At 38.3% G+C, this 72,089-nt stretch overlaps 3 protein-coding genes across 5 annotated transcripts in view; 2 read left to right on the plus strand and 1 right to left on the minus strand.

Moving 5' to 3' along the window:
* Positions 1 to 11,200: 11,200 nt before the first annotated feature.
* On the plus strand, positions 11,201 to 41,524 carry LOC132848829 (myelin basic protein-like). 2 transcript variants are annotated; one of them, XM_060874860.1, is made up of 5 exons: positions 11,201 to 11,369; positions 22,684 to 22,822; positions 24,472 to 24,530; positions 26,530 to 26,590; positions 37,174 to 41,524. In XM_060874860.1, exons 2-5 carry the CDS (start codon positions 22,792 to 22,794, stop codon positions 37,425 to 37,427), a joined length of 405 nt encoding a protein of 134 aa, XP_060730843.1. In that variant the 5' UTR covers positions 11,201 to 11,369; positions 22,684 to 22,791; the 3' UTR covers positions 37,428 to 41,524. The 2 variants fall into 2 exon arrangements, with proteins under 2 accessions (XP_060730843.1, XP_060730851.1); XM_060874868.1 differs by lacking the exon at positions 22,684 to 22,822 and having other exon boundaries at positions 11,202 to 11,369.
* On the plus strand, positions 37,466 to 55,382 carry LOC132848838 (myelin basic protein-like). 2 transcript variants are annotated; one of them, XM_060874882.1, is made up of 6 exons: positions 37,466 to 37,599; positions 46,855 to 46,962; positions 48,253 to 48,279; positions 49,474 to 49,503; positions 51,798 to 51,878; positions 54,327 to 55,382. In XM_060874882.1, exons 1-6 carry the CDS (start codon positions 37,480 to 37,482, stop codon positions 54,360 to 54,362), a joined length of 402 nt encoding a protein of 133 aa, XP_060730865.1. In that variant the 5' UTR covers positions 37,466 to 37,479; the 3' UTR covers positions 54,363 to 55,382. The 2 variants fall into 2 exon arrangements, with proteins under 2 accessions (XP_060730865.1, XP_060730874.1); XM_060874891.1 differs by lacking the exon at positions 49,474 to 49,503.
* Positions 55,383 to 65,464: 10,082 nt separating this feature from the next.
* LOC132848850 (zinc finger protein 236-like) overlaps positions 65,465 to 72,089 on the minus strand; it is a 38,506-nt gene continuing 31,881 nt past the window's right edge. Inside the window, exons 23-32 of the mRNA XM_060874904.1 lie at positions 72,030 to 72,089; positions 71,763 to 71,937; positions 71,476 to 71,673; positions 71,145 to 71,294; positions 70,908 to 71,047; positions 70,733 to 70,828; positions 70,396 to 70,539; positions 68,223 to 68,352; positions 66,686 to 66,859; positions 65,465 to 66,207 (exon numbers count right to left, since the gene is read on the minus strand). The exon at positions 72,030 to 72,089 is cut by the window's right edge and continues 86 nt beyond it. Coding sequence (XP_060730887.1) covers positions 66,038 to 66,207; positions 66,686 to 66,859; positions 68,223 to 68,352; positions 70,396 to 70,539; positions 70,733 to 70,828; positions 70,908 to 71,047; positions 71,145 to 71,294; positions 71,476 to 71,673; positions 71,763 to 71,937; positions 72,030 to 72,089 — 1,437 coding nt within the window. The 3' untranslated portion in view covers positions 65,465 to 66,037. The remainder of the gene's footprint in view (positions 66,208 to 66,685; positions 66,860 to 68,222; positions 68,353 to 70,395; positions 70,540 to 70,732; positions 70,829 to 70,907; positions 71,048 to 71,144; positions 71,295 to 71,475; positions 71,674 to 71,762; positions 71,938 to 72,029) is intronic.

Genomic DNA, 72,089 nt, shown 5'->3' on the forward strand with positions numbered 1-72,089 from the left:
GAAGAAAGGAAAACAAGAGAAAGAGAAGAGATAAAAGACAAGGAAGAAAGATGGGTGAAAACGCAATATGGAAAAATTCATGAAAAGGAGGAGAATGAAGTAGTAGATAGAAAAGAAAAAGACCCAATGAGGAAAAGAAGAAAAAGAAAAATAGTGGTAGTAAAATATGAGGATAAGAAGAAGAGAGAAGAAAAAAGAGCTGAAGAAAGAGAAAAAGGAAGGAAACAAAAAGACGAGGCAAAGAAGTCAAAGAAGATGAAGAAGAAGAATTAAAGTGAGAAAAAGGAAAAGGGAAGAAAAAAGAAAAGAAAAGGAGAAGAATGAAGGGATAGATAGAGAAGAAAAAAACACAAGAAAGAGAAGAAGGAAGAATAAGAAGTTTTTGATTCTAATTTAGACTAAAATCACTCAATATTTCCAGCCTTCTACAGTAACAGGTCGTGTGTGTGTGTCTGTGTGTAATTGTGTGTGTGTGTGTGTGTGTGTGTGTGTGTGATTGTGTTTGTGTGTGTGTGTGCTTGTGTGTAGGTGTGTGTGAGTGAGTGTGTGTGTGTGTGTGTGTGTGAGTGCGTGTTTGTGTGTGTGTGTGTAATTGTGTGTGTGTAATTGTGTGTGTGTGAGTGTGTGTGTGTAATTGTGTGTGTGTATGTGAGAGTGTGTGTGTAATTGTGTGTGAGTGTGTGTGTAACTGTGTGTATGTAATTGTGTGTGTGTGTAATTGTGTGTGTGTAATTGTGTGTGTGTGTGTAATTGTGTGTGTGTAATTGTGTGTGTGTAATTGTGTGTGTGTGAGTTCTTGTGTGTGTGTTCATCACTATATGAAAAGTGGAGTGAAAATGCTGAGAGTTTGCATGTGCGATTCTTTGGTTTTTCAGCGTGTCTCTTATTAGCGTATTGCTACAGTGAACTGTAATGAACACTGAGCTCCTGAACTTAGCACAGCGAACAAAAAGAAGAGAAAATAAAGGAACAGGGTAGTAAAGGTGAAGGAGTGCTGGCGTTATGGCAACAGTGAGATCATGTTCACCAGCTTCAGGACAAGAAAGAAAAGCAGATTGAAAAATAAAATGAGAGAGTGTGTGTGTGTGTGTTTGAGAGAGAAAGAGAGGGGGGGGGTTTAAAATAGCAGACAGTGAAGAAAAGGGGAGAGAAAAACAGACAAGCAGAAGAAGGAAAAAGATAACGATGGATCAATAAAAGGAGGAACATATGTGGATTAAAATAACAACAAGAAATGGACAGAAGACAAGGAAAGCAGGAAGAGAGGAAGAAGAATGAGAAGAGAAAGCAAAGAAAAACTAGCAGAAAATTAGCAGAAAGTGATGGAGAAGCAAAAGAAAAAGGAGAATGAGGAAGAATCGGAAGAGAGAATAGGAGATTAAATGTGAAGAACACAAGATGGATAAAAAAGGGGAAGTAAAAAGGAAAGGAAAGAGGAAAAGGAAGAGGAAGAGGAGGGAAAGTGAAACAAGACAAATGAGAAATAGAAGAAATAGAATGAAGAGGAAATCAGGAACAGAGGAAAAAATGGTAAAAGATTTACAGAAAATGGAATGGAAAGATAGAGAGTAAAAATGGCAAAGTTAAAGAATTATAAACAACAGAAGGATCAACAAAACAGAAGATGAACGGAAAGAAAGAAGCAGGAAGAGGTGAGGAATTAGGAAAAGAAAAGTGCAATGAAAAACAAAAGCATATAGTGTTAGAAAAGTAAAAGAAAAGACGGAGAGGAAGAATGAAAAGAGGAAATACAGCTGAGAAGGCAAAAATTGGAGAGAGAAAAAGAGAAGAGAAATAAAGAAACTGCAGTAAGTTGAATTTTGAAAAAAAAAAAGTAGGACGTGAAGATGATGGAGAAGATGATGAGAGAAAGAGGAAGAAATAGCAGAATGATGGAGAATGAACTAAATGATGTAAAAGAAAAAAGAATGATAGAGAAGAAAGAGCAGACTGATGGAAAAGAAAAAGAAGAATGATGGAGAAGAAAGAGCAGAATGATGGAGAAGTAAGAGAAGAATGATGGAGAAGAAAGAGCAGAATGATGGAGAAGAAAGAGCAGAATGATGCAGAAGAATAAACAGAATGATTTAGAAGAAAAAAGAATGATAGAGAAGAAAGAGCAGAATGATGGAGAAGAATAAACAGAATGATTTAGAAGAAAAAAGAATGATAGAGAAGAAAGAGCAGAATGATGGAGAAGAATAAACAGAATGATTTAGAAGAAAAAAGAATGATAGAGAAGAAAGAGCAGAATGATGGAGAAGAAAGAGCAGAATGATGGAGAAGAATAAACAGAATGATTTAGAAGAAAAAAGAATGATAGAGAAGAAAGAACAGAATGATGGAGAAGAAAGAGCAGAATGATGGAGAAGAAAGAACAGAATGATGGAGAAGAAAGAGCAGAATGACGGGGAATGAAAATCAGAAAGAGAAATTATCAGTGATTAATCAGGAGTATAACAGACGAGAGCAGACAGCAAAACATAAGCACATGGTGCTCATTGCCATGGAAACCAACCACAATCCTGAGGGTCTTAGAGGGGTCAGAAGTACCAGAGCCTGCAACAGGACAGCAGGAATCACACTGATGCCCCCTGGCAGTGTTAGAGGAGGTGGAGGAACTTTTGCAACAATAGAAATCAGGAAACCAACAAAGTTGTTGTTCTTCTGTGCCACAGAGTCAAGAAGTCCTAGAGAAACTTGTCTGGAGGCCAATCAAAAGAAATCCTCAGTCTTAGGCACAGATTTATGCAACAAAGATAAATAATAAGTGTGTTTTCACCTCTCAGTTGAGGCCTGGAGCTAGCAGCCATGGGTTGGGGGAAGACATCCTCGGGGAAGAAGATAGACGGTGACGAGACATAAATATTATCATCGTCCACCAATCAGATGGCAGCAGCAGCACGGATGCTGGAACCAGACAGAAAGGTCTACAGAACAATCTGTGTGTGGAAACACCTGGATGATAAGAAAGGACAGAGCGAAATGAATCGGTCAGGGCAGCCGGGAAGGATCTGGTAGCTCAAATAATCACTTTATACAGCCAGGAATCTCAAAAAAATCTCAAGCTCAGGATGAACAAAATATCCAACCTTGAGGAGGATGAGCCACAGGAGCAGAAGATAATCAGTATCTAGTTATACTTCTATCAGCCAAATCCAGGGACGTGATGACAGACTCAGCCAAACTGGATATGTGAAGAGCATTAAAAAAGAATAAAAAGATCTATAAAAAGAATTCAATTATATTATTAATTAATAATAATATTATAATAATATTCTTAATAATGAATGAATATATATATCACAGGACAAAAACCAAGATGTTGTTATTTTCTTCATAAAATTGCAATACAAAAAAAAAAAGCAAACAAAGAAAAAAGCTAATAACAGTGACTCCAATTTTATTTTATTCTACTGTACATGTTTAGAAGCAATAAGAATAATATAATCCCCAAAACCCAGAACCTGATGATGGGTTTAACGTGATGGCATTAAATTGAAAAACATTTAAAACAAATTTTAAATTTTATTTTTCATTTGTTTTTATAAAAATTTATTTTTTTCTTAATTATTATTCAGTTCTAACCACTAGAGGGGGCAGAGAGGTATAAGATTGAGGTTATGGTGGATGTACAGGAAGAAGATGATGATGATGAAGAAGAAGAAGAAGAAGAAGAAGAAGAAGAAGAGCTAAAGGAGAGTGAAGATGCATTATGGGTGTTCTGACCTTCTGATCATTTTAATCACTAAACTAATCACTAAACAGAATGATGGAGACGAAAGAGCAGAATGATGAAGAAAGAAAGAGCAGAATGATGGAGACAAAACAGCAGAATGATGGAGACGAAAGAGCAGAATGATGGAGATGAAACAGCGGGATGATGGAGACAAAAGAACAGAATTATGGAGACAAAAGACCAAAATGATGGAGACACAAGATCAGAATGATGGAGATGAAAGCGCAGAATGGTGGAGAAGAAACCGTGTATACGGCTCTGTCCCAAATGCTAGAACTCAAGTGCACTTTGTATTCTAACTAGAACAATACCTATTTTAAATTGTTAGTGTTTTTATTACTATCTGTGGAACTTCATGACTTCATCCCCAACACTAGAGTTCATTTTTTGTCTCAGATCAGCCATTTTAGCTCTGTCCGAAACACACACACACACACACACACACACACACACACACACAGACACACACAGACACACACACATACCTTTCTAACAAGGTATCTTTTGTGTAGTTTTTTAGTACAATGCGTTTGGTTTGTGTCTGAAGGAGTGTGAATCATCCTGTGGTATGATGGTCGGTGCAGTGGCTAACTGGCAGCAAAAGAAATGGCAAAACTCTGGAAAAAATCCAAGGAAGTGTCTTTTTATTTACATGAGCCACCATTTTCAAACAGGTGTGAAAGAAGCCAAAGCAAAATCTCCATTGAAAATCAAAATTTAACAACATAAAAAAAATGAATAAATAAAAAACTATTCAAAGTACAACTCACTCAACAAAACACAAAAGGGAATAACTAAATTGTTGGCTACTGTTCCAACGAACACCCCTCTCCTTCTCTGCAACATTTCCTTTGTTCCCTATCAACCTGGTCCCCTCCCTTCATATTCAAACAGACCAATCATAACACTCCATTTGTTAGCAACACTATATTTTACACTTCCCAGATCTTATCACTTTACAAGTCACACCAAAATAAAGTCTACCTGTAATCAAAGGCATTATCCTTTAACAAATCACCAAAATATCTACATACAAAACATTTTTAATCCTTGATCAGGTGACTCCTCCCCTTCAGGATGCTATATAACTGGCTTCCTGTTCGCAGGCCACTCCCTTTTAGGCCTTTCCTGAATAGGTAAGACAAACATTCACATTAATGCACAAACATTTATTGATTTCGCCTTACTTTGGATGTTGCTAGCAGTCACCATGGAATGTGCACCTTTCATGTGACTGCTTCAAAAGTAAAACAAACACAAAATAAAGAACTTACCAAACTGTATTGTGTCTTTATTTAATCTGAACTATGTGTGCCACATCACACATCCCTAATGCACCACAAACACACAACAAGTGGATCAATAAGCTAGTGTGTGTCATGAGCGTGTAAAGAAACAAAGTGTACTTGTAGATATATTAACTGTAATATAGTTAGAGCTCATGTGATTATTGGCCTCGTGTCCTCTGCTAACATGTGTTTGTTTATGTAGAGTGTCATGTAACCACGAGCATCTGCTGTCCACTTACGTTCGTCTTGTGCACAGATTCAACATTCACATTAATGCAGGTGGATGGAAACACACACACACACACACACACGCATACACAGTAGCCCTGAGCCAGCTTGGTGATATCATTTGTATAATCTCTCGGTCTAAGGGGCATTGTTTTGTAGATGCAGACAAAAGCATCAATTATGGAAAATTACTCTTAAAAAACCTCCTGTAACATTTTGAACATTTGGCCTTTGGGGATGGTTGTTGCTATGGTGCCCAGATTGTCACGAGGCTTTATGGAAAGCCAAAACGAGGTTTACAAAATCTAAACACAAACAAAACGTCACTGAGGTCCATCTGGTTAAGACAAAGCATTAAATGTTCTTCAATTGATTATTACCAGGTTAATTTTTCTACTTCAGGCTTCCTCTGTTAAATCAGCGATGGTTGGTGGCACCTCTGGCTCCGATATTTAAAAGTAAACACGCTCACTTTGTTCTTTTCTGTGTTCGCTGCCTTAATAGTCGTATCCTTTTGAAGATACATCATTTTTTTTCTTTCATGACTTGGGGAAATTATAATAGTTGACTTTGTCCACTGTAGAGCACTAAAGCCTGGTTTGTGGTCTGTCATTACTGTGAGAGGGAAAAAGAGAGAGAGAGAGAATGAGAACCTTCCCAAACGAGGCCAAAACAATTTTTTATTTTTCAATTTTCATAACACAGTCTTGGGGTTTTTTTTGTAATTTATGTATACTCTGTGTGAATTTTCTGTATTTTATTAAATTTGTATTTAATAATAATAATAATGATTATTATTATTCTTTATATATTTATATGTATACATATATGTTTATAAATTAATACAATATTTTTAATATATAATAAAAATTATGTAATAATAATAATAATAATAATAATAATAATAATAATAACCTAAATGGTTCTAAAAAAAGAACCATCTCACTTAGATTCAAAGAACACTTCAAAAGCCTTATAGAACCAAATAAGAGAGAAAGAGAGATAGAAAGAGAGAGAAAATCCTGGATCGTTTCAGAACATTCAGAAGCTTTTTAGAGCAAACAGTAAATTTAAAAGAAAACTTTTAAATTTAAAACAGTAAAAACAGAAAACAGAAGAAGACATCATTTTCGTCACGTCACACGACACGTCTCGGCCTGAATCTATAGAAAAATCTGGGGTCATTTTGAAAAATTGCAAATTCCTCTGAATATTATGGAGGTTACTTTATTTTGGTGGCATTTCTGTGATCATGAAATCACAAAATCTTGTAAGGAATCACACGTTATTAGAAAAACTTCAAATAAAATGTCAGATAAAAAGTTTCAGATAAATTCTTAATATCTTCATTTTACATAAATCAGTTTAACATGAAATAATTTGAGTCTGTATGCTACTAAACATAATATTAAGCTATAAAACATCGCTAAGGTGAAGTCTTAGAGATGGAGTCGATGTGATCGATACACAACACACTCGCTTTGAGCATGAACGCAGCGATCCTTGAGCGACTTACTCTCGCTTTCCGTTTGATGTTGTGTTTAATGAAAGCGATTCCATCCTGAGTGTCACCAGCGTTAATGATTAAAAAGTTTTCTTACTGAATGCTCGTGAATGTCTTCATTCTAATGAATGTCCTCATTAGGACATCAATATCCAGATCGCCCAATATATCACCATGTAAAAAGCCACATAAATTACATCACTTAAATACAAGCTTTTAGATTTCATCAGCCAAGACGCTACGTCAGTCAAATACATTAGTAAAATCATGATCGAAGGTGAAAATGTCAAGTAACTAGAAAAGAAATCTTGACAACAAAGCATTCTATTTGTAGAACAACAAATTGTTGCTATAATTAATAGCAATCTAAGACTGCATGACTTCCTGTGTTTATGCTAACTTCTATGCACATCTTTTATCCATCTTTAATCGAGTCTCCTTATAAACTAATGCTGATGTAGCTGACGTTAAAGAATTGTCAGAAACTAAATACTTTGCTGTCTGTTGAGAAAGTGGTTTAAAAGAAAGCAGTCAGTGCTAAACATTCTGCTTGATAAAGAAATGACAGCATGGATGATTATATGCTATCTGTTTCGGATCTGGTGACCTTTCAGCCTCCAAACGCAGCCTGAGCAGGTGGAACTTTTACATTTTAGATCTGGTCAAGTTTCCAGAAAATCATGATGTTTTGGACAAAAGTCCTCTAACAGCTTAGCAATTAAAGTGCTGTAGCAGGTGTGTGGAGGTGCATGGATGTGTGTGGAGGTGTGTAGAGGTGCGGGTTTCACCTACGACAGCTGCAAAAGCACAAAATTACACAACAATTGTATCTGCAATCTAAATGTATACATTTATTACTGAGTTACACCACCTACTCACCGTATAACGATTAGAATATCATCTAGTCTCTAGTTACGTTTGGTACGTCCTCTTAGTCCTCATGATTTAATGTTTAAATCTGAAGATGATTGTTTATCACGGCCATGTGATATACCATGTTTAAAGGGTTCGAGGGCTTATACGGCGATGATGCTGCAACCTCTTAATGTTCTCACTGCAGATTCCAACTTCTCTTTTTAAGCTCTAATGTTCAAACGTACATACCACATAGCACAAGAATGCGATGACGAGGAAAAGCAACGTGTCCCAAATGCATCGGAACTCAAAACACGCAAAAGACTGCACGACTTCCTGTGTTTTTGCTAACTTCGTTCTGCAGACGTTCCACAACATTAATTCATACCTAATCCTAAATGTGTGACTTTTACGTCATGTATAAGTTAAACAGTGTACTATTTGTCAAATTGGTGCAGGATAAGTGGAATAAAACACTCCAGACCATGCACAAATAACTCTCTCCAGGAATGGTGACGTTTCAGTCTGGATTCTTTTCATATAACCGCGGAGTCTGGAGTGTGTCAGGAGATGAATAAGATTCTGTAGTGTGTCATTCATCAGTGTTGAATCTCTCATTGACACTGAGTTCAAATTGTTGAATGGGTGATAAATGACGAAGCACAGGTATCTCTCGTTTGCTACTTAATGAAATGGGCCAGTAAGTCGGAACCGAAGGCACCTGGAGGCCATGAATCTGATAAAACAGCCAGATAAACAAGTAAAACAGAGAGAGTAGTTTTTTTTTCACTCATGCCTGGTTTTAGGGCTCATTTTTCTATCAGCATTGTCTTTTTTCATCAGAACTGAAAGCAGAAGAAGAGAGCCTGTGGAGAAATAGAGGGGAGAAAAGGTGGACTGTTTGAGATAGAGCTTTGAAGAATTCTAGGAATTCCTCTAACTGGTCGTGAATTTTTTTGATGGGGCCTTAAAATGGCCACAAACATAGTCAGTGATGCTTGTGATATTAGATGGAACGGCTAAAAGTTATCAATACTTTGTTCATTCGTTATGAAACTATTAAGGATGAGCAACACACTGCATCAGGAGTCTACTTTAACACTAAACAGGCTATAAAGGTGGCATTTAGGAGGAAAGCTAAAATGGATGAGGTTCTAGTTTGAGGTTCAAAAGAATCTCAGGTTGAGACAAAGTCACCTTCAGACCGGGATCTCATGAAACGCAAAAACTTTCCTACATATTTTTGCTTTGTGAGTAGGAATACTGTATGTATGTAGTACTGTCTAAATGAATCTGAAAAATAAGTTCCTTGCAACTCCCTGTGGTATTGTACTTGGCCAGTAGAACCTTTTCCCAGAACAAAAAAGGCCAAAACAATTTTTCATTTAAAAAAAAAAGTATACTGTGTGAATTTGCTGTAGTGTATAAATGTAATAAAAATAACAACAATAATTCATTCATTTATTCATTCATTTTCTACCGCTTATCCAAACTACCTCGGGTCACTGGGAGCCTGTGCCTATCTCAGGCGTCATCGGGCATCAAGGCAGGATACACCCTGGATGGAGTGCCAACCCATCGCAGGGCACACACACACTCATTCACTTACGCAAATCACACACTACGGACAATTTTCCAGAGATGCCAATCAACCTACCATGCATGTTTTTGGACCGGGGGAGGAAACCGGAGTACCCGGAGGAAACCCCTGAGGCACGGGAGAACATGCAAACTCCACACACACAAGGCGAAGGCGAGAATCAAAACCCCAACCCTGGAGGTTTGAGACAAACGTGCTAACCACTAAGCCACTGTGCCCCCCAACAACAACAACAACAATAATAATAATAATAATTATTATTTTTTATCATTATTATTATTATTGTTGTTGTTATTATATAATAATAACATTTGATTTATTTATAAAACTATAAATATAGTATATATATTATTTCCGTCATTCCTTTTAAGAGTTTTTTGCAAAATAGAACCAAATAAATCTATAAAATATTATTACTAATATTACAAGCAGAGCTAATGCACATCTTTTATCCATCTTTAATCGAGTCTCCTTATAATCTAATGCTGATGTAGCTGACGTTAAAGAATTGTCAGAAACTAAATACTTTGCTGTCTGTTGAGAAAGTGGTTTAAAAGAAAGCAGTCAGTGCTAAACATTCTGCTTGATAAAGAAATGACAGCATGGATGATTATATGCTATCTGTCTCGGATCTGGTGACCTTTCAGCCTCCAAACGCAGCCTGAGCAGGTGGAACTTTTACATTTTAGATCTGGTCAAGTTTCCAGAAAATCATGATGTTTTGGACAAAAGTCCTCTAACAGTTTAGCAATTAAAGTGCTGTAGCAGGTGTGTGGAGGTGCATGGATGTGTGTGGAGGTGTGTAGAGGTGCGGGTTTCACCTACGACAGCTGCAAAAGCACAAAATTACGCAACAATTGTATCTGCAATCTAAATGTATACATTTATTACTGAGTTACACCACCTACTCACCGTATAACGATTAGAATATCATCTAGTTTCTAGTTACGTTTGGTACGTCCTCTTAGTCCTCATGATTTAATGTTTAAATCTGAAGATGATCGTTTATCACGGGTTCGAGGGCTTATACGGCGATGATGCTACAACCTCTTAATGTTCTCACTGCAGATTCCAACTTCTCTTTTTAAGCTCTAATGTTCAAACTTATATACCGCATAGCACAAGAATGCGATGACGAGGAAAAGCAACGTGTCCAAAGATGCATCGGAAGTCAAAACACGCAAATTGTAATGCAGATGTGCTTTAGTGATGAGTCAGGGCGCAAAATTGAGCAATAAAATCCAAGATCATGCAGAAACATAGTCAGGATGAGTTTTTATGCTATGAGGAGTTTTATATACTGTGCACTATCCTGCCAGCATGCGCGCATACACGCACACACAAACACACACTCACACACACACACACACACACACACACACACACACACACACACACACACATACGCACCCACACACTCACACACACACATTGCAAGTAAAAAACTATGAAATTCAAAGGCAAGTTTAGTAAATCAGGATGTTCCATGATTTTCAAAAAGGTCTAAGCCACCCAAGGCTTTAATTCCTCTCATTCTTTCCTTCCTTATTACTTTCCTCCTTTATTTTCTTCCTTCCTCTTTTCCTTTCGTCCTTCCTTACTTCCTTCCTTCTTTCTGTCCTTCCTTCCCTCCTTCCTTCCTTCTGACCTTACTTCCATCCTCCTTTCCCTCCTTCCTTCCTTCCTTCCACCCATTCTAAAGCGTGTACACTGAATTGTGACATAAACAAAACATATTTTTCCATAATGGGTAAGAAATAATTACTACATATTTTTACTCATGATTTACATTTAGCTACATTGCTTCTCTGTTCTTAAAGGTCCATAAACACGTCCACCACGTGGACAAAGTTCCTGCCTTGACTTTTTATTCTACACTTAAGGTATGCGTGTTGGAATGCAGCCTGAGCGCACGGCGCATGCGCGCGCTTCGTGACAGCGATAAGGTCGCCATAGAGACAGCATGTTCCTACTCGCACGAGCAGGTTCCGCCCCGCCCCTGCAAACATTCGCCACCTAAACCAGGAAGCAAAATACACGTAAACACGGATTGAACAAATACAAGGCAGAAAGACGAGCTGTTTTCAGCGGATTGCTGCACAGAAGCGAATATAAACCCGCCCTGGATGTGTTTATTCCTCTAAACGCACGTGGGTATGTATGGTAGTGTTTTTATTTACTATGTAGTGTAGCGCGAGCCTTAAAAACAAAGGTACAGGATATTACACCCCACTCATTAACATACACACACACACACACACACACACACACACACACACACACACACACACACATACACCCACACACATACATACACATACACTCACACACACATACACACTGACTGATGTGTTCTTTCTGATCAGTAAGAACACATCAGTCAGTGTGTATGTGTGTGTGAGTGTATGTGTGTGGATATAAAGAGATAAATTCCACTCACACAACTACATTTTGAGAGTGGAATTTATCTCTTCGTTTCAGCATAAAGAAAACGATGCAGCAGGGCTTTAATCTTTAGTCTTTCCATTTCTCTTACCTTAAACTCTCTGCTCAAACAGGTCAGCTTCCATCTTCATCTTCTATCTTCCATATTTGTGTCATGCGTGTTATTTGGTAGATCTCTGATTAGTGAGAGATTTATGATTTAACCATAAATAATATAACTTTCTGGCAAGTGATGGAAGGAAGGAATAAAGACGCTCCTGGATTATTTTTAGGACAATACATCGAAACCCAAACATTTTTTTCCTATTATACTGTTGAATATGTATTAAATGACTCCATGAGACGTCATCAAAATGGCCCATGAGCGCTAACTTCTCACTCTTATAGCATACTCTTATCTCATCGTATTATCATGTTATTACAACATTTTAATATTTTAACTGTCATTTCACTTAATCATTTTTGTCATTTCACTTATAAGTCATAATTTTGAGTTTGTATTTATGACCTCACCATCTGTCAGTAAGGCCACAGTATATTAAATATTATCATATTATTAGGTAATGTGTTCTGACACATTTAAAAGGTCAAACTTTTTACTTCTAACCTTTAAAATGAAGGAAATGAAGGAAACGGTTAAAGCAGCCATTTTGGAATTTGACCCAACTTAGCATCTGCTGTGCAGGAGGAACATGTTTAGTGTTGCTCTGACACCTACAGTCATTTACACCTGTAGGCATTTACATACAGTGTTTGAAGTGTATAGAAGGTGATAATTCTAGGTATTGACTGTGCTTTGTGTTGCTTTTCGTCAGTCTGTCGTGTATAATGTATTAGAACACACATAGTCTCTACTGTGGTTTCCTGCTTTCATTAAGTACCTTCAGAATTGTTTGCTATCGTAGTCATTTGCCTTCTACTGTTTCTTACACGGGTACGCCGGTTTCCTCCCCCGGTCCAAAGACATGCATGGTAGGTTGATTGGCATCTCTGGAAAATTGTCCGTAGTGAGTGAATGAGAGAGTGTGTGTGCCCTGCGATGGGTTGGCACTCCGTCCAGGGTGTATCCTGCCTTGATGCCCGATGACGCCTGAGATAGGCACAGGCTCCCCGTGACCCGAGGTAGTTCGGATAAGTGGTAGAAGATGAATGAATGAATGTTTCTTACATTGTGACATTGTGTATTTTTAGTCTTCCTGTACGACGCTGCAGTCATAAAAGCAAGTTCCCATTGAAACAGCTCGGTATAGATTTACTACAGAAAAAGAGGAAGTATTTAATCTGTTTATCTTTAATTAGAAATGCAAACTAAAGGTCAGGTATTCGCTTTTGTTCATGGTCATTTACCCTCTCAGAAATTTGGGTGTGTGTGTGGTATTATACAGCGTGATTTCAGCTGTGTTTAAAGGTTCATTAAGTGTCACGTTGCATGATTAAAAATAAAAGGGGAAATCGAGGCTTGAATTCTATTACAGACGTTAAAGACAAACTTTTCAGGTTGTACAATGAAAGGTAGATGTGTATATAAAGGTAGATGTGCGTATAAAGACAGCAACGTTTCGCTTACGATCTCATACAGAGAATGAGCGCAGGAGTGAAATTGGAGCATAGAAGCCTTTAGTTTCGCTATATATATATATATATATGTATGTGTATATATATATATATATATATACAGTGGCAGCTATATATATATATATATATATATATATATTGAACACAGTGGCAGCTATGATACTGCACCCATTCAGAAGGGAGGGTTAAGGGCCATGCTCAAGGGCCCAATATTGGCAGCTTGGCAGTGCTGGGGCTTGAACCCTTAGCTTCCAATCAACAACCCAGAGCCTTAACCACTTGAGCCACCACTTCCGCTATAACAGTTAAATCTTGAGGTAATGAGGATTTTTATTTCCGTCCATCAGCACAATGTTTTAAAGTAAGTATTGAACGTGTTTGTCATGTCTCACTCCACAATGGTGGTTAATATGAAGCTCATATGAAAGTAAACATTAAGGACTTTCATAATTTGTAGTGTTTCAGAAGTATTTCTGTTTTTATCTAAAATACTAGGGGAGATTTTTTCATAGAAAAGTTCCAAAAAACCCAAACTCCCCCCCCCTCCCACCCCATACAAATGTTTCTATCTTTAAAGTAAATAATGATATCAAACCCATTTCTGCTTAATGAGATGGCCCGATGACTCGTTCGCAAATGTGCAAATGAATGAAGGAAGTATTTGTATTTTCTTTTGGTATGTTTAGCATTGTGCATTTTTTTCTGCACAGATATGTAGCTTTAATTTCATGACCATTATATTTTTAATGTAGTTGTCTCACTTATGAATTAAATATAGCTTCAGTGTAACTTCAAGTCTACTAGCATGTCATTAGCTGTAGCCTTAGCTTTGGTTTGACTTCAGTAATAACAAATAAGGGTCGAGTTGGTGGAGTGGGATTTAGGTACAGTGAACAACCATACAGGTGTGTGTGTGTGTGTGTGTGTGTGTGTGTGTGTGTGTGTGTGTGTGTGCGCGTGCACTTTCATGCACACAGAAAGTTCTTACTTCCGTCTTGTGCGTTTCCTGTTTGCACGACTCACAAAACTTTCACCTTTACCTTACTCTGACACTATATAGGATTATAACACACAAGCACACACACTCTCACACACACACACAGAGTGAGAGAAGGAAGGACAGATGGATTGGAGTGTGTTACTGCCAGATTCTACACACGCCCTCAAAAATGCACTCTGAGTTATTTCCTGCTTTGTGTTTATGCGTGTGTGTGTGTGTGTGTGTGTTATAATCCTATACAGTGTCAGAGTTCCAGCTTTTAGATAAATTTCTCTCTCTCTCTCTCTCTCTCTCTCTCTCTCTCTCTCTCTCTCTCTCTCTGTCTCTATCCCCCTTTTGTGTGTACTTTTCTCTCTCTGTGAAAGCTGTAGTATCTGCTTTATGTTTTGTACAAATTGTTTAAAGATTGTGTTGCTTTAACATTTCAAAACTGCCCATTTATATGACCTCAGGACAGGGCGGGTAAATGATCACATGATCTCAAAATCTTGTCTACAGCCACAGCAGTGTGTGTGTGTGTGTGTGTGTGTGTGTGTGTGTTTGTGTGTGTGTGTGTGTGTGTGTGTGTGTGTGTGTTAACATATTAACCTTACTTGCTTGAATACTTTTAAATTCATTAGCATTAATCATCTTTACCACTATTAGCATATTATGTTTAATGTAGCGGTAATTCTGTTAGCATATTAGCTTTAATTAGCTTTGATGCAAAAAGCAGTTTTAATTATCTGTAATTACCTTAACTTTATAATAAAGAATTAAACAACAAACCAAACAAACAAAACTGACTGATTTATAAATGAACAAATGTTGATTATGAACTTACAAAATTTAGAGTTAATTACTAAGTGAATTTAGTTCACTACATTTCAGCGTGTGTATTAGCATGATAAAACTTGCCTTTTGAATTAGCATTCTTTTAAATTAGCATACTTTTTAGCAGTGAAAAAAAAGTTTTCTCTAGATCCACAAAGATAAAAAGTAGAGAGTCATGAGTATCAGAGTATCATTTTTGAGCTGTGTTTGAGCTCTATTCTCACATATTTCACTTTTCTCTTCATTCCCTTATTAGTTTTTATTTCCTTTTATTTCCTGAATGAAAGGCATGTGCTCAGTTCAAATGTGTTTCTGATCAATTTTTAGTGTGTTAATTCCTGCATTCCTGTAGCCCAAAAGTTGTTTATTTCTGTTGAAAAGCAATTCATATTCCCCTTGAGAGAGAGTCTCAAGAGAGCACAGAAGGTCAACGTTTTCTGTATTCTGGTTCATTTTATGAAGCAGCATTACAGTAATCAGAAACATATGAAAAAGCCAAGCCTCAAAAATAGACAAGAATTAAGAAATAACATTAAAACTAGCATAGTACTAATTTAAAAACACAGGGATTAGCATTGTAGTAATGCAAAAACACAGGTTTTAGCATTGTAGTAATAGAAAAAATACTAGCCTTATAATAAATAAAAACTACAAAACATTTGTTACAACTAGGATAAGATAACATGAGGTCAATTATCGTAATAGTTTATCCTGTGGTTGTTGTAAAGACAAATTGAGTTTCTGTACACAACATCAACATGCGTTTTAGATACATTTATTAGCATTTAGTCAAAATGTAAACCTTAAATGTATGTTAAACATTTTTAACTTGTATAGTCAAGGTAAGGTTTCTGTTAGTTAATATGTCATGGGCTGTAAAGTCTTATCTGTGTACTGTTCCACCTGAGGTTAGGCAGTAAAACACCCTATAAACATGCTAACCCACAAATTAGCTTTGTACAGTCAACTGGCTAAGTACAGGGGTGTAAAGAGTTTATTCTAGCGACGGAACTCTAAGAAAATTCTTAGCAATTTTAGTGTTTCCCCTTAAAATTAAAGAGAAAATCCTAGTAAAGATAAATGTTCTTCATAAAGCATCTTATCCCTTGAAGGAGCTCATAAGGTTAAAAAGTGTTAGGAGAAGTGAGGAGGACTTTTAAGAGGATTAAGTTTCTTTATCAGAGGAGAAAATGACTGAAAGGTGAAGAGGGAGAAGAAATGTGTTGTATACCATATTTAATAATGATAGTGAGTTTAATAACATCAATTTATACAACTAAGCAATTGAGGGTTAAGGGCCAAACTCATGGCCTTCCGATCAGTGCCTTAACCACTAGGCTACCACATACCACATAATAAGATGATGCAGATTATATCATGTAGGATTATTTTTGTGATCAATCATATTAGAGATAACTTCTCAGACATAGCATACAAATGACATTTATATACATTACATTACATTTAGTACATTTATAACATACAGATGTTAGCGCATCTCTAATGTGATCGGTCACGAACGTAATCCCTACATGATATAGACTCAAATATCTTAATATAGAGACAAAGTAAAGGTTTATAATAAACCTGATTTTAAAAGCACTTTCAATCAACCAATCACAGTCTTCAAAAGAATGTGTCACCTAGTAGCAGGTTAAGCCCCGCCTCCTCTCTAAGATAAACGTCGCTGTATTTTCCTTGTTCGGAGTTTGGTCCTAAATCACTCTGAAGATAAGATTCCCGGGTTAAAGATTTTTAAGCTAAATAAGGAGCTCTCTGTGATCATTATTAGAGTCCTTATGAATACAGGCACTGAATTATAAAAGACAGGATGAAAAAACAACTCCCAAAAACAAGAACAAAGACATGACATCTACATTGAAGCTAACATAAACTAGTATTATAGAAACAGCAATTAGCTTTAGAGTAAATAAGCTAACCATTGTAATGTGCTTAGCGTTACAATAACCTGGCTAATCCACAATTTACCACTTAAAATAAGCAGGATAATTGATAATCTAGCATTATAATGAAGAGGTTAAACATGAATTAGCAGTATGCTGAGGTACCTTTTGCTATAGATAAACCGTTGAAGTAAAAATGACTGTAAATATAGTGTTTATTTTAAGTTTAATTAGCTGGTGAGGCAAAAATGTCTTGATGCAGTGTTGACTGGTGACTATAATAAGAATTACTGGTCTACGATGGCTGTGTACTGTCTGTTCTGTGTGACTAATTGTGTGTTTGTGAGTAAGTGTGTGTGTTTGTGAGAGAGAGAGAGAGAGAGAGAGAGAGAGAGAGAGATGCTAGCTCAGGTGCTTCTCTAAAATTGAATTAATTTTGAATACTGCGGATTAAGGGCCACTTCATCCCTACAGAGCTAGCATTTTCATTTTAAGTATATTAATTAAATCTGTATAATCAGGCCATTGTTTATTGGATCTCTGCATTTTAAGCTGTGTGTGTGTGTGTGTGTGTGTGCATGCCTGTGTGTGTGTGCGTGTGTGTGCGTGAGTGTGTGTGTTTCTTTTATGGAAGAACATAGTGTTGGTGTTCGAGCAATGGATTATTTCTTCCGATTGCTCATGGAGGTTTGCTGTGCTGTGAGCCACATGTGCTTTCTTTCACTGTTACACAATCCTCCAGTCTTTCAAGTCCTTGCATGAACAGCCTTGCAAGAAGGCTGTTATGCAATGTATGTGCACATGTTTGCATACGCTCTTGTCATTACATACATCCCTAAGGGTCAGCAGTCATGTTTGGCAGCGAGTCGCTGTGTTTTTCACATAACCAACACCTTACAGCATTTAAATGCTAATCTGTGTTTTTCACATAACCAACACCTTACAGCATTTAAATGCTAATCTATGTTTTTCGAAACCGTCTGCCTGTTTTAAACACCTCTTTAATTAAAACCATGGCCTCCTCTTCACGTTTACTCCAGCACTTTTGCTTTTGCAGCACTGTGTTTTTCACAGTGTAAATTTATTAGTTAGTAATTGTAAAAATTGGCTTTTTGTGTCACTTACAAACCACAGTATCTCACATCATTGAAAAATCTTATTCATAGCATTGTAGTAAGCTAATAACAGGAATTAGCATTATAGCTATGTAAACACACAGGAATTAGCATTGTAGTAATGTAATAAAAATTTGCATTGTAGTAATATAAAAACACAGTAATTAGCATTGTAGTAATATAAAACGTTATAACGTTAAATTTGCCGTGTTGACTTGTTTGTAAACAGTAACTCATGCTGGGATGTTCCGTGGCATTTCTGCTGAAAAACAGTTTTCTCATGAAGAAATGATGTAAGAGATCTGATGGAAGTTTATCAGTTTCACGATGTTTAGCACTTTCATTACTGCGACTCCCCTTATCTCTCAGCGGTATGTGAAGTGTTTGATTTTTGTCTACGCTAAAAATAAACCCACGTGCCAAAGACAGCTAGCTACCCCAGCTCACTTTTTAATGCTCATTTTAACCCTTTTTCACATACAAACGTATATATAAATATAAAATTTTATAAAATGGCTAATACATAAATGATAATGAAGTTAGCATCTATCAAGTAAAAAGTAGAAACTGTGTAAAGTTTGTGTAAAGATTGTGTACAGTTTCTGCATCTGTGACAGTCAGCAACGTCAGATTAAGCATTAAAAAATATATTAGCATAAAGGTTTAAATAAATTTGGAGCCTTATATGTTAGAGGTTATTTAAAACTTATACTTTTCTTAAAAACAGCCTTGAAATCTAACAGTTTATGAGCGTCAGTTTACTTCATCTCTAAATCATGTCATGACAAGTTTTGAAAACTGAACTGAAGTTAATAAGAATAGAAATGTAAAGTAATTCATTGTCTTGACAACTTGCAAGCTGAAACAAAGGTCTTGAAATGTCTCACAGTGTGACATTAGGACAAACCTCAAACCAAATTCACACCAGACTTGTCATATCAAACATCTCATTCAGACGTGTCTAGAGCAACAGCGGGCTTTTGGGTGCTAAAACCAAAAGATGCTGGAAGAAGTAGTCACATTGCTGGTCTTGAATAAAAGTGTAGCAATTACATGTAGCTGGAATTAGAAAACTACTCAACTCAATGAGAGATTTATTTTAGTTCGATTTTGTACAGTATATGAATTAGAATGGAGTTTTGCTTAGTTGTTCTCTTTAATTTCACTTTCAGTTTTATTTGTATAGCGCTTTTAACAATGGATGTCTCAAAGCAGCCTTACAGAAAACAAGAAATATAGAATAAAAAGGTTCAAGATTAATATTAGACTTCTATTTAAATGTGTTTGTATTTATCCACAATGAACAAGCCTGAGGTGACTCAGGTGACTGTGGTGAGGAAAAACTCCCTTAGATGGAAGAGGAAGAAACCTGGAGAGGAACCAGACTCTAAAGTGAACCTCATCCTCATTTGGGTAACACTGAAGGGTGTGATTATAAATTCTCTTTGAATGTTAAAAATCTTCATGAAGTGGAATCCAACTGGAACGGGTACATCTTTAGATGCCTTAGGATCCTCATAGGGTTGGTTTCTTCTCACTGAAGATCCAAAATCTTCATGAAGCGGAACACAATTGGAGCTGGAACGCATTTCGCCTTGCGTGTCACGAATTAAAATTAAAACTAAAACTCAAAATTGAAACCTGGATTTGAAATTATTCAACCTTCTGATCAGTAGTCTAACACCTTAACCACCAGGCTTCTATGTCCCGAGTTGTCATTGATGTTCACATCATAGTAGACAGATGTAGGTTTGTAATTTTAACAGCCCTTAAATAATAATTCAAAAGTTAGATTTGGTTGGGATTAAGATGCTCCATGGATTGCTCGTGTGAATTAATGACCAAGTGTTTGTGCTATGGATTTCTTTCTCCTTCTACCCCTGAGAAAAATCCTGCTCAATATCCCTACTTAGACGGTTCAGGCAAGATGCTCCCTCTTGTATTAGAAAGCATGTTTTTTATTGGAGCCGCTCATGAATATGGAAGTTTAGGATGTTCTAGACAGGATGAAGGGTCGGCAGGGGGGTCAGTTCCTCAAGGATTTTGCCATTTTGCTGTTGCAAAAATTAACACCAAGTGAAGAAAAATTTTCAGAGGAGCTTGCAATTTTTCAAAAGTACCAAAAATTATCTGCAGATTAGCCCAAAGCCAAAGCCGTTGTGGATTCACATGGGTTGAACAAAAAAACAACGCACCAAAATTTTGAAAAAAAAATTCAAGGACTTTTGGCCACCACAATCACAAAAAACCTGCTGGAATCCTGGAGGGATGGCTGAGAGAGGAATCTTTGCAGATATGTCAGAGGTAAACAGAAGGATAGAAGCTTGGGCAGAGACAAAGCATGAGCAGCCGTTGGTTTATTCTCACTGCTTCTCGCTGGGGAGCTCATTAACATGTCAGGGAGAAAGAAGTGGATATATAAGGAGGGTGTGATGATGGCAGCTGATTAATCAAACTGTTATAATAACCACTACAAGGATATGTCCACACTCTATATGCACAACACCTTTTAATTTCTAATGGGATTGGCAGTTTTTATTTATTTATTGTTCCTACCCTATGAAACAGGATGAACCACAATGATTACAGAATGCAGGGGTTAAAAACATATTTAAAAAAACATGTCTGGTTTATGAGTGGCATGTTGAAGGAGAAATATTTCAGCGTCAGGGTGGATCTAAAAATAACAATATAAGGACGATTTGAAGTATTTTTGGGACTGTAACACACTGTGAAGTGTTGCTGCTACGTTCAGTCATGTCCGACATGCAGCTTGTTTTTCTGCCCCAGATCTTCAGCAAATGCATCAACAGAGTTAAACCAAGCTATATTTTATCTTTATTATTGATAACAATCAATCAAATTTAAATAAATAACTAATTAGCTTGACGTTACTAAGAGCATCGTTATGGTTACTGTATGCATACTTGGCACTCCAGACATCGCTTTTTTTTCTTTTTTTTTCTTCTTAAAATTAAATAAATAATCAGTATCAGTGTCTGTCACAAACAAATCAATACTTTAGTGAAGACGGAGCAGTCCGTAGTCGACAGGCTTCACTGTGAAGAACCTCTACACAGAAAAGTTCATAAGAAAGATCCCTAGGATCTGAAAGATTTCCTCTCAACCGTCCCATGAATTATATATGAAACTATATGTAACTATATGAAATTATATATGACGGTCCCAAGATCCTTCAGCTTCACGAGCAGCTCAGCTTAAATAAGTTCTCCTTCTTCTTCCACAGCATCCGGCTTCTTTACACAAAAATCTTTTTTTTTTTTTACTTTGCTTGATATATACAACCTTTCAAATACTCATATATGTACCTTGATGGATCATGGACGCATTTATGACATTTATGGAACTTGTAATTAAAATATATAGTTCTATTCAGAATCCTAAAATCCTAATCAGCTCCACCAGATTTATGTAAAAGAGCAAGTTTTTTTTTTCGTCATTGTTGTTGTGCTCCCTGTTCATGGATCGTCCAGTCCGCACATTTGATCTAACATAAGTTTTACGCCGGACGTCCTTTCATGCCTCTCATTTTACCAAGGCTTGAGACCGACATGGCACTGAATGTTAACCTCAGTGACTGTCTTGGTTCCCTGCCCGAAGACTGCAGGAATAAAAACTATTACATAATAGTTTACATCAAATTTAATTTCACTGTTTAAATTAAACTTTACTTTAACAAGTTAATGATGTAGAGTGAGCGTGATCGTTTCACGTAGCATTAACCGTTAACCAGTTCCAATGTGAAATCTCACCAGGATCTTGGCGTTGTTTGGAACTACAGTGTTACTACTGTGTTACACTTGAGAGATTAACACACCAGATTTGGTGCTTTGATTCTCAGCTCAGGTGTGATCTCGGGATTTAATTGTATTAAAAAAAAAAATACAGCCTGAAATGGTTGTGTGGATATTTAATGCTGCTAATGTTACTCGATTCACATGGAGCAGATGGAGACATTTGAATGAAGTCAATTCAGTTAGCTTATTCTTCAGTGAGCTAAACTTTACTTATATAGAATTCCTCGCAGATAAGCAGAAAATATGACTGCAACACTTTTTAAGGCTTAACGCTGACCTTATCGATGAGTTGAAATTTTTTTTTTTTGTTTGTTTTCCAAGGTTTAGAAATTTATTAGCGGTGCTTCAGTTTATTGCACTACACTAGAGAAGTAGATTGAAAGTCACATGGAAACTGTTACTGCACTGATTACTGGCTGTTGCCATGGCAACATGCAACACTCTATCCAACTGTCTTTGGGAACACAATTTCTTAAGACGGAGCCAAAATAAACAAACCATTTCAGACATGTTGTTACTGAAATATCAGTAACACGATAGGGCTTTTCGCACTGAGCGTAACCCCGGGGTATCATCGATCTAAAATCCGTATTTATCTCCGGCTAGAGGAATGTTTCACAACGGCAATTTAGAAGCGAGGTTATCATCGGTTTATACTGGGGGTTTTCAAACTCTACACTGAAGCAGAATTTGCCCAGCTTTTCAAGTGTTAGCCTCACACTGAGGTGCCAGACATGTACCAGCTCTATCTTACCTCAAAGTTCTTATCACTCCTCACACTGCACCTTACTCCCTCAGATCTACCAGCACTGCTCCACTGGTCCCACCATCACTCAGAGTAAGAGGGAGGTACACATCAATACTCTTCTGTTCTGGCACCGAGGTGGTGGAATAAAATTCCTCTAGATGTCCAAACAGCTGAGTCTTCAAACGATTGGTAAAGACCTATCTCTTCCTCAAACACTTAAACTAGCAATTATTTTCCCTGTTGTTTTATGTGTATATTAAAAAAAAAACCTGAACATTTTTAGGTTAATGGTATCCTCCTAAGTCTGTAACGTAGTGAACCAGTGTTAATGTATTCATCGATAGACTTCAAAGCACTCTCGTATGTCGCTCCTTATAAAGGCGTCACCAGGACGTAGCATACACTTAGCAAAAATGTCTCGGTAGCACAACGTTCGAAGCACATACGGGACATCGGTAAAGGGTCGGTCAACTATACGACGAACTTAACAAGAACAAAAAAGATTAGAAATCTGTGAAAGATAACAATGCCTGCTCAACAAGTCGATATTCAAAGCACGCTGTATTCATCCAATCACGGTTGCTGATAAGGCAAGATTACATCAGATTATGAATACCCAGAATTCACTGTTAACAGAATACACACGATCTTGCTGATATACCGATATACTGACTACAGCCAACTCACACCGTGCCGATGTTCAGTACCTGTTTACAGTAATACAGTATTTGTATAGAACAGATTAACGTCTGTGTAGATTGTGTTTACTTCCTGCACTCTTGCACTGCTACCTTGTTTTTCTGCAGTTCGTAGATAAATGTCGCACTGTGGCATTCAACCACTACTGTTTTCATCCAATTATATGATTAACGTAATTGTAAAAACATATTTATGGTACACCATTGCCCTGCGTTGAGTTACCGGAGTCTAGACATAAAGGTTTTATGGTGCAAATATTTTAATACACCTCTTGTCATTAATACATCAAACAAGAGTAATGTTGAGGAAGTGAGGAAGTAATGAGTGGTAGACTTGGATGTGTGTGTGTGTGTGTGTGTGTGTGTGTGTGTGTGTGTGTGTGTGTGTGTGTTTGTGTCAGTCACTCAGAACCTCATTTCTTAGGCTCGGTTAGCCATGATTGACTCGGTTAGCCATGCCAAGCCCGTTTTTTTTTTTAGCAGCTACCTGTGAAATGAAGGAACATGTTTACACTGTTCATTTCTGTGAGGTGTGAAATTGTTGCACATGATTTTTTAACATGTTCAGGAGGAACTGAGGATTAAACCCCAGAGTAAAAAGATTCCATTCAAATGAACAGCCACAGTCATCAGTTCAGCTCTAGAGAGGCACATTTCTGGGCAGCAAGATAACGTCTGTCTCATTCACTCGGGTTCGTTAAACAGGGCTAAGAAATTATGAGACGAGAATGTAAAATTAGAACATGCCCATACACACACACACACACAAACAAATACACACAAACACAGACACACACATACTGTTGTATTACAATTTTGGTGAGGCATTTCCATTGGCTTGTAGGTGAAAACAAATGTGTGTTTTGTGAAAACCAATGATGGACAGATGAAAGACTCTATCTATCTATCTATCTATCTATCTATCTATCTATCTATCTATCTATCTATCTATCTATCTATCTAATCTATCTTCTCTATCTATCTATCTATCTATCTATCTATCTATCTATCTATCTATCTATCTATTGTAATAAATGATGAAAAGTTTAAGTTTTACATTTTACATTTTGTACTAGTTTACATTTAGTAGTGGGATGTGGCTCATTGTGTGTGTGTGTGTGTGTGGTGTGTGTTCTGCAGTTGCTGTGGGCAGTATGGGACAGCACATGGGAAAACGTGAGCCATCACCTGAGTCGAAGGTAACACAGACACAGACACACACACACACAACTTTTCTCCTGTGTAGTCATATCTCAATTGGTTCTGATTTGCACACATTAAAATGATGCATGCAACATGTTTTCATACCCTGTGTAGTGCACTTACAGTATAGTAGTGAGCATGCTGTATCTCACATGACAAATTATACTGAAGTGCACTGCCTGAAGTGGCACATGTTGGTTCAGGACACTTTAAAAGTGATAAACATCTTCTGTCACACTTATGGAGGGGAAATGGAAGTGTAGTGCACTACAGAGTCTAGATGGCATTATTATATACCCTGTCAAGTGCACTTAAGGGCTGGGGAGTTGAATCCCAAATAACATGTAGTGTTTCAGCCTCACACTCTCTCTGTCTCACTCTCTGTCTGTCCTACTGCCTCAAACTCTCTCTGCCTCACAATCTCTCTGTCTCACTCTTTGTCTTTCCTACTTCCTCACACTCTCTGTGTCGTACTCTATCTTCTGTCTGTTCTATAGAGTGATAATGATCTGGTTTTCTTTCGTTCACTCAGGTACTCAGGTTGAGATCTCTAGTCTGAGAGACACCATGTTGCTAGGCAGCGTGTTATTTCGGTGTGTGTGTGTATGTGTGTGTGTCTGTGTTATTTACTCAGATCTGACTGAGAGCTGTAGGAACTTTTGTGAACACACACACACATACACACGCACACTCACAGACACGCACACACACGTCAAGTGCACAAACAGCCCTGGCTCCAGTGTTCTAGGTTACCATGGTAATTTGTGATGCCTCTGCATCTTTGCTGACTGCACACAAAAACACACGTCATATTAAAGGTTGAATATTTAACAATATCGGCATCAAGTGCTATTTAAATTGTCTTATGGTGTTCTTGCTAGCAACATGTTTAATGTGGACAATGAAACATTCATAAAATAAAACTTGTAAGATTACAAAAATGTGTTAACAGATTCTACACACACAAACACACACACACCACCAACTCACAAAACATCATGTAAATCAGGATTTACTCATTAAACCATTTATCAGAATGTTAAAGAAATAGAAAAGAAAAAATCAAAGAATGGAGAAACAACTAAAACAAAACAAGAAACAGAATTAGGGATGGAACTTTAAACTAAACCAGAACAAAACAAAAAAAAACCCCCCCCAGAAACCAGAAACTGAAGGACTACTAGAACCAGCATTAGAACAAAGTTAGACTCAAGACTAGCACAGGATCTTTAGAGTCAGAAACATTATGTATTCACTTTCACCAACGAAGCCCACTATGTTGTTCCTTTAGTCTAAGTAATCATATACGTGCACATGCATACACAGCAGTTTAGGATGAACCTGACAGAACACACCAGGGAATTTATTTATTTACCATATAGAATTTATTTTCCTCAAATGATTCAGAGAACCACTGAATCACTCATGAATAATGATGTCAAGTAGCCTCATCGAATCACAGAGCACTTAACTCGTACAATTATGTTGGCAGTCCACCGCTAACTGCATTCACGAACTTATTTCCACCAATATCAATCGCGTATATTAGGTGTTGTAGCTACACTGATTTAATGTAAGTTAAATATCCCTCAGTAGACACAGCAGACTGTAACAACACAACACAACGGTACCTGTATCTCTTATCATAAACCCTGATTGGGAATGTTGCTGTATTTCTATACAAATGCTCTGATTAATTAGTTATGGATACTTAAATATACATAAATATATATAATATAATATGATTCTGAATATAGATCTGCATCTATTTGTTACTGGTATCAGGTATTGATCACATACTGTATTCATTTACTTGCATAAACTCTCCAAAAAACAGGAGGAAAGTCCATTTTTTGAGAGCAGTTCAGTTCAGCGAGCACTGAGACACGCAGGAGTGAGATGCTGAGACACAGGAGTATAACAGTGGGATCTGGCAAGTTATATTGAAACTCACCTGTGTGTGTGTGTGTGTGTGTGTGTGTGGGTGTGTTTCAGACTCTGTCAGACCCAGCATCTAGTACCACAGCAGAGTCTGACTCTCGGGACGATGTCTTTGGTGAGTCTTTATTTCTTTATTTCTTTATTTCTTTATTTTGGGTGCTTTTTGTTTCTTTGTACTTTTTGAGATGTTCTTAAGGTGGCCTTGGCTCTGAAGATGTGGCATAATGAATCCTCACAGTTCTGAGTCACGCCAGTGTGTTTGTCAGGCCTCATCTACTTCACTCGGAGAACAAAGGAACACACGCTTTGTTCACCATGATGAAAGACTCTCCCTGCTGTTATTTTCACCAAAATCTAAAAGGAGACCTGGCAATATATCAGTGTCACGATATAGCACAATAAAGACAGCTGAAATACTTCCGAGTCCGAAATATAGACATGAAGAACGTTAATTTTTCAGATCATTTTAGTAAGTACATCTAACATCTAGTAGGATTTGGATTATGGCTCTTTCCTTAGGTGGTCCAAGAATATGTAGTTATTTGTCTAGAGAAGGAGTTTGTAACACTTTAATCTGGAAAAAAATCCACAGGGACATATTTATTAATTCAAATCTTAAAAATAATTTAATAAAAATATTTGACTATTCAAATATTAGACTCAAATGCGTATATTATAAATATTATTCTGCACGTTAGGCTCAAGTTCAAGTGACAGGACAAAGAAGTTAAGAACCATTAAAGCTCAATCATCACTATAACTCTGGAAATGATTTGATTGTGATTTCTATCACAAATGTATACCCTAGTTTGAGAACCAGTTCCTGATTCCTATAAAATATATTAAAACATGGTCCAAGCTTCCTTTCTCATCCATCCATTCATCCATCTATCTTCTGTAGTGCTCATCATACACAGGGTCTCAGGAAACCCTGAGTCTGGCCCAGGGGACTCTGATTACACCCTGGACAGGGTGCCAACCCATTGCAGGGCACACACATGCACATACACTCACACACACTATGGACAATTTAGAGATGCCAATCAGCCTACAAGGCATAAGGGAGGAAACTGAAGTGCCCAGAGAAAACCCCCGAAGCACAGGGAGAGAACCCTGTACCCTGGAGGTGTGACAAACATGCAAACCACTAAGCCACTGTTCTGCACTTATTGAACATATTAATGTTTAATTATGAAAAAATAATGTGTAGGTGGCCCGGTGAACTCTATAGTTGTTTATTTTATGGATTCTAGACATAAATATGATGAAACACATCACCATCAAAGCCACACTCAAGCGTTTGGTGGACTGCCCCCTGGTGGCCAGGGAGCTCTGAGCATGTCACTTATGTAGCTCATTAGCTATTGATATAGATAGAAATTATGTTAACAGTTGTGTAAAGTTAAAGTAGAGTATGGCTGCATTTGGGTTCTTACTTTTTAGTAGTTCTATCCTTTATATAACTGAAATATTCGTGAGATGCAGTCAACATGTGTTAGCGATAACTGACTGCTGGACACCGTGTGTGTATGTGTGTGTCTGTGTGTGCTGGAGATTCAGGTAGAAATCAATTGTATAATGTGTTAGTGTCTGCTGGAGAGAGAGTGTGTGTGTGTGTGTGAGAGAGAGAGAGAGAGAGAGAGAGAGAGAGAGAGGTTAATGGACATTTAATCGCATTTAAAGATGCGCAATCTGATGTGTGTTTGCTCAGAGCTACTTACTAAGCAAACACACACACACACACACACACACTCACAGTATAAAATTATTTAAACATGGACAACACATCCGACATCAGCCTTATTATGTGACTCACTCATTAAAGCTTGAGTCTAATCAGCTGAGAAAGAAAGAAAAAAGAAAGAAAGAAAGAAAGAAAGAAAGAAAGAAAGAAAGAAAGAATTAGGAAACAGAGTAACTGACTGGATTAGAGTTACTTTTAATCATTTTCTTGTCCTGTACTCAGTTATTGGCTGTTTAATATAAAGAGTCTGAGCAAAGGTGCGGCAGGTTCACACCACCACAACGTTATTGCAACATCAAAACCAAATCTGAAAACCAGACGCATCAAAACGAACAGAAACGATAACAAAGTTTTTTCCTCACAGCAAGCTAAGTGATGTCGGTCAGCCTTAACAAACGTCAGTCAGCCTAAACAAAACGAATAATAAACCATAATAATAGACCATAATAATAAACCATAATAATAAACCATAATAATAAACCATAATAATAGACCATAATAATAAAGGACAATTCAGGTTCACTGAAAATGTTTGAAATTTGAAAGTGTCGCATGCTAGTAAGAAGAGGAAAATTACATCATATAGTAGTTTAGATTAAAAAAAAAGAAATACTGATGAAAAACTACAAATTCTTAAAGTTCTGAGTGTCTACTTTCATCCGCGCTTCATAGTAACACCATAGTAACACCACTGTGTAATGCTACATGACAAAGACATTCGATATTGAACACGGACACAACGCAACAGGAGCAAACTCCATTTTTTTGGCCTCTGGGGAAAAAAAATAAATGAAGGAATGCATTAGTTTGACCTCCTCTACTGATAAATATGGAGGAATGAATGTAATAATGACTCTGTTGACCCTTTATGAACATCATTATTCACAGTTACAGAGTTAAATACTATTATCTGACATGTATATAACGAGCTGCGCTGTGTGTGTTGCGTTAATCGCGTACAAACGAGCATTTAGAGCGGCAAAATCTGACTGTGAAACTAAACCGAAGCATCTATAACTAATAACTGAGCGATTCTAACGCTTCAGTGTTATTATTGAAACATAAATCTCACAGAATTAGGTTTCTAATGTGTTTTTTTATATGAATCTGCATGTAATTAGAGTTAGAGAGAGTTAGAGAGGGAATGAACACACACATACACACACACACTTTTGTACCCTGCTGTCTACCTCTCTGCTGTCTGTCTCCTTCCTGTCTGCCTCTCTGCTGTTGTCTCATTGTTTATTCTCCCTCATCAATTCAATTCAATTCAATTGAATTCAATTCAATGTAATTCGACTCAATTTAATTGGGTTTAGTTCCGCTTTACTGGTTCTGTCTTTTTATCCCTGTCTTATTGTCAGTCTGATTTAATTACAGATAGATTGATTGGCATCACAGCTTCACTTGCCTTGCTCGTTCTCTACTTCTCCCTGACTCTCTTGTTTCCCTCTCAAAAAGTCTCTGAGTGTAAATTGTTTTTTTATTGATCTGTCCCTTGTGGTAACTGTGTGTGTGTGTGTGTGTGTGTGTGTGTACAGGTAAGCTGTCCTCTCCACACACTTTATTGTCCTTCTCCTAATCGCACTTGTATGAATGGTCATGCAGGACGACGTCATTAAGGCACCACTGCTTCAGCACTTTTTTCTTTCTATGAGTTGAACCTCTTGCCATTTATATCAAACCTCAGGTCCTGTGACGTCTGGACCCTGAAATGTTCGTACTGACTCCAATCAAATGTCACTTTGTAGATGTTTTCAGGGAGACTTGATTTGAACATTTTTAAATACAGTTTTTGTGCACTCATCTTTAGTAAGCACTGAGCAGGTCACAGACACAGTAAGGGACAATACAGTGCGAGAGCACGTCACTGTCGCATTATAGGATCGATTCCTCCAGTGAGAGCATGTTAGTGTCACATTAGAGGATAGATTCCTCCAGTGAGAGCATTTCACTGTCGCATTACAGGATCAATTCATGAAGTGAGAACATGTTACTGTCGCATTACAGGATTGATTCCCCCAGTAAAAGCATGTTACTGTTGCATTACAGGATCTAGTTGTGCAGAGAGAGCATGTCACTCCCGCATTACAGGATTGAGTCTTGCAGTAAGAGCATGCACTGTCGCATTACAGGATCAAGTCGTGCAGTGAGAGCATGTCACTGTCGCATTACAGGATCGAATCTTGCAGTGAGAGCATGCACTGTCGCATTACAGGATCAAGTCGTGCAGTGAGAGCATGTCACTGTCGCATTACAGGATCGAATCTTGCAGTGAGAGCATGCACTGTCGCATTACAGGATCAAGTCGTGCAGTGAGAGCATGTCACTGTCGCATTACAGGATCGAGTCGTGCAGTGAGAGCATGTTACTGTCGCATTACAGGATTGAGTCGTGCAGAGAGAGCATGTCACTCTCGCATTACAGGATCGAATCTTGCAGTGAGAGCATGTCACTGTCGCATTACAGGATCGAGTCGTGCAGTGAGAGCATGTTACTGTCGCATTACAGGATCCAGTCGTGCAGTGAGAGCATGTTACTGTCGCATTACAGGATCCAGTCGTGCAGTGAGAGCATGTTACTGTCGCATTACAGGATCGAGACGTGCAGTGAGAGCATGTTACTGTCGCATTACAGGATCCAGTCGTGCAGTGAGAGCATGTTACTGTCGCATTACAGGATCCAGTCGTGCAGTGAGAGCATGTTACTGTCGCATTACAGGATCCAGTCGTGCAGTGAGAGCATGTTACTGTCGCATTACAGGATCCAGTCGTGCAGTGAGAGCATGTTACTGTCGCATTACAGGATCAAGTTGTGCAGTGAGAGCCTGTTACTGTCGCATTACAGGATCAAGTTGTGCAGTGAGAGCATGTTACTGTCGCATTACAGGATCGAGTCGTGCAGTGAGAGCATGTTACTGGCACATTACAGGATCGATTCAGGCAGTAGAGCCCTCTAGATAACTAGATAACTATCCAGCTTTCGCTTGCTGCACTTGTCAGCTTAGTCGTGACATTAAAGAGACATGTTTAGAGCACATTCATGAGGCTGATTAATCCAGAGAAATATCACTCCCTTGTATTATGTTTTTCATTTTCTATCCATGGGGTTTGTCTGAGTAGCCAGTGAGTCACGATTTTCGAGGTTAAAATGTTTTTTGCTTGTTAACCAGCCGTTTGTGTGTGTGTGTGTGTGCCTGTGTGTGTGTGAATGTGTGTGTCTGTGTGATGCTTGTGTCTCTGAACAGCACATACATGCTGTTCTTTTTTCCTCTGTTGCGTCAGGAGTGACAGGAAGTGCATCATTTCTGCAATCAGACATCCATCTAGCGTTTTACACGCGCACACACACACACACACACGAGACAGATAAGGACAGATGAGTAACATAGCTTAGAAGAATACAGGTTGTAAACAGCTTGTGTGTCTTTGGTTGAAAATTTATCGGACTGGAAGCTTTTTTAAACGACAGCAAACAAAAATCTGATGAACTCTGATGAAGATAATATTCCTGAACGGTCTGATCTTCCAGGCGTTTTGTGTCTTGGCCTGAGTTAAAATACTTCCTGAAAGCATTTAAAAGATCGTTGTGTTAGAAGAGGAATGAAGCACTTAGAGACTAAATGATACTACTGGAAAATAACTTCTGGAAACAGGAACTGCAGCATGACATCGATTAAATTTCTATAATAACTATAATCGCTCAGAACTCTAATAAAGAAACGAAGAAAAAATGGAAATAAATCAGAATAAGTGAAGAAATCCAATAAATAAATAAACACAGATTCTTCCTTTGGTCGGATTTAGAGCATGAAATGAGGAAAAAAACAGTAAATAAATGCCAATAAAATAATTGTCTTTTCTTAGAAAGTTCACACACACACACACACACACACACACACACACACACACACACACACACACACACACACACACAGTGTTGACACACACAGTGCTTTACTCTTTCACATCACTGATGATGTCAGTGTTTATTGAGAAGCAGCAATTTCCATTTTAAAGAAAAGTTAACTTGTGAATTAACATAACTGTTAAGTGTGTGTGTGTGTGTGTGTGTGTGTGTGTTTGTGTGTGTCTGGTACTAGCTGGTACGGACTCAGATTATGCCCTCACTAGTTAAAAGCTCACATTGTTGTGGTGTGTGTGTGTGTGTGTTTCTCCTCCTTCACACTGTTGTTTTTTTATTCTCTCTCTGTATCTCATTCTCTTTCTCTGTCGTTTATTCCTCTATTTTCATTTTAACTTTCAGGAAAGTTTCAGCAGAATGTTTCACTTTTTTTAATGAAATAAATACAACTTTTTTAAACAAAACTAAAAATTTTGGTTACTGAGGACTCGGGTAGGATTAAATCTGGGCGGTTTAGGCAGAGCATCATAAGGACAGTACACCAAGTGTGTGTGTGTGTGTGTGTGTGTGTGTGTTTTTGTGTTTGTGCGTGTGTGTGTGTCTGCTTATGTGGGTGTGTTTGCGTTGCTTTGTTTGTCTGCGTGTTAGTGTTTACAGTATGTTACTTTGTGTGTGTGTGTGTGTGTTTTTGTGTTTGTGCGTATGTGTGTATGTCTGCATATGTGTGTGTGTTTGTGTTGCTTTGTTTGTCTGCGTGTTAGTGTTTATGTTACTTTGTGTGTGTGTGTGTGTGTGTTTTTGTGTTTGTGTGTGTGTAAAGGTTTCTGAATTCCTAAGCTCATGTCACTGGCTCTGTTCATGTGGCTTGACAGAGAGAGAGAGACTGCGTGTGTCACACACAAAAACACACACACACAAACATACACACACATACGTGCACACACACACACACACACACACACACACACACACACGTTTGCTTTACCTTGTAAGGACCTTTCATAATTATTAATGCTGTAGTTACTGCAGTTAATCCTCAATCTCAGTCTAACCTTAACCTCGCTGTCTAAATGTCCACACAAGGTTGAATGTTGATGCGTAATAATAAAAAAACAACAGTATTTTATGCTCTTCAGTATATCAAGCATCATAGCAGCATATCAGTCCTCGTCAGTATTACCGCAGTCCCCATGTATCCTTCAATAATAAACGGCCGTGGATCGACTTGAAATGATGTCAGATCCGATCTGACACGGATCTTAGGACGCAGGTCCGATTCTGCTGTTCACTATCAGATGGTCGCATTCCACGATACAGCTTGTTTATCATTTAAGTACCCGCACAGTGTAGCACAGTCGAGTCGGTCTCACCCCCGAGCTGGTATTTCAGAAATCTGCTATATATTTAGTGAGCAGTATGTAAGCGGGCGGAGGTCAGAGGGTCGCATCCCCAACTCCATCCGAAGGCAGAAGAACAGAGAGTGTGTGTGCACTGGAGCGGTGAGAGGCGGCGTGCTTGCCGTTCCACTGGCCCACCACACACACACACAGAGAGGGAGAGAGAGAGAGAGATGGAGAGATGGAGCCCACTTTCTGCATTCCTTTTCCTCTGTAACTCTAATGTGGGCACATCCTGTTTGTTCTTTATCTTGTCCTTTTATACGATTCTTTTCCATTTCCTGTTGAGACATGATTACAGATAGATAGATAGATAGATAGATAGATAGATAGATAGATAGATAGATAGATAGATAGATGACAAATATATTTAACAATTATAATTTTGGGTTTCTACACACCGCCTGATCTGGCTACGTAAATTAACCTTAAGTTGGAATATGTGTGTGTGTGTGTGTGTGTGTGTGTGTGTGTGTGTGTGTGTGTGTGTGGTGCTTTGTCATGGACTGGTGTCCCATCCAGGTTGTATTTTCACCTCAGAACAGAGTTCCTAAGATCCCCCACAACACTAATAGTCCACATTCACCAGGTTTCTAATCTAGAAAGCGTTCACACTGGACACGTTTGTCGTGTCTTCAATCCTTTCCTCCTTCCTTCATTCTTTACTAGCATCCCTCATTTATTTCTCTCTAGTTAACTTTCTTTCTTTCTTTCTTTCTTTCTTTTTTTCATTCTCTCCTGTCTTTCTTTATTCCTTCCTTCCTTCCTCCCCCCTTTACTAGCTTCACTCATTCATTTTCTACCTACCAAACTTTCTTTCTTTCTTTCTTTCTTTCTTTCTTTCTTTCTTTCTTTCTTTCTTTCTTTCTTTCATCCCTAGCTAACTTTCTTCCTCTGTGTCTAATAGTGTTAATGAGCGTGTTAATGATTCAGAGTTAATAGCAGTAGCAGTTCTCAGGATGAGATTCACAGCTTCATGAGATCTCCAACATACACCTGAGCTCACACTTTCATTCCCAGCTTGAAATAGCAGAAACAGACGTATGAAGTTATTGATCTATGACCAGAACAGCCGTTAATCTTAGGGTAAAAATGGGATTAGAAGAAACTCAGTGCTGTTATTCCCTTTCTCTTCTGGGGTAGGGACGTGGGCCGGTGCTATCTGAACTAGCTGAAGTTTAGATCACGAGACTGGGGGACAACCAGCCAGTAACACGTAGTTTGCAGGATTCCAACATAGAAGATGCACGTGTTATTTTGGTTATTTTATGAAGTAATAGATAATAGACCAGCATTATGGTGTATGTGTATGTGTGTGTGTGTGTGTGTTTGTGTTACTCAGCCTGGTATCAGATAAGTGGCATGGAGTTCAAACTCCATCCTCAGAGGAGTTATTCCAGCCACACAAGGCTTTTTGTTCAGCCGGAATAACAGTGCACTCAACACAAGGCGTCTCTGTTCAGAAACGATTAGCATGCAGATTCACACAATTCCTCTGAACATAGCACGCCCTTTTGTCCTCCTCAACACAGAGAGAATAGCGTTCGAGAAATCCCTCGCTCCCTCACACAATACATCTCTAGCTACATCTGGTTAATTACAGACGAGCGGTGCGGTTAGCCCTTATACCTCTTCTTCTTCTTTCTTCTCCTCTTTGCTCTTCTGTAACACATTCAGCTTAAAATCAGTATCCTGACCTCGTTCAAACTTTATCAACTTTTTAATCTTTTGGGGGAAAAATTACAGATTAAAGTGTGAAACCTTCCCAATCAAACCTACTGACTGAACGAACTTAATCACTTTCATCAAATGATTCGGATTGCAGGATTTCAGGGCCATAATCAGATCGCTCCGTGCGATCAGTGTCACAACTCGCAGGACTTTCACTGGAGTAAAGCCTTTGATACGCTTCACCAAGGGCATCCAATCTTATCCACAAAGGGCCGCTGTGGGTGCAGGTTTTTATACCAATCAAGCAGAAGCCACACCTGATTCCACCTGTTTAATCAGTTGTTCTTGGCTTTTAGTAGACTCTGGTGTGGCATCTGCTTGGTTGGAATGAAAACCTGCACCATACCGGCCCTTTCCGGATAAGATTGGACACCGCTGCTCTACACTGTTAGTAGTGTCCAATCCTTCCATTCATTCTAGCTTCTTTACTTCCTCTTCCTGGCATTCTTCCTGCTTTCATTGCTTTCTAGCTTTCCTCCTTCCTGCCTTTCTTTCTTCCTTTCTTCATTTCTTTCTTTCTTTCTTTCTTTCTTTCTTTCTTTCTTTGAAGATGAAGAAAGAAAAAAGAAAGAAAGAAAGAAAGAAAGAAAGTGAAAGCACTTTCTTTCTTTCTTTTTTCTTTCTTCAGCTTTACTAGCTTCCCTCATTCATTCCTTCCTAGCTAACTTTATTTCTTCGTTTTTCCTTCCTTCCTTCCCTCCTTCCTTCCTTGTTTCCGTATTCCTTCCTTCCTTCCTTTTTTCCAAACGTTCTTGCTTCCTTCTTCTCGTCCTCCTTCACTGCACTCTATCGTTCTTTATTCTTGTCTTAATTTTTTCCTCCATATCTTCCCTACATCATTCATTCATTCATTCCATTAGTTTGCTCTAATTCCTATCTTATGTTCTTCCTTCTTCCTTTCTTCATTCCATTCATACATCGCTCCAGCCATCCATCCATCCATCCATCCATCCATCCACTTTCCTATCTACATCACTACTGTGGAGTCTTCATGCAGAGTACAGAACTTTCTTTCTTTTTTCATTCTCTCCTGTCTTTTTTATTCCTTCCTTCCTTTCTTCCCTCTTTACTAGCTTCCCTCATTCATTTCTCCCTAGCTAACTTCCTTCCTTTCTTTCTATCGATCCATCTTTCTTTCTTACTTTCTTTCTTGGAAAAGAAAAAAACAATTTTGGACTCGCAGTCATGGATGATTTTGAGATTCAGTGTGAGGGTGAAGCCTTAGACACCATATCAATGTCACTCCACAGGCATTCAGTTATTGTTTACCTACAACTCTGATCGCTGTAGCTGTTGAACCTGAACCTGAGACGATTACCTGTGTATGAAATAACGGGATGTGGAAGCTCAGTGGTTAAGGTGTTGGACAACTGATTGGAAGGTCATGGGTTAGATTCCCTGGTGGACCTGGGAATGGAATCCATGACCTTCCAATCAGTTGTCCAAGGTCATGAGTTTGATTCTCAGGTCCACCAAGCCATGAGATCGAATCCCAGGTCCACCAAGCTGCCACTGCTGGGCCCCTGAGCAAGGCCCTTCACCCTCAATTGCTTAGTTGTATAAATTTAAATAAAAAATGTAAGTCAATCTGCATAGGGGTGTCTGCCAAATGTCGTAAATATAAATATCACACCTTCTTCACTCTGTATCCAATCGATATGTGGACTGAGAAAAGATGAGTTTATCATAAGTGTCCTGATTTTCCAGTTTAAAACTCGATTTGAAAGCTATAATTTGAACGATGTGTTAAATTGAGCTGGATCTCAGCTCTGCACTCACACTGTAACACATTTTGCCTTAACATGTTGCTGAGTAAATGTGAGACCCGGTACAGAACAAAGGAAGTCATTGTGCGAGGCCGTGCTGTGTGAGATAGCTCCGGTCCGCACCGAGTGTGTATACTGTACGTATGTGTGTGTCTGTGTGTGTGGGCCGTAACAAGTTTTTGTCATCTCTGTGCAGGCATGAACGACTCGGACGTCAACCAGAACAAAAACCGTTCAAGCAAAAGCCAGACGACGTCAGGCGACGCCCCTCCCAGCGCTGGACAGACCAACCAGCGTGGTGGATATTGGCCACGCCCACACTTGGTCCGCCTTTTTTCCCGTGATGCCCCGGGCCGAGAGGACAACACCTTCAAAGAGCGACCGTCGGAGTCGGACGAACTTCACACCATCGAGGAGGTCGGAGGAGCCACGTCCGAAAACGCAGAGTGAAAGCAAATAACCCGACTCATTCACTTGCTCCTTTCGCTCTTTGACACCCAACATGGCGTCTTCAGGCTCAGCAGGACAGTCCGGCTTCAGACTCGGGCGCGCAAAGAAAAACCCTGGAGTGATGGATCAGATTGGAAAAATCTTTGGAGGTGATAAGAAGCGGAAGAGCAAGGTGAGGAGACGTGGGCTTTCTTTAAAAAGAAAAGAAAAAAACAAACTCTTTAACACTCCACATAACTTCTTTTGGTTGTTTTCCCTACAATGATGGAACGCTGATCCAATGTGTCCTGCTGATCTGATCTTCTTAATACCTTTAGCATTGCTGTTGCTAAATTTGAATTTTTTGTTGTTTATATGTAAGTTCGGTGTTGTATATGTGCACAATTGGTGTGGTTTAGGGATCTAAAGCTAGAGCCACTCCAGCTATTTCATTTATTTTTTAAAATACTTAAAGTAAGGGATTTATTTGGATGGATTTGCCTTTTTTTTTCTTTAAATACTAAAAAACAGCTCCTTTTTTATCAGTTAGTTCGTCGATTATTTCCCGTTCTCAACTTAATATCTTTCCATTCTCTCGTTTTATTCTAAATTTTATCGCTCGTACATACCGTGTACATAATGGGTGTGGTTTCTAAAGTGATCTAACGACGGAGTCACTTGTGAGGGGCACATCTGACTTATTTTAAATAAATAAATATATTAATTAATTAATTAATTTAAAAAAAACCATGAGAATTAAATGTCATAGATTTAAGTGAGAAAAAAAATTAGGAGATATTAAAGATTATAATTCTCTTTGTAAAAGAAGAAACGTATCCATAATCAGGATGTGATGGATGTTAAAATATTACTTTCCTTATTCGCATTTATTCATCATCATCATCATCATCATTATAGGATTGATTCCTTTTTTAAGAAAATGTATAAGTTCTAATTAGAACCCTGATCTTTATATGAAATTGAACTTTTGTTTCATTTACATTTTGTGGACTTTACATTTTGTAGCACGTTAGTTTACAAAGTCACACTTGTGTCCTAGGGAACGTTTTCTTTCCTTTTCTTCTTTTTTTTTACTTTTTCTTTTATTTTTTTCTTTACTTTTTACTTTGTCATTGTTGGTTGTTGTACAAACTGCCAGAAGTTGTTTCTATGGATACTACGGTACTCTCATTTTGTTTAAAAGGCTTATCAATAAGAACAGGTATGAAATACAGAGAGAATTTAAGAGTAACGTTTAAACCCGAGTTCATGCTGAAATCATTTTTTTTAACTGAATCTCAGTTTGTGCCAACGTACCCCGAAAAACTGCTGACGAATGTTCTGGCAGTTTCTATACATTTTTATTAAAATCTCAAGAACGGCAATGATGAGAAATTACAAACGTTTACGCAAAACTCAAGGAACAGTTATTGATACTGAAGTAGCGATGGGAAAACTTAGACAAAACATGTTTACACACCGTCTAAAACCAGCTTTTTAAAATACAAACATTTTACTTATGCGTTAAGTGACATTAAAAAATTCCTTACAAAAGCTAGCCTACTGTCAACAGGAGCTTTTTCCATCCCAGCACTTTCAAAACAAATACAGATGCTATTTTCTTTCTATTTTTCTCTTTCTTCTGATATAAACCCTGATATATGAATAAGCTGTAGTTTCATATCAAGCAGATGAAAGTGTTAATTAAGTAAAAAAGTCATTTTTTGCGCGGTGGACATTTTCATGTCGAACATTTATATGATGTAACGTCCGTACGTCCAGACCTGGACGGCATATTTTAACAGATAATCTACAGATTAAACGTGTCGTCTTTAAATATGCAACTTTTTGCGAGTATTGTGTATCTGAGCCACTGCCACAAGCTGTTATATTTCATCTGTTATCAAGACGATATTTATTTCCAATCTGAGACGGATCCCACCGAGATCCGACTTCGTCTCAGGAAGCTTCCATTTTTTTAAATTGCAGATAATTTAACCTAAAGCTATTCATAATATCATAGTGTTATGTTGTGGTAAAACTAGTACTTAACTAGTACTTAACTAGAAAAACTGGGGGAAATATCATAGTATTTAATAACTGATGCGATACAAACAGATATTTGGTAGGAACAAATTCCAAAGTGCTGAATTCAAGAGTGTAGAATTTAATCTAAAATGAACACCAGCTATCGTTTACATTTAACTCTATGCCAGATTTATCATTTTAAGACTAGAATGACCGTAAGATTTGTTCGCCATTACAAATCATACACAAATGAGTATTATTACATCACAATCCTACAGTGCCGCATGTCAATAATGCAATGTTCCAATGAATAAAAAGTGTCTATTTTTTTAAGCCTCGACTCACACCATAAAGCAAGCAAAAGATTTTTACGATACTTTTACGATCCAAAAACGTATATATTTTGAAATTAACGACGTAGCTCATTAGTAAGAGGCCTGTGCCTATTATTGGTTTTCTAATATATTGCCGTTTACACGTGCACGTTATGCAATTATTATTATCATGAATATCATCAGTGTTTCAGGTTTTTTGGTGTAGGTTTCCTACATCAGCAGGATTTTTACTTTCCACTTAGATCAGATTTATCACGTTAAAAGAGTAGCAAAACAAATCGTTGTCTCACAAATGTCGTTACTTACATCAATCCCTTATGTGTGATAAGATACCTTTTTAATGAATGACACAAAGTTCTTAATAAATATAATTTATTTTTTGTGACCGATACTAAATTCTGAAGATAGAAACATGAGTAATTCATTTTCCCCCAAGTATGAATATTCAAATAGTTTTTTTTCCATATTCATAAATTCAGTGATTTAGTTTTCATGAGTCCTAGTGAGATCTGTCATACTGCTGAAATCTGTCCATCATAGACAAAAAATTTATTCAGTATTACTTTCGCTTCTCTCTATTTCCTTCACACTGTATTCTGTTGTCATAGTAAAGTGTATTTTTTGCATTTATTTACATGACCTTCATTTAGAGAATATTTCTTTTCTAATGCTGGATTTTTGTTGCCAAATGACTGTTTATGCCTTTTAAATCTGACAGTTTAAGTGTTATCGGGGTGTGTGTGTGTGTGTGTGTCTGTGTGTTTAAACAAACTGTTATTGGAGCTAATGCTAATCTCCAGAGCTAGTTTAGCAAAACACCAAACAGCCCCTTAGCTTCTTGTCTTCATTTAAGCCCGAGTGACACGTCGTACCATTTTTTTTTTTATTCTTGTTGCTGCAAACTGTTGCTGTAATGCTGAGAAAATCAGGATGTTTAAGTGAAACCAAACTCCACTGGTACTCAGGAAATGCAGTGTGTGAATGAAAGCGTTAGCATACTTTGCTACGGTACTCTTCTAAGATGTCTCTTTTTCTGTGCTGTAAAACACAAGCAGTTATTTGCAGTACAAAAGCCTTAATTACTTAAATATGGGTTCATAAATAATTTGGGATATTTTGTTCAAGTGCCATATAATAATATTTTAATGTCTCTTAAACTCTCTGCCTTTTTTTTGTCATCTAATGTATTTCACATTGGCTTTGTCCTAAACCACATATTATTCCCTACTTAGCAAACTTCTAATTGTGTCTGAAAGCACAGTGTAGAATATTTACTAATCCCATAATGCACTGCAACTGATTAATAACCTAATCTACACCACAGAGGCTGCTATATAGTGCGTTTCTTTATGGCTATTCGGCCATAGAATGCAGGTGAAATGCGGCGATGCATCAAATAATTCCCATAATGCAATGCGGTGTTTGAAGATGCCATGAAGACTTTATAGTTATTTGTTATATGCTATTTTAAATGCCATTCAGAGACTATATGTGGTTTGGGACACATCCAGAGTGGACTGACAATGTTTGAGAATTTAATGCTTTATTAATGTTTACCCCAGTGTATTATAGTACATTAACACACCAAATGTGGATTAGAGTGTTAATGGGGAGAGAGAGAGAGAGTGGATCCGTGTCCTCTTTTTGTGCATTTTTGAAGTATTAATCTCATTCTTATACCGATTTATGTCTTTATCTACGTTCCCTTGTAAACTTTATGTTAATTTTGCTTGATTAAACCAACATAACAAAACAGCTTTGTGTGGTTCGTGTGTGTGTGTGTGTGTGCGCGTTATCATTATCTCTAACACTAGCATTTTTGCTTTAAATGTCATCGACAATAAAGGAAACCTGTACAAAGGTAAACAAACGTGTATCACAATGGACTATAAATGTTTAGCTCTATATCACTGTTTTTTTTTCTTTCTTTCTTTCTTGAGATAATGTTTGAGAGCAATCCCTGCTAGTTCTAGCTAATGGAGAACATGAAAACTTCTACACAGACAGTAACCAGAGCTCAGATTTAAAAATAGGATCCTGGAACAGCGAGATGATGACACTACTGACTGCACGACTGTGTTATACAGCTAGATATTACTGTAGCAAATAGTTGTAAATGTAAGATAGTTGTATATTTAGATTTGTTTGGGGATATTTCACAATCTTATCTAGCTAGAATTGTTTGGCTATTTTCCACTCTTAGCTAGCTATGCTTTGTTTTTTCCATCACGGTGGTGGGTGGATCGACAACACTAAATTGCCCCAGGTGTAAATGTGTGTGCGTTTAAATGGACTGATGTCCCTCCCTGGGTGTATTCTTACACCACACCTTGTGTTCCTGAGATGGGCTCCAGATCTATCTGGACACTGACTGGGATAAAGATGAATGAAGAAATCATTGACCATCTTTTGATGTTCTGATGTTGGAGACTTGGTAGCTTAGTGGTTAGCCTGCTTGCCTCACATCTCTGGGGTTGAGTTCCTTACTGACTCCACCCTGCGGTCCTGAAGGTTCATGTTCTCCAGTCTAACAACATGTTGTGGATGATGGGAAATGTCAAAATTAAAACGAGTGATCAGGAAAGGTTATACACAAGTGGTACCACAAAGCAGACAAGGTTAAATTCTCATGAATTCTTGTCAAATATCTAAAACTGGGATGCTAAAGGATCTAATGATTCATAAATAAAACATCTAGACGTATGAAAAAACAAGTCAACAATCATTTCTTGTCACTGACCCTGAACAGGAAGTAAATGTAATAAAATCGCATCTATATGGTGGTTTTGCTGTCAGAATCCTAAAACCTCAATAAGCCGAGCGATAAGTTAAGAGTCTGGATGACGTTCCCTGTGTAGTGAACAGGGTGTGAGGTTTTAGACACATCCAGAGTGTTTATGAAAGACACTTTAATGGAATGATATCAAATTCAGATTCAGAGAAGACAGATGTCAGAGAAGATGACACAAGACAAAATGTTCTGGTGGCTTGTGAGTTTATACAGTAATACTGATTTAGAAAATCAGTGTTTTTAACTTGTTTTAACACTTTGACCTATCAGGAAGCGGCTTTGTGTTTAGTAAGTATGTTGGCTTGATGTAAAGAAACCGGTCTCTCTTGTTAAAAGTCTGGAAGGTTTTTCATGAGTTACGATACATACACAAGACCACAACTCCTCCCTAATCCCCAAAATATCATCACTTTTCTAAATTATATGGCATTTGGCTGTACATGACTTATTTGGTGTACTATACTGGTTTGGTTGTCTGATAATTTTTGAAAGCTTGAATGTCCAAGCAGCAGATCAGAATTCAGGAGTATTTTCTCTCTTCTCCACATGGCTTTCCTTCAGTTTGCTTTGCACCATCTACTAATACCATGCAGATATATAGAGTAGCTAAGTGTAAATAATTAAAACTAAGGACTTCTTACACCAAATACCTTTTAGCTGACTCACTACATTTGTCCTAAAAAGGGATAGGGGACATTTTCCCCCATCTAATGTGTTTTTGTTGGGCAGCTTTGAAGTTTGTCAGGTGCTGTGTGTGTGTGTGTGTGTGTGTGTGTGTGTGTGTGTGTGTGTGTGTGTGTGTGTTTACACACTGAGGTCCCAGATCAGCAGGAGTCGTCGATCACTTTGACTCCAGAGTTGAGCTGAAGATTAAATCAAATTCTCTGAAGATTGAAATTCTATCCGAAGGTCCAAAAGTCTTGACCGTGCAACAACCCTGCTAAAAAAAACAGCATTGCTGGTCCAGCATAAGGTATGTTTTGCATGCTGGACCAGCTTGGGATGCTGGTGTGCTGGTCCAGCATTAGGTGCTGGCTGCTGGTGTGCTGGCCGACCAGCCTGGGATGGTGGTGTGCTGGTCAACATGTTGTCTATGATGTTAGTATAATCCCAGCAAGACCACAACAAAACCCATTTGTTACATATCACATTTCTTAGTGCATATTCATAGTTAAATAAAGACAATTTTCTAGAGAATTGCAATTCACTTTTTAATAAAGAAAAACATTCTGGATATTCCTATCATTTACATGGCTTATATATGTATGTATGTATATGTATGTATGTATGTATGTATATATATATATATATATATATATATATATATATATATATATATATATATATATATATATATATGTTTGTTTAAAATATCTATTGGACGATGACATTCGCCATCACACTGTAATATACACACGTGCACAAATAACGTTACACAATATAACCTTTACAACACACATTTTTGTTCTTAGCTTCCACTCTCTCTTTTAGCGAGGAACAAGTAGTATGTGGTGGCGATGACCATGTTTTTTTAAGAGGTGCTACCCGGAGTCGTTTGCCTGTAGACAACTCCTGCTCTATGTCTTCTTTATTCTCTGAAAAATTATAGAAACAAAATAAGAAACAAAACTATATATCACTCATTTGTTTATATTGTGCAGTGAACGAGTTACGATAAAACATCTACTGCTTAAGTTACATACCTTTAAGGATCAGTATTTGTGCCCTGAAGAAGTCTTGCTTCCATCGTACACAATAAACCTGAGTTTGGTCAAACATGTCATAGTTAAAGTCCTTAATATCGCTAGTTGAAACAACTGCTGTGCAGCCGTCATCCAGGTACCTCACGTATGCCAACATTCTGATTCCCAGTGATCAGCAGATTCGTCGTGTAGAAGCGGAAGCTTTTTATTTACCCCAAAACAAAATCCTAATTACGGTGAAAAACAAGATGATCTGGAACACGTGCACTTATACTAATTTCGATAAACACTGTAAGGGATATAATGTAGTCGAGAACATTGCGAGATTTATTTTTGGAAAGTGCAGGAACTACATTTACCTTCGTGAACATAGTTGCTTTAAAGGTTGCATAGCAACGCTGATGCTGGGTAATATCTCTTCACATTACTGCTTTACTAATAAAACAAACAAACAAACAACTTCACTTCTTCTTAATTGAGACAAATGGATTATATCTATATATCTTTCAAAAACCATTATTCTGTATGATTTATGTGCTGCTTCCCTCATGGAGCCCGGGAAGTCAACATTTGTTGGTATTACTATATTTAATTTGTGGAGACACTTTAATCCCTAACGAACGATTTTTAAATGTTTTTATTCTTTGTTATTCAAAGCTTTTTGAGCTTTATTATTTCAGTTCTTTATTCAAAAGAGGGAGCAAAAGAAATAACACACTTATAATTAAATATATTCCAGTATATTGTGTTTTAATCTTATATTAATGTGTTACATAGAAACATACACAAGCAAAAATAAAGGTTCTTCCCATAAAGCTCATTCCAGAAAGATCATACTGGTTAACCAGCTACACCAGCCCCGTTTTACTTGATAACACCATGACTATGCTGGTCACCCAGCTATACCAGCACTATACCAGCACTGACCAGCACTATACCAGCACTATACCAGCACTGACCAGCATTATACCAGCACTATACCAGCATGAACCAGTAAAAACCAGCCTGGACCAGCATGGCATTCATGCTGGTTTATGCTGGATTTTTCAGCAGGGCAAGACCAGATCCAGTTATCCAACCCTAAATCAGTTTTGTCTAATTATATTTCTCAAAAAAGAGATTCTTTCACTCTTCCTAACTCCTCTACGGTGTGCTCTGATTGGCTGGGAGCAGGAGGTATGATAACAAACAGCACAGAGGAGTCGAGGAGGACGACTAGCATCAGTCGCTACAACAGTTAGCTAGCTCTTATGCAGTCGTCATGTAAAGCTTCCTAGCTAGCATTAGCAAACCGTTACCTTAATTTTTGATAATAATGGATGAATTCATTTTTAATTCATTCATTCATTCATTTCAGCTATGACATTTTTTTTCTTTGCTTTTATATTCGGAGCTGTCGCCTAAGATGCCTGAGATGCCCTCGCTCCCAAAATACACCACTGAATGGCCTCTAATGTGTGTTATTCTGAGAGAGGTGGATGGGTGTGAGTTCCGCACAGAAGCAATTAGAGTGATTCAGTGGGAGACGTTTAACGCTTCAAATCTCACTCCACTGCTAATAAGAGCCTAAACAGCAAAATAACAATGTGGGAGAAAAGCACACGGCTGTCTGATGATTGGAGGCAGCATCGCACAGCCTCTGTAATTATTACATTACGTACAACTTGCCGTTCACAAACACGCACAAATGCACTATTGTGATTGGACAATTTCTATGTACATAGATACACCTCTTTTTGGTTACCACACACTCATCCTGGTTTATTTTATGGATCTGTCCATTCAGTACACACTTCCTGGCTCATTCTGAGGCTCTTTCTGATCACTTCACACACTTCCTGTCTCATTTCAGGGCTTTTTCCATTCATCACACACTTTCTGGCTTATTTTGAAGTCTTTCTGATCACTACACACACTTTTCAGGGCTATTTATAATTCCTGACTTGTTCTAGGGGTCTTTGTTTTCACCTCACAAATGTCCTGTCTTATTTTGGGTTTTCATTCAGCATATTCACTTCCTGTCTTATTTCAGGGCTCTTTCGATTAACCACACACACTTCCCATTTTGTTGTTGTATTCTTGCTTGTCACCACACACACTTCCCGTTTTGTTGTTATATTCTTGCTTGTCACCACACACACTTCCTGTTTTGTTGTTGTATTCTTGCTTGTCATCACACACTTCCTGTTTAGTTGTAGGACAATTTCATGTCTCTTTCAGGGCACTTTCTAAGAACTCTTTTATTTTAGGACTTTCCATTCACCACACACATTTTCTGTCTTGGTCTTGGTTTTTGTTTAATAAATTCACTTTCTGAGAAAGTGAGAATTTAGTGAATTCTCATTCTAGTCAACACATACTCCCTGTCTTGCTATAAGATTCTTTCGGTCCACCACACACTTCCTGCCCTAGTCATCACCTACACTTTAATGCCTTGTTTGTTTCATGGCTCTTCTTGCAGCCACACACTACCTGTCTCATTTTAGGACTTTTTCTACTCACTACACTTTTTTTCTGTCTCATTTTAGACACCTTGGGCGTAGTTACATAGCTTTTTTTCTGGTCATCACACACTTCCTGTCTCGTTTCAGGGCTCTTTCCGTGGTGCTCTCTCTGTTTCCCCTCAGAGGTCAAGTCACTCATCTCCTCGCCGCCGCACTGGTGGTGACAATGCTGTCGTTCACTTCTTCAGATCTATCGTAAGTGTCTCTCTGTCGCTGTCTCACTAAACAAGAAAACTAGACTAAAAGTCTAATCACTGCTTTGTCTATCATTATGGCCACTTTACCAATATGGGAATATTAATTAAAAAAATTAACATATTGTCAAGCTGTTTCTTTCCTTTCTTTTGTCTTCTGTATCTTCTCTAACTCTGCTTTTGTTTTTTCTAAACTGTGTCTAATAACTGTTTCTCTATCTCTCTCTATCTCTCTCTCTCTCTCTCTCCCTCTCTCTCTCTATTTCTCTCACTCACTCTCTCTCTTACTCCCTCTTACTTATCTATTCTAAGTATTCATACCCCTTGAACCTCTAAGTAAATCTTACTTAACAGTTTGCAAAAATAACACGTTCTGATAATATATTAAATTACTTTATTAATTTTGATTAAAGTTCACCAGTGCTAGACACACCTCTGTCTATAGAAAGCCCCAAGCATGTCAAAAACCAAATACAAAAAAGTAGACTGGGGAAGAAACGATCTATACGGGTCCCAAAGAAGAGTTTGGCTTCCTAACATTGAGCAAGCTGAACCGTGCAGGATTTTAGTCAGGAATGTGACCAAGAACCTGTAAAAATGACAAACTCTGCAGCACTCCACAAATCAGCAGCAAAAGGCAGACTTGGACACATAGAAATCATTTCTTGAGAAAAGACAAATGATGGTTCACAAACGTTCTCTCAGGTCTCTAGGAACATACATCTGTGGTGTGATGAAAACAATTATCACCTGCTCAATCCCATCCTAGTGCTATACACTGCTGGAGGAATCATGCTGTGGAGATGTTTGTCAGTAGATGGATCTCGAATCTTGATATTTTCTTCAAAGCTTAAAGCACAGAGACAACATTTATCACTCAGGACCTCAAGGGTCCTGCAAAGGCAGCTTGGCAGTGCTTGTGAATTGAACTCACCTCCTTTTGATCCATAGCACCATGTTGCTGAGTCAGCACTATCATGTACAATGGTGGAGCCCTTGAGAGGCTAAGCCGATACCTTATCCTCCTGAATCCATCCAACCTGACACTGTTTGTCAGGTTCTCCAGAGGAATAAACAAAAATCACGAATAATGTGTGTATCTTCTAGCATCATATCCAAGACGAATTAGACTGGCAACTTAAAATACATTTAAAATGCTGAATATGTAAAGGGGTCTGAATTCTTATCCTTCATATTTGGTGTCTCGTTGTTTGTCTCAAATACATGTCTGTCACTTTAATAATAGCGGAATATTTAATTTGTATTTTTTTTAAATAATTTTAATCCTCAGGTGTCTCCAGCTCCTAAAAAATCTAGGGTAAGTGCAATTTTAGCTTCCTCATTAGACACCTCCTGCGATCCAGGGCCCTCTTTAACTTTAGTTTCATCTCTAATATCTTTAAGTCAATGTTTACATCCAACTAGTATAACAAATACTTTTATGTATGCCAGATTGTGTATTAAAATATAATTATATTAATTAAATGGTGTAAAAGGATCAAATGACTTAAATGGTGTCCTTTCGGTATGTGTGTTTGTGCATGTGTGTATGTATGCTGTTCATGTGACTGTACTGTTCTGGCTTATATACTTTATATCAGTGAGAACATGGTCATCCTCCCAAGCACTGTTTTTATTCCATCTGTTGTCTAACACCAGCTTAACCGCCAGTAAGAAAAACCAAACTGACAGTGGCAAGGGAAGGAGCCTGTAGACCTCAGGGTGACAGAGGAAGGAGCTTGCCAGGGTCTTAAAATCTGAGCTTGTGACTCTAAGGCAGCAGAAAGATCTTCTAGATTTCAGTATAGCATCAGAATGAGCCTTAGGATGGCAGACGTAGGAGCTTGTAGACCTCAGGATTGTAACATTAGGACCTTGTAGGTCTGGTGGTAGGTAAAACGGTGGATGAATGTAGGTCTAAGGATTAGAAGGACTAGGACATTCCAAGGTTCCAAATGGGAGCAGTAAAAGATTATAGGGTTTAGGATGGTAAAAAGGGGAAGGGGTTTGTGGTTAAAATGTCAGCAGAACTGTAAATGGAGGAAATTAAGGTTTGTATTCCTCAGGATGGCAGCGATAGGAGCTTTTAGAATGCAGGAGGGTAGTAATAGGAGCATGTTGGTTTCAGAATGACAGAAGTAGGAGCTTGTGGGCCTCAGGATGGTGGTAATAGGAGCTTCTAGATCTCAGGATGGCTGAAGTAGTATCATGTAGAATTTAAGGATTGTAGCATTAGCACTTTGCAGGCCTGGCATTTGCTTGTGGGCCTCAGGATGTCAGGAGTATGATCTTGTTTACAGATATTACAGATATTAGGATGGCAGAAGTAGGAGCTTTTGGGGTTCATGATGGCTGTACTAGTTGATCCTCAAGAGAGGCACTGAGTAGGATTAGTGGATCAAGTGGATTAGTGTTTGATAACTGATTAAATAAAAACATTTTCTTTGTACCCGACTGTACCTGTTCTCTTTTGTCTCATTGTCTGTCTCTCTCTATCTATCTCTCTGCACAGTGGCATTCTCTCACAGCTAAACTAGGCATGGTAGGTGCTGATTAGAAAAAACACACACCCTGTGTCCAGAATGGTGTGAATGGTGCTAATGGCCAAACTCCCCACCCCCCTGCAAAAACCCACAATCCATTATGGGTAGTAAAAATATCAGTGCATTGTGGGATTTCAGGAGTACATGAGGGGATTTTTGCTATGCTTTCATCCACTACTGGCAAAGGGGCTGCCAAAATAACACACCATGTACTGAATAGGGGGTAATTTCTCACAAAAAAAAGGAAGAGTGTTTGTTACATTAGCTTAACTAACAATGCTGATCAGGGATCAGCTAAGAGAATTTAAAACACACTTCTCTGGGCAGTAAAGCTGATCCCAAATCAGTCCTCCTGCTGTTCATTCATGCTGAGCTTGTCATGTTGAGCTTCTTCTTTCTTCTTCTACCTCTCCATTCAAGAAAGGCCAACGATACCATAGGCCATGAAGATATAGCTACATCTCACTAGTCCAAGAGGTTTCAGGTCAGGTTTATCCAATCATCTAATAGGTTCTGACTGAAAATCATGACAATACATTAGACAAAATATATACATGAGAAAATACAAAAAAAAAGGCATTGACCAATTAAAAATGTGAATTTATTATGTGTGTATTGTCGTATGCATCAGCCAGTGGAGGAGACACTTCCATCTTGATAAACTCTGGGATTTTGGTAATTGGACAGAAACTTAACCTAAGCTGATTCAAAAATTGGCCCACTCAGGTGAATGAGGCAATTAATTATACTCTATGTATAGTCCATAAAAGCCCAAACAAACAACAAAACCTTAGCATTTGCAGATGTGGTTATAAGTGCTTGAGCCCCATCATTGCCATATTTCTGTTCTTCTTCAATGCCTACCCACCGAATAAATTGAAACCCTCCCGTCTGCACTTTCTTTTTTTTTTAAATTAATTTATTTTCATAAATCCACGTAGCTGTGGTCAGGACGCATGGATGGGTGCCACAATGGTGCTTTATTGATATTGTTATCATTTAATTTTCCCACTCAGTGTGCTGGCAGACTCTGCAGGGGAAACTTCTTGCTGAATTTTTAAATACTTGATGTGTGTGGGTTTAAATGTGGGTTTGTGTGGTGAATAATGTATGCGTATTAGATTAGTTTTACATTTTGTTTTGCTGTCGTGTGGGAATTAAACTTCATTTTTGTTGAGGCGGTGTTCCTGAAATCCCAGGTATGTTTATGTGTCCTTAGGGTGTCCCAGGTGTTTTTGTGTGCTTAGGGTGTCCCAGGTATGTTTATGTGTCCTTAGGGTGTCCCAGGTATGTTTTTGTCTGCGTAGGGTGTCCCAGGTATGTTTTTGTGTGCTTAGGGTGTCCCAGGTATGTTTATGTGTCCTTAGGGTGTGCCCAGGTATGTTTTTGTGTTCTTAGGGTGTCCCAGGTATGTTTTTGTCTGCTTAGGATGTCCCAGGTATGTTTTTGTATCCTTAGGGGGTTCCCAGGTATGTTTATGTGTCCTTTGGGTTTTTGTATCCTAATCGTTATGCTTACACAATTTGGAAACATCATATTGGTACAAAGCTTTTTGCAAATTTCATTCACACAATAACACATTAAGCTTCTAACACATGGTGTAAATCTCATGGACTCTTAATGACTAACTTTATTTAAGACTAACATCGATCCTCGAGTGTGGATTTAGAAATGACCATAGGATTGTTTTCTATAGCTGATGGCTCTTCTATGTGGTCTTAGTGATGAACAGATGAACTGCTCCTGATCTTTGAGATATGACGTTCGCAATATCTCCAACTATTCCTATACACTACTGTTGCCATATTTCTGACCCTAATCCCAGAACACATTTCCCATCTGTACTCAGCACTCAGTGTATACCAGCCAGTCAGGGCTTTGACAAAACAATAAAGACTTTATGTGTAGATGGTTGCAGGAATGTCTACGGAAATTGCAAATGCATCTGTGATAAGATGACGACGTCAAAATCACCATCAACCAGAGACAGATAAAATTCTGACTGTGCTACAGTAAAAAAAATTGACACAAACGAGGAAGAAAAAGAACTTCAGAAAGTCTTGTGAATATCTTTTAAATTAGCTTTTTTGCGTTTGAAAAATGTGTTTCCGTCAAAATACAGGAAAAGACAGTGACTGTAGCACCAATGTAGCTAGTTCTCCAGGAGCAGGTGGTGAGTGCTGGTGTAGTGCAAAGCGACTCCCTTTGACACTGTCATTTACTAACTTTTTTCCCTAAAAATAAAGTATATTAATAAATAATGGAAATCACCCCCCTTTTTGTTTTTTTTCAGGGGGATCAGAAGAGTTCAGTGAAGGCGCAGAAAGGGCGTGCGGCAGCAGGACAGGGGACGCTGACCCGCATCTTCAAAATGGTAAGCACAACGTCCTTTAACCTCACACACACTTCTGAACACATTTTGCGATTTGACAGACACTGACACAAAAATGACAGAAAGAAGAACATTTCAAAAACATGACAAACAAGATATATAGAGACACACAGCAATAGAGACACACATTCACACACACACACACACACACACACACACACACACACACACACAGAAAGGGAGACAGAAACACAGGCTAATGGAGAAAGACAGCAAACAGACAGATACTGACATAAACATACAGACAGTCACACACACACACACACACACACACACACACACACTCTAATGGAGACAGATAGCAAATAGACAGATACTGACATAAACATACAGCCAGAGAGACAGACAGACAGACACACACACACACACACACACAGATAGTGACAAAAACAGATAGTGACAAAAACAGACAGGCAGATGAACATAGGCTGATTAACTGACAAACAAATGTACACCAGCAGACGAAGTTAACAGTCACTCATAGACAAACATACCCAGACAAACAGGCAAATCTAGACAGAAAAACAAACCAGCTGACAGACAAATGTACAGACACAATGACAAAAAGACAGACACACATACACAAACAAACAGACAGACAAGCTTAAGTAGATAGACAGATAAACATACAGACATATAGACAGAAAGACAGACAGACATATAGAGAAAAATAGTTTTTTTTTAAATTATCATTAGCCAGAATTAGCCAAATTTATTAACCGAAGCTTTTGCAGCACTGTATTAATACGTGAAAACATTAGAACAGAGATATGACTGCAGGAGAAACAGGCCACCCCCCCCCCCCCTTCCTTCCTAAAACCTACACGTGTGAAGGCAGAAAGCTTCATACTTGTGTTTCACCCCCTCTGTGTGGCATAATGGTGTTCCTCACACTCATTTGTCCTCAGAAACAGGAGAACGCACTCAACTGCTAACCTGCTGTTCAGTGTGAGACTCTGCTCGTGTCCCTCCGTCACTAATCTCTCTCCTCGTTCCTCAGTGTTTCTGAGTGGTGCAGGAAAGCGGTGCACCTTTCCGGAGAGTGGATTCACATCAAACTTGTGTATCATTTCCCAAAAGACTTCCCTCCTTTGAATAATGCACTGATTTTTTTTCCCCCGACGGTCGCAATCATCTTCCAGACAGTTTTACCTCCTACACAAGAACTGCCAGTAGTTTCGTATGATTCGCTGTGAACAAACGCAGAAACTGTCAGTTCTTTCCTCCGGGAAATGATGACAATTATGATTTACATTTCTTTTGAGACGATTGTGGTACATTTTTAGCATTAATATGCTCATGTTAATGGCATTACCTGAAGGAACTAAGGTGCTGGCTGAACTTTCGTTAAAAAAGAAAAAAAAAAAGGTTTCAGAAGTTTCATGATTTAAAATGATGTAGGAAAAAAAATGAAAATGAAGGAAGGGAGAAAATGAGACAAGAAGCACAAACGTTTGTGTAATTTTGCCCGACCTTAAACACCACTATGTATAGTTTTAAGTGTTTTCTAGCTCGCTGAGTGTACAGACTAGCTTTTAGTGCTGTTGCAGGTTGTAGTGCACTAGAGTGTGTGCGTAGGTGTGTATGCAGGAAACGAGATATACAGTAGATTCCATTAGCGAGACCTCATATGTCTACTGCTGCTGCTTGGAGAGCCGACAATGTATGTGTGTGTGTGTGTGTGTGTGTGTGTGTGTGTGTGTGTGTGTGTGTGTGCATAAGGGTGTATGTGTGTGTTTTGGACCTGCATGTGATGGGCTTGATACTAGTCAAGTGCAGTTTGCTCAGTTCTCTTTGCTCTAGACAGACAGACAGACAGACAGACAGACAGACAGACATACAGACGGACAAACAGACAGACAGACAGACAGACATACTGACAGACAGTCAGACAGGAAGTCAGACAAACCTACAGACAGTCATACAGACCGATATCATCCCGGAGGAGACCATGTGAATAAAAAACATACATTATTCTAAAGTGAAATGTTACTCTGAAGGTCAAAAGCATCAGTCAGTGCTTTAAATAGCAACGCTTTAAATCAGTCTGTGATGTTAATCCTGTGAGCGTTAAAGCGAACACATAATGGGGAAGAAATCTAAAAATAGCTCCTTATGGTCTTCATAGATTCTCCTAGACAATAAAGTGCAAATAAAAGGGAGGTGTTTCTTGACAGGAAGACGTCTCCTGTCCCTGAGTTTTCTTTGGAGACAAAAGGCTGTCTCTGTCAGTCATCTTACAAACGTATTTCCTGACTTTCTGTACTCTCAGACCTCCGATCTCAGACGTGTCGAGTTAATGAGGTCTACAGAACTGTACAGTTTTGATATATTTGTACGTATACTTGAAGAGAAGTTCACTCATTCTCAGTCATGTGCTGTGTCTCTTTCTCTTCTTTCTCTTTCTCTATTTATCTCTCTCACACACAGGGAGGAACCAGAGCAGCATCACCGGCCAAACGCTGAGCTCCAGCTCTTTTATCATTCTCCATTAAACATGATGACCCTGAACGGAGAGAAAGGAAAGAAGAAGGAAGCTTTTTTCCTCCACTTACATTTTTTCCTGCTAGTGTCTCCTGCACTAACCTGAACAAGATTGTGCTCATCCTTCTTTATCTTTTCATTTATTTGTTTATGTCAGTTTCTTCATCCTTTAAGTTCTGCGTGGTCAGATCCTCGGCTATCCTCTCCTAACGTTTCTGTCCCTGTCCTTTGAGAACATGAGGCACTGAGAACCTTTTGAGGAAATCTGTTATCGCTTAATATCACTGAGGATAAAATGGTGATTGGTTTAATAAGTTTATGATTGTTGTATTACATTGTGAAGTTATAAGCTAATTGCAGACCTTTCATAATGACTCAAGAAGCTAGCTAGCTAATTTAGCTAATTCACCTTAGCTAGGACTTTCTAGTTGCAGATTAGCTAACTTAGCATGCGAGCTAAATGTTACAAAATCTTCACATGGACAATAATTGCCTCAAAAGTTTGTCGTGTATAATTTAGATGACTAAACATTAGTCTTGTGGTTCTGTCTTTGTCTCAAGAGTCGATGTGACTAGCATTTAGCATCTAACCACTTATTTAGTGGTGCACAGGATAAACTCACACGTGTACTTTATGGCTTTGACTAGTCTCGTCTATAACTCACTCCTCCTCGATGTCTCAGCGGATCTGACTGCAAAATGTTGAGCTTAAAAAAACAAAGTAACTAAAATGTCGTCTCTTGTCGATTTTCAGTCACGGGAATTTTTAGTCACTGTATGCTATCACGACTATGCTATGCTATCTCTCTCTCTCTCTCTCTCTCTCTCTCTCTCTCTCTCTCTCGACTTTGACTACTTCTTTGAGCTTTTTGAATAAAATCATCCCCCATTAAAACTTGGACACAGCTAGCATAAAAAAGCAGTAGAAACTGTGCATGTTTTAGACTGCTAATGGAGTGATGGGAATCATTAAAAATGCAAATAAAGGAGACATATATGTCACAGGCTGTCTTTTTCCTATATTGTTCATGTATTTGTGTTAAAAGGCAGGGAAAGGAAGAGACTCTGTGTGTGTGTGTGTGTGTGTGTGTGTGTGTGTGAGAGAGAGAGAGTGAGAGTGAGAGTGAGAGTGAGAGAGGGAAATCATGACCCTGAATGCGCTCATTCGGTATATTGGTGAAAACCCTGTTCACACACCTCTTATAAAAAAAACAAAGAAAGAGACATATATCACACACACACACAAACACTTTAGACATTTTAGTCAGTAGTGTATGTATTAGCTTAATGCTATTATATGTACATATATACTGTTTAATACTTATAGCTTCTGTATTAGCTTGAAAAGAGTTTGAGTTCATATATAAAAAAACATACAATTATATTTTATTACTTAGAAATGATAAATGAGTTTTTATTTTAAATCAGTGTATTAAGTAAAAAAAATGTAAGAAAACTCAGAAGATACAAAAGTCATAAATGCAATCAAATAAAAGAAAAGAAAAGAAAAGAAAAGATTAAGTGAACACACCGATACAAAAGTAAGATGACAAAATGGGGAATAAAATCATTTTAAAAATAAAACAAAACTATGCATACCAAAACAAAGGAATTTCAATTTTACTTTTATGTAAAATGAAATGATGAAAGGATGAATGAATGAAAAATAATGAAAAAGATAAGATGCATTTGTAATTGAAATTGAAATTTAATTTTTTTTTTAAATTATCTTTTTATTTGGAAAGGCAGATTCACTTCACATATATTAGTTACAACTTTAGTTATTCAGGTACATAGATGGAGATGGGTATAGATATTTTAGATGAGATTGTCCATATTGCCTTTATGAAATTTTCTTTTACGGACCACTACTTATTCCAGTTAGGAACCATAACAAAGCAGAACAGAACCGGGATGCGCAACACTTCAAGTAAAACATCACATAAAAAGAGGGCAAGTCTACACAGAGCACAAATACAGTCAAATGAAATCAGATCTATTTGGTTTTACATACTCAGTCCATTTAGTCCAAATCTTATAGAATTTTTCTTTTTCAACTTTGAGGGAAAAGGATATCTTTTCCATAACATAAATCTCATAGACAATTTCAATCCATTCATCAGTGGTGGGTGGATCTGCTTTTACACATTTCCTCGTAACAGATTTCTTACTGGCTGCCAATAGTATCATAAGCAGTTTTTTATCATTAATGTCCCACGTTTCCAACCCCTAGATTACCCAAATACACAGTTTCACATTTAAATGGAATGTTTACATTAAATACATTGTTTATGTGTTCATGGATCTCTTCCCAGTAAGGTCTTATTGTCTGGCAGTCCCAAAAAATATGGAAGTGATTGGCTCCGTTAGATCCACAAAGTCTCCAACAGGCATCTCCACTGCCTTGGTATCGTTTCTGAATGGGTATAATAAAAAATCTCGCAATATTCTTCCAGCAAAACTCCTGCCATGTGTTTGACACGGTTGATAACCATTGTAACTGGCATATTTTCCCCCAGCTCTCCTGTGTGATCTTCACATTTACTTCCCTTTCCCATTTCTTCTTTATGTATTCTGTATTTTCTTGTTTAGATAATTGTATAGCATTATATAGTTTGGAGATAATTTTGTTGCATGATCTGGGTTTAGTTAGTGATAAAAAAACTTCCAGGAACCCTGACTCACTAGTTCCTAACACCCCTTTAATATTTTTGTTAAAGTATTGTCTTACTGTACTTGCAGGTACCTAAAAAAATCATCTTTTCCCAGTCCATAATCTTTCTGTAGGGTTTCAAAACTCTGGAATGCCCCTTTGTGAGTAAATGAATGATAAGTAGTTAAACCTTTTGAGATCCATATCTTAAACCTGCCATCGATTCTGTTTGGTGCAAAGTCTGAATCATAGGCACACCATCTCATAATTTTAGATGCTTCTCCTAATCTGCAAATTTTGACTATTGCTTGCCAGGACTTCAGAAAGCTGCCTGTTATAGAATCATCTGGGATGGCCTGTTCTTCTAGTAATTTGTTATCACTTAGTAGAGCTGTTATTGGGATTCCGTTTAACATCGTACTTTCTATTTCTTTCCATGTTGCAGTGTATGTTGGTGAGCATAGGCAGATTAAGGGTCTTAGTTGGGCTGCATGATAATATTCTTGTAGGCAAGGAAGGCCCATTCCACCCTTCTCTTTTCTTAATTGCAGTGTCTTAAATTTAATTCTGGCTCTTTTCCCTTGCCACAAATACCTTGCTATTAATCTGTCCCATTCTAAGAATTGCTTAGATGGTATTTTGGTTGGCAGACCTTGAAAAAGGTCTGCCATCATCCTGATTGATTCTATGCGGGAACTTAAACTCAAAAAGGGAATAACATTCAATCTATGAATATCAGATTTTATCTTTAAATTTAATGGGCCGTAATTAATGTCGTACAGTCTTGAGAAGTCCCTAGGTAAAAAAACACCCAAATATTTAATAGATTCAGCATCCCAATTCCAATTGTACATGGTCTTAATCAAATAAGATTAAGTGGATCATAGCTAAATTTTAATATTTGAGTTTTGTTTTTTTATAACCTGAAATGAAACCAAATTCTTCTAGTAATTTCATCAATTTTGGGAGTGTCTGAGTAGGTTGTGTTATACGTCAGCAAATAGGGCCAGTTTTTGCTCCCCAGATTTCACTGTTACCCCTTTATATCCGACCTCTGCCTAATCAGTTGACTCATGGGTTCTATACACAGGGCAAAGAGGAGCAGCGACGCACAACACCCTTGTCTCGTTCCTCTCTCCAGAATAATAATTGGTTAGATCTCCATTGATTTTGATTCTAGCCGTTGGTTTATTGTATAAAGCTGCCAATGTATCAATTATAGTCATATGGAAGCCAAATTTAGAAAGTACTTTATATAAAAATGACCACCTCACAGAGACGAACGCATTCTCTGCTTCTAAACTTAATATCAATGTCTCCAGTTTTTGTTGTGTGATTTGTCTCATAACATGCAGTGTTTTCCTGATGTTATCTTGGGTCTGTCTTTGTCTGACAAAGCCAGTCTGGTCCTTATGTATTAACACTGGTAATATAATTTCTATTCTTTTAGATAATATGGAGGTGAATAGATTATAATCATTATTTAAAAGACTTACAGGACAGTAATTCCCACAATCCAATTTGTCTTTCCCCTCTTTGGGTATGACCGAGATCATTTCCTCCCTCCATGAGGGGGGGATATTTTTATTTTCCAAAACCCAATTAAATGTTTTTAATAATGTTGGAATTAGTTGATCTTGCTTTTTACCATTCTGTGGGAAAACCGTCGGTCCCTGGAGACTTACCCCCTTTCATTCTCCTGGTTGCTGATTGAATTTCTTTTGTTATTTGAGATATTAATTTTCCGTTTTGTTCTTCAGTGATCTGTGGGAGATTAATCTGGGACAGAAAGGCATCGATCTGATTGTCATTGCTTTCCAGTGGCTGGGAATATAATGTTTTATAGTATTTTAGGAAGCATTGCTGGATTTTTTTTTCCAGACTGGTTTCCATTTCATTTGTTGCAGAGTTTCTTATTTTGTGTATAGTTCTATCTGCTTGTTGTTTTCTTAACTTATATGATAAAAGTTTGAGTGATTTTCCACCTACCTCATAGTATTGTTGCTTTGTGAAAAGGAGCTTTTTTTGAATTTTCTGCGTGTTTATTTCATCTATTTCTTTTTTGAATTTTTTAATCTTATGTTTGTTGTCATCTTTGAGAGACTTTGCATGTTCTTTCTGTAGTCTCTTTAATTCTTCTTCCAATTTTTGGAGTTTTATTCCCTTCATTTTCTTCTCATATGAGGATATGGCTATTATTTTGCCCCTAATCACTGCTTTTAATGCATCCCAGAGAATAGGTGGAGTCACTTCTTCATTGTCATTATTATCTAAGTACAACTGGATTTCGCTTTTCAATTTACCCTTAGTAGCTGGGTTATTCAGAATGTTTGAGTTCAGTCTCCAAAGAGTGGATTTCTTCTTATTATTCAGATGGACTGACATAAATGGGACTATGGTCTGAAATTGTGCTAGCTTTTATTTCACAATTATCTACCCTACAAAGATCTCCTTTAAGATGAGTAGACATTATGAGCGGATGAGTAGTGCGAGTAATCTCAGTTCGTCGGGTTTATCTCTCGCCACACGTCCACGATCCCCACTTCACACAACGAAGTATTTAATTTTCTACAAATGCTTTTGGCACCAGATTTCCTGTTTGATGAGTCAATTTTCTGGTTTAATCGGATATTAAAATCTCCGCCACATATTAGAATCCGTTGACTTTTTGTTGTCATTAGATCAATTATATATTTATAAAAGGACCAGTCACTGCCCGGAGGGACATAGACGTTAAGGAGACTCATCACAATTCCTTCTATTTTGGCCGTAACCATCACAAATCTGCCTTCGCTATCCTTATGCTCTGATATGTGTTCAAAATTTACAGCACCGGATATCATAGTCGCCACTCCTCTCCTCTTTCCCGATCCGTGGGAAGAAAAGTAGACATATTTAAATCCTGATTTATTCAATTTGGCATGCTCAGAGTCATTAAGATATGATTCCTGCAAAAAAGCTATCTGAATTCTATGAAGATTTTCCTCCTCATAACTGGATTGAGTACTCCATTTATATTAAATGATGCTATCTTTAAAGAACTGTTTTGCATCTATGTGATTCCCCTCTTCATTCCACTCAGAAACCTGATGCGCTTCCCCCCTCCCTGCAAGAACCGGCAGGGAACGAACGACTAACATAACAATAAACATAAAACTGAACGCAATTTGTCCGTTTGACTTCCTATGTAGGGGTCTGTTAACCTGACCCTTTTGAGCTTCCCAAGGTGGCTCGAAGGGAAAAATCCCCCTCTTCAATCTGGAGGGAGAGGCCCTTACCTGCAACAGTCACATAGTGAAATAATAAAAAAATAGTAATAATAAAAAAAAAGGGGGGGTCAAAGGTGAAAAGTTAGTCCCGAACGAACCAGTCAATCCTGTCATGGAATTCCACCCTTAATTACAGTACAGTTCAAAAGATTTCACAATTGACTCGTCGTCCTCGAGCTTTGGGTTAAATCCTTTAAGCCCCGGAGGGGGCCGGTGATGGTCTTCTGAAGGTTCGGAGCTTCTCCCTGTAGCATGCTTCCCGCCCGGCTTTGAGTGTGTCCTTCCTCGCTCGTCTGTCAACTCTTGTCCATGATAGCTGCTGCACCTGCTCCAAAAGCGTCTCCGGAGGTCTGGTGATTGTCACAGTGTAACCTCTTCTCCGCAGGTCCTCTGATGCCTCCTCTATAGTATCGTAGGTTTTGGTTCCGTCATCGTGTCTCATGCGCAACCTGGCTGGGAAGAGGGTCTGGAATGGAACTTTTTTCTTTCAGCACTTTGCGGATCTCAGAATATTCTCTTCATTTTTGAGTATCAGAGGTGGATAGTCGTGGTCCAGATTTATGTGGTTTTCTTGCCAGGTAAACCCCTTCCTCTGCCATGCCTTGCGGAGTATTGTCTCTTTTGTTTTGAAACTCAAAAACTTAATTATGATGGAGCGTGGCGGCGCATCCACCGGCGGCTTCGGTCCCACCGACCGATGAGCTCTTTCAATCTGCAGGTCGGGCATGTCCTCTGTTAACTTGTGCTCTGTTAAATGTCCTCTGCATGACCCCATGTAGTAAATTTTCCACAAACGAAACCATCATGGTTGAATCCTTCTCGGCTTAGAGAAGCCCCGTAAATCCTTATGATATCGCGTCTGGAGCGACTTTCCAGATCCAGCAGCTTGTCCTCCATTTTAGTGTGCAGCTTTAGCATAGCCGTGATAACTTTCTCTGTGTTTTGGATCCTCTCTTCTGGTTTCTCAATAAGCCCTTCTGCCTCATCCAGTCTGCCATTCACCTTCACAATTTCTTCTTTTATTGTCTGTAATTGTTCTTTATTTTCTTGGCGAAACTCTCTTAGTTCTGGCAGAATCAACTCCAAGTCAGACATTTCTCCCTAGCTTAAACTTGTTAGCTGCTAATCACACCCTTACTGGGAAATTGTCACCGGAAATTTAAATTCACCCTAAGATTCAATACAAGGTTCATACTTAAAATACGCATCTAAATTGGTTGGTAAAGGAAACGGTTACTTGCATTGGCTTTCTGCACAAGAGTCCGGATGCAACAGAGAAATCTCTGAAGAGTCAGTTAGGGTGGGGTCAGATGTTCTTCCAAGTTCTGAAGATCAGAGTAGTTGTCGTTCTTGGGAGTGAAGCTTGCCGGAAGTTCTTTGGAGGAAGATGGAGTTGTCTCCAAGCTGTTCCGAAAGTCTGACCACAGATTGGTGGTGTTTGTGACATTTTAAAGGTCCCGAACTCCACCCATCTTTGGGGAGATGGCCAATACTACGGCCTAAAATTTCAGAGGGAAAAACTCCCTTTGTTTCAGGTGTCTGTGGGCATGGTTTGGGCTATAAAACTTTAGAGGCCTTTAAAGTTTTATCCAAGGTGTATTAAGACGGTATGGCACCTTTCGTGCTCAAATAAAATGCACCATTGTTTGAAAAATAAGTAACAGATAATTTTGTGGTCATTTGGATACTAAACATGAAGAGGAATGATGGCATAAAGGCAGCGGTACATTACATACACAGATCAGTAATCAAAGTGTAACGGATGTTAATACAGTGTTGTGTTCTGGTACATAAATAAGATCCCCCTTGTCAGGAAAGTAAGGAGCAAATAATTTTAAGTCAGTCAAGCCTTAACAGAAGAGACACATTACAACAGGGTTAAAAGAATAAGACTCTTAGAGTACCACTATAATTGGGGAGGAGATACCTACAAGTATAGGTTAATGTCATGGGACGTGGAGCATCTTATTTACTTGTTTAATTAGTAAAAGGAATGTCCCATTGTGTTGTGTGTGTGTGTAGGTGTGTGTGTGTGGGGTGTGTGTGTGTGTTTTATGGTTGAGGATCCCTATGAATTCAACCAGAGAAGCGGCATGGGGTTATCTGGTTTTGTTGTAGGATCCAGACATTCTGGAGCCAGTTGTGTGTGTGTGTGTTTTTTATGGTTTGAGGGTCCCTGTGACATTGTGGAACGCAGACTTTCAATAAAATTGTAAACTGTGTTGCTCATCGGTTTATTGAAAAGCAGATGTCAAAGGTTAAGAGGGATGCCTGAGACATGAAATCTAAATGACCTGTACCAGACACTACACTTTAGTATCATAATTATGGAAATCAGTTGTGGCAAAACATTATCTCAAAACTGTGAACAAAGTCCAGATTGCTATCTGCTATTATTTTGCCAAACACCACACTTTCTAAAACTCATTATGAAGATTTATCACTCCATTTTTAGCTCAACATTTTTTATCCCTCATGTCAAGACCAGACCATCTTGTGGTCACACATTATCTGATAAGACTTGACATGACATGAGACATAGAACCCAACCCTCAGTCCTCACAGCATGAGCAGCTCATAAACTTGCTAACAATTAGCTATATTAGTTAAAAAAAAGCTAGCGTTTGATTAGGTAACACTATAATATAATATGTACACAATAAATCTGGCACAATATCAATCATCATCAATTCAGCACTGATTATGTGTAGCGTTTTTATGAAACATCTCTTCGGGTAGCGGTTAGCTTCGTGTTTGCGTGTTAGCACTAAAGTTTAGTTAGCTTTGCCAGTTATGTTAAATAAAAGCTAAAATACAATCCACAGTCAAAAAACTATATAAATAAAAACCCATCGCACTGTAGCCTCGGTGTATATCTGTGCTTCCATGCTAACCTGCTTCTGAAAAGAGGAAAATAAGTCACTGAACATTAGTACAAGGTTATCTCTAAAAGTTTAATAAACCCTTAATCCCAATGTCAGTCAAGAGCTTGCAGAAAGAAACCTGTAAGTAAACCTGAGTAACAATGAAGGACAGCAAAACGGCTAGTCAGTGCTAACGTTGGTGCTGATTAGCAGCTTACTTATCTCCAGTTTTAATTTAAACAGCAAATCTATGATTAAATCTGTCTTATCACTGGATAGATTTAAATTCCTTTATTACATCTTCAGCCATAATATGAAGATTATCTCTGTGTACAGTTCCTGAGTGTAATTTAAGGTAATCCAGTGCTCACTGAGGGACATTTTCTCAGTCCAATCCCTTGCCCTGATTGACTGTTCACAGTAATCAGATGTGTCAGACCTTCTTTCCAGTTATATACCTGAATGCAACAAAGAAAAAATCCTGAAAATACAAAAAAATACAAAAAGCATGACATTTCTATGAAACATGAATTCTTAGAAAAGAGACCTAGATAAAATAAAATCCTGATAAAAATACATGGAAATGCTAAATTGTTAGCTCACTAGCTCATATTTCTTTGAGCCCAGGAGATCATGGACCTCACATGTGAGAAGTTAGAGTTATTCAATCGTTAAATATCATCTTCATCTGAAGCAAAATTGCTGGTGTGTGTAACTATAGCTCTGTAGCCATCAACTCTTCATGCTTGTACTGGAAGAAATAAAGGCCCTGCTTCTGGAGATCATCGACAGTTCGTGGTGCCTTATAAATCCTTATATTTTAACCACATCCTGTATGCCACAATTTTTATGACGTGTTCGACAACTTAATCAGGGCTTTATCACTAAAAGCCATGCCAATACTTTATTAGCGAAGACCTGAAAAATAATTAGCATCTAAACAGGGAAGGTTGGAGAAATAGATAGTGGTTTCAACAATAAGGCAAAAATGTCTGGAGACCGGAACAAAAACAGGTAACGTTCACCACCATAACTTTTCTTAGTAACAGTCTATAATAACAGTACAAATGAACTAATCATCTAATAATCAATAATAAATGTCCAGGCCTTACAGACATCATCACATAGTGACAATCTGGACCAGTAGAAGAGTCAGATATTGATTTTTCCTGTTCTACCCTCCATGAAAGATGATAAATGAGCACTGCTACAGTGTCACAGTCAGACAAGTCCTAGACGTAGTGAGGAAATATGTCAAAGGGACTGTCAGGATTTTCTGTGTTTATGAATTCAGACCTTGGCTGTTTTCCACAGAGGTTTAGTGTGGACTCTGTGTGGATGGAGCAGACGTGTCTTATGGATCTAACGGTTGTAGGCTGATGACCTGAACTCAACTGTTCTCCATCAATTCTCCGTTAATAACTAGAATGAATTTCCTGGTAACACTACTGCACTTCTTGAGCCTATAATACACAGTTATAGTATTGAAACAATTTTTTAATAACACTATCCGGTGTCACCCAGAGGAATGCGGGTTCCCTACAGTGTCTCTTAAGGTTTCCACCTCATATCTTCTTAGAGTGTATTTTTTCTTTCCGTTTCAGAGACGCCACAGCGGATTACATGGTCCGCATATTAGATCTGGCACAGGTTTCATCAGGAAGTGCATCCGGCGTAGAACCTGTGCCAGATCTAATTTGCAGACCGTGTAATCCACTGTGGCGACCCCGAACAGGGAGGAAGAAAAAAACATATATATATGAAAATGAATATCCTTTATAAGTTTATATATTCCTGCAAAGCTGCTTTGCAACAATGTCTGTTATTAAAAGTGCTATTCAAATAAATTAAATGAAAGAATTGTACGTCTGTCATTACATGGTATATTAAACATCATCATCATCATCATGTGCCTTCCTAAAGGAAGCTAGGTTCAAATGAAATTACTTACTATTAATTATTGAATTAATTAAGGTTTATTCTTTATTAACATTTGTGTATTTTTCTTTACTACTTTCACTTATCGTCATACCCTCAAAAAAACAAACTGCCCGTTTTTTTGTTTTTTTTTATAAAATGAAACATTTATTTCTAAATATTTCTGGACGTTACAAAATGCAAATCTGACAAAGTTTACAGCTTCATGTTTGTACACTGACAAAGCCATAAAGGAAATGAGGCGTCGTCACTGAAATAAGAATGTCTTGCCTACAAATTATTTACACGTGACAATATATTGATTTAAAAAAAAAAAAAAAAAAATATATATATATATATATATATATATATATATATATATACACACACACACACACACACACACACACACACATATATATAGATCATTGCCACTCATCCTACACCGATTTATTAAATTGTTTATAAAACCATCAATCACTTTGAACTCTGCTGATAAAAAGCATGCAGCCCAGAACTTGAGAATGTTAGAGGGGGTTTCAAAGTGAAATATGCATAGGCTTAATCATTGTAAAGAATGAGAATGTGTGTGTGTGTGTGTGTGTATGTATGTTTATATGTTTGTGTGTGCGTATGTGCACGTATGTGTGTATGTGTGTGTGTGAGTGTGTATGTATGTTTATGTGTGTGTGTGCGCGTATGTGTGTGTGTAAGTGTTTGTGTGTATATGTGTGTGAGTGTGTGTATGTATGTTTATATGTATGTATATGTTTGTGTGTGTGTGTGAGTTTGTGTGTGTGTGTGCGCGTGCGGAAAACATTTAGGGAAACAGAGTACAGATGCATAGAGATTAAAGGGTTTACTGAATGACTCTGTGGTGTAGAGGGCAGTGCTGTTTAGAATGTAGAGTGTGGGGACATTATTAGATGAGTGAGTATTATGACTGTCTAGGGCTTAGGGGAAGACATTGGTGATGGGACACTGCCAGTCTGACACTGTTTCCGGTTCTGTCGTGTGCAGCTGCAAACCTGCTGGAGTTTCGTTTCTGGGAGACGGATCCTGTCCTGCCTCAGAAACACACTCCTGCTCTCTGTCCGTCTCTGTGCACTCCTCCGTCTGCTTACCTGATACACACACAAACACACACACAAATTTAATACAGGCATGTTCTGTCCACACTGGTAGTGTAGTGTGTGGAACAATTAATAATAAATCTGTGGAAAAAGATGAGGGCCAGTACAGAGGACTGCGTAATAACAGTGTCAGGTATTTGTGTGTGTGTGTGTGTGTGTGTGTGTGTGTGCACGCACTGCTAATATGCACTGATGGAATGTCCCAACATTTCAATTCTAGCTGTGAGGTGATGATGTAATTGATACTGCAGCTGTCCAATCAGCAGCTTCCTTTATCTCACACTCAGTATAACACACTGACCAAACACACTTTTATAATCACACATTTCTACAAACAGTTCTATATGAATTTCGTCTACCAGAGCTCCAGTAGTAGTTTCCCAGGTGTGTGTGGGTGTGTGTGTGTGTGTGCGCGTGTGTGTGTGTGTGTGTGTGTGAGAGAGAGAGGGAGAGAGAGAAAGATACTCACCAAAGCCATGTGACCGTTTCATGTGAAGCTTCATGTTGCTCTTCTGTGTGAAGCTGATGTTGCACACCTCACACTTGTAAGGCTTTTCTCCAGTGTGTTTGACAGTGTGTATGTGCAGCGCACTCTTCTGATTAAAGGCTTTATCGCATTGCTCACACTTATAGGGCCGCTCACCTGCTCCACACACACACACACACACGCACACAAACACAAATTAGCAGTCTAACTTAAAGTTCTCAGAGGCAGAACATTTAAAGAATAACTACAGACTAATTAAAGGTGAAATCTGATTGAAAACTCTGCAGTCATTGTGCTCTAGTCTCCTAACTTCATGTCTGCAACCATTTAATGTTCTTTTTCATTTCTGTAAATATTCCTGTAAACTGCTTCTAAACTGCAAAAGCACTAAAATAACTACAGTTTATACCTAATAATAATAATAATAATAATAATAATCATAATCATAATCATAATAATAATAATGTGTCTATTGTATCTATTTAAATGAGTTTTACTCTATTTTCAATGTAAGTATTTTAGTCACTTTAAAAACTTAAAAAAAAAAAACCTGTGTGTGTGTTTGTACCTGTGTGTGTTGGGGGGGTAGGGTGGGAGTTGGAAGTATTAGTGTCTTCCTGTGTGTGTGTGTGTGTGTGTGTGTGTGTACCTGTTTGTTTGTGTGTGTGTACCTGTTTGTCTGTGTGTGTGTGTACCTGTTTGTCTATGTGTGTGTGTGTGTGTGTGTGTGCCTGTTTGTCTGTGTGTGTGTACCTGTTTGTCTATGTGTGTGTGTGTACCTGTTTGTCTGTGTGTGTGTGTGTGTGTGTGTGTACCTGTTTGTCTGTGTGTGTGTGTGTGTGTACCTGTTTGTCTGTGTGTGTGTGGGTGTGTGTGTGTGTACGTGTACCTGTTTGTCTATGTGTGTGTGTGTGTGTGTGTGTGTACCTGTTTGTCTGTGTGTGTGTGTGTGTGTGTATGTGTACCTGTTTGTCTGTGTGTGTGTACCTGTTTGTCTGTGTGTGTGTACCTGTTTGTCTGTGTGTGTGTGTGTGTGTGTGTGTGTGTGTGTATACCTGTTTGTCTATGTGTGTGTGTGTGTGTGTGTGTACCTGTTTGTCTATGTGTGTGTGGGTGTGTGTGTGTGAGTGTGTACGTGTACCTGTTTGTCTATGTGTGTGTGTGTGTACCTGTTTGTCTATGTGTGTGTGTACCTGTTTGTCTATGTGTGTGTGTGTGTACCTGTTTGTCTATGTGTGTGTGGGTGTGTGTGTACCTGTTTGTCTGTTTGTGTGTGTGTGTTTGTGTGTGTGTACCTGCTTGTCTGTTTGTGTGTGTGTTTGTGTGTGTGTACCTGTTTGTCTATGTGTGTGTGTGTGTGTGGGTGTATGTGTACCTGTTTGTCTGTGTGTGTGTGTGTGTGTACCTGTTTGTCTATATGTTTGTGTGTGTGTGTGTACCTGTTTGTCTATGTGTGTGTGTGTGTGTGTGTACATCTTTGTCTATGTGTGTGTGTGTGTGTGTGTGTGTGTGTGTGAACCTGTGTGTGTACGAATGTGTCTCTCCAGCTGGCTTGGTTTGGCGAATGCTTTGTCGCAGCTAAAACACTTAAACACACGTGGCTTTTGAGAGCTCAGTGATGGACCATTTGTGTGGACAAACTCGTGCTCCTGCAACACACACACACACACACACACACAGTCATATTCCATAATCCACATTACTGTGAGCCTACTTCAGTCTATATTAAATAAATAACAGATATAATATATAATGCATGTAAATAAATTCTCATACATAATATAACAGTATAGAATGGAAGTCAGTACATAATCGTGGCTAATAATTATATATAATGCACATGAATGCATACATTATTCCGATTTTAATAGATAGATAGATAGATAGATAGATAGATAGATAGATAGATAGATAGATAGATAGATAGATAGCATATAAAAAAGTCATTACTGCACATATAATCATTACAGCCACATAACTGAAAAATGTTAGTTCATGTTAATTCCTTGTGTGTGTTTGTGTGTGTGTTTGTGGAGACTCTTACAGCTATAAACTGGGCTTTAAATTGCTTACAATGTGCTTGGGTCAGATTTCCTCTATCCCCAGACCTGCTTCACCTTAATTAACCGTCAGAACTGATAAGTTGATCGCTTTTTATCGCACCGTAGATTTGGTTTTGTATTTGTTTAAGTCCTACAGCCTTCAGTCACTGCTATCTGTTCAACACCTAATTAGAGGAAAAGCAAATGAAAGAAGACCACAACGTCGAAGCACAAAACATTATTTTAAATAACGGAATTAACTTTCATTGAAAATATTTCACCTTGTTGCAGTTTTATCTTTTATTATTATTATTATTATTTTTTTTTTTTTTTAAAGATTACTTGATGAATCTCTGATTATTGTGGCTCACAGATATGCAGCTCAGTAGAAGGGAGTAATAATTTCAGAAAGCTTATTTTATATGAACTGTTTTTCTTTTCTGCCCAGAAAATAATTTTTTCTTAAAATTATTCATTCTTTTTTTTTTATTCATCCAGAGAGGAAAAAAATCCATATGATTCTAAATAAATAAATAAAAATAATACCTATATTTCATTCTAAAATTTATGCATTTAAATAAATGCAAAACCAAAGCGAATATACAGAATATTAGCCCTGCATGGAAATCCTGCATGATAATATTATGATAATGCTGTTACGTTCTTCATTTGTACGATTAAAAACAAAAGGAGTATCTTGTAGCGTCTCAGCCTAGATTTCTTCTTTCTCCTCTCAGCTGTGACACTGTAGCTTTATCTAGTTCGTGTCTGTTGATTTTCCATCGCTCTCATCTCCACTTAAACACACGTTCCTGTAAACGGTGCCCGTCGTACCCCGTACGCACGCTTCTGAAGTGTCATTTCCTCTGTAAAGTGCTGGCATGTAAGTGCAGGACAAATGTTGTGGATGCTTATTTGTTCTGAGAGCCACTTCCACGCTGCATTTTATTAACCGTTTCCAACACTCCTTAGCACTGTGTTTATTCCAGAACTTTAATGCTTTTTCCCTTCCTTTCTTTTCCATAAGCCGTAGGTTCCCACTAATTAAAGTGTGGGAGGTCAGACTGAGATGATTGCATTTAATCAGTCGTTCTTTTTAGTGGCAGCTGTCTGACATCTGTCTCGGTGTTTCGTTTAGGATTTGACCTCCGTAGAGGCGGATTGTTCCTGCTGGTTGTGTTGTTACAGGTGACAGGATATGATACGAAGTCTGTGCAATGAGCTAATTGTGACTTATAATATAAATACATATAAATAGAGGGGGGTATTAGTGTGTACCTGTGTGTCTCTGTGTGTGTGGGGGGGGGGGTATTGGTGTGTACCTACCTCTGTGTGTGTGAACCTGTTTGTGTGTTTATTGGTATGTAGCTGTGTGTGCATCAGCTTGTGGGTGTTTATGTGTATACTTGTTTCTCTGTGTGTGTAGGTACTAGTGTGCACTTGTGTGTAACTGTTTGTGTGTGTGTTTATTAGTGTGTGTGTGAGGGGGTACAAGTGTATACTTGTGTGTTTACCTATTTTCCTGTGTGTGTGTGGGGGGTGTGTGTGTGTGTGTGTTTTGTGGGTAGGTGGACTAACATGTTAATGAAGGATGACAGAGAAAAAGAGAGGACGATGGATCGATTAAGTGATGAAGAGTTTGAAGTTCACCTTGAGGTGTGTTTGTCGTTTGAAGGCTTTGTTACACACACCGCAGACGTAGCAGCGTTCTTTGCCGTGTGCTATCCTCCAGTGTCGCCGCAGCACAGCCGCAGAGGGGAACTCCATACTGCAGTAGAAACACTGATTTGCTTCCTGCACACACACACACACACACACACACACACACACAGTAACACATGTTTATTAACACATGTTTATTAACACATTTAAACCAATGCACAACACTGCTTACTTACACTTGTAACATTTAGCTGATTAAGGTAGATCAGAGGTTTGTTTACACACACACACACACACACACACACACACACACATTGAATCTTACCTTGGTTTCCTCTGACTGAGGTGTACCCTGTTGAGTTGTACTTGCTGGCTGTACTGATGATCCTTCCTCACACACCACAGCTGAGAACTGCTGACCCTTGGCACATACATTCTCAAAATGTTTAGAGTGTGTCTTTTATGATCTTGTAACTGTGAAAGTGTGTATGTCTTCTCACTTGTGTGTTGAGGTTCAGTGTGACCGTGTCCAGGATCTGTGTGTCCGTAAGCGCGAGTGTGACGTTGCTATCCGTGGTTACGTTTCCTGATGACATCGACATGTTCTGGGACAGAGAGGTGCTGGGAGCCAGAGTGGTAACTATAGAAACACACACACACACAAAGATGATGATGATAATAGATGAGTAATAATGTCATGAAGGGTCATTGAGTGCGATCATGGGCGTGTCTTTTACCTGCAATGTTGGAGGGGGTGGTGCTTTGTGTGAGGAGCTGCTCAGAACTGAGTGGTAGAGCGTTGCTGCTGGAGGGAGGCGTGGTCAACCTCAGAGCTCCGCCCATTTGAACTCCTGCACCTGCGCATTGAGGATTCAACAGATCCTGACCTAGAGATTATTATTATTAGTTGTAGTAGCAGATTCATATAATTTACATTACTGCCATTCACTAGCATTCACCCTGTTGATGTTCCTTGTTGTTTCGAGATCATCACATAAGCATGAGATCATTGTTGTGAATATGTGTGTGTGTGTGTGTGTGTGTGTGTGTGTGTGTGTGTGTGTGTACCTGATATAGTGAGCGTGATTTCCTGGTTGCTGTTGGCCAGTGTGTTGGTATTAGTGGTATGAGTGTGTGTGTCTGACTGTGTTTGTTGGAGAGTGTGTGCATGTGGGTTGCTGATGGTGAGTGTGATCTCCTGTGCTCCCGAACTGCCCGTCCCCACCAGCGCCGGCGCTCCGACCACTTGAGCCAACTGCTCTGAGCCTGTACACACACCGCGTTCAATTAGTTTAATGGAATCCCAAAGACAAAACTTCATTGTGTGTGTTTGTGGGTGTAAGTGAGAGACAGACCTGTGTGCTCCTGCTCTGTGAGGTTGCCGATGGCGACGCTGGGGTTCTGGATCACGACGTTAGCGTGACCTGCGGCATCGCTGGCCAGCAGGTGTGCACTGGTGTGTGCCGACAAGGCGGAGTCGATACTTAATACACCACTCTGTAGAGTCTGCTGCAGGATACTAGGGTCAATCTGCACACACACACATACACAAACACGATTATACAGAGCACACACACACCCTTTCTGAGCCTTGGGTTAAAACTTTAGTTCTTGTGTGTTACCTGTAGTGTGATGTTGTTGATGTTGGATGTGTCGATGCCGGATATCTGGACGTTGGGACA

Source organism: Tachysurus vachellii, chromosome 1 (genome assembly GCF_030014155.1).
Source record: "Tachysurus vachellii isolate PV-2020 chromosome 1, HZAU_Pvac_v1, whole genome shotgun sequence".
Taxonomy (NCBI): domain Eukaryota; kingdom Metazoa; phylum Chordata; class Actinopteri; order Siluriformes; family Bagridae; genus Tachysurus; species Tachysurus vachellii.

What these genes read in the sequence shown, in the direction of transcription:
- LOC132848829 (XM_060874860.1), top strand. Translation starts at nt 22,792, where the DNA reads ATGTCCAAACAGCTGAGTCTTCAAACGATTG. An exon ending in GCTGAGTCTTCAAACGATTG is followed by an intron (nt 22,823 to 24,471) that starts GTAAAGACCTAT and finishes TGTGTTCTGCAG; the next exon opens with TTGCTGTGGGCAGTATGGGA. An exon ending in AGCCATCACCTGAGTCGAAG is followed by an intron (nt 24,531 to 26,529) that starts GTAACACAGACA and finishes GGTGTGTTTCAG; the next exon opens with ACTCTGTCAGACCCAGCATC.
- LOC132848838 (XM_060874882.1), top strand. Translation starts at nt 37,480, where the DNA reads ATGGCGTCTTCAGGCTCAGCAGGACAGTCCGGCTTCAGACTCGGGCGC. An exon ending in CAGCTCCTAAAAAATCTAGG is followed by an intron (nt 48,280 to 49,473) that starts GTAAGTGCAATT and finishes CTCTCTGCACAG; the next exon opens with TGGCATTCTCTCACAGCTAA. An exon ending in TCACAGCTAAACTAGGCATG is followed by an intron (nt 49,504 to 51,797) that starts GTAGGTGCTGAT and finishes GTTTTTTTTCAG; the next exon opens with GGGGATCAGAAGAGTTCAGT.